Raw genomic sequence first — 72,089 nt, forward strand, 5'->3', positions numbered from 1 at the left:
ATGATAGCTGTCCTTCAAAAATTCACAGAGGTTTTTTTTTTCTTCATTAATTGCCCATAACATGGTTAATCTTCATGAATGTTCCATGTGTAATTGAGAAGAATGTGTTGGGTAGAGATTATGTGTGTGTGTGTGTGTGTGTGTGTGTGTGTGTGTGTGTGTTAGGTCAGGTTGGTTGAAGGTGCTTTTCAGGTCATCTAATTCCTCATAATTTCTTGTCTACATGTTCTATCAATTACTGGGAGAGGAGTGATGAAATTTTCACTTGTAATTGTGTACTATTTGTTTTTTTTTTCTCCTTCAGGAGTGTCAGTGTTTATGTAATGAATTTTTAAGCTCTATTAAGTGTGCAGATATTTAGAATTTTTATGTCGTATTGGAAAGATGACTTCTTTATTATGTAATGTTTATTTCTGAAAATATTCTTTGTCCTGAAGTTGTTGTTGTTTTTTCTTTTTTTGGTCTGATGTTACCATAGCTATGCTGGTACGATATTTTGCTATTTTTGCTTTAAACAGTAAGTTAAGAATTGATTTATTTTACCTTCATTTCTGTTTTAGTAATCTTAATTTATTTGTCAAGATGCACATTTCAAATATATTTCTTTAGCCTGAAGAAGTTCTTTAAGATTTTTTGTAGACTAAGAGTACTGGCTATGATTTTCATCATTTTTTTGAGAATGTCTATTCCTCCTTCATTATAAAAATTATCTTATAGAGATATAATTTATATACTGAATAATTCACCTCTTAAAGTATGCACATCAATGATTTTTATTGAATTTACAAACTTGTGCAACCATCACTCAAATTCAATTTTATTTTCCAATTATATTTTATTGATTGTACTATTACAATTGTCACAATTTTCCCCCTTTGCCTCCCTCCACTCAGCATCCCCTACTCCCTCGGGCAATTCCCACACCATTTTTCATGCCCATGGGGCATGCGTATAAGTTCTTTGGCTACTCCATTTCCTATACTGTACTTTACAACCCCATAGTTATTCTGTAACTATCTATTTGTACTTCTTAATCCCCTCACTACTTCACTCATTCCCCTATATACTATCTGGCAACCATAAAAATGCTCTCTGTATGAACTACATGGTTTCGCAAAGTCTTTTGGAAGATCAGCAGAGTCTATGCCTGACCAGAATCACCCTTTCTTGACATAATCTAGTTATGGCCAAGATGCAGGTGTAGATAGAAACACTTCACTTCCTTGCACAACTAAAAGAAGAGAAACAACCAATTTAAAGACAAAAAAAAACCAGAACTGCCAGGAAATCAAAGTGCATGGAAGTATGACAACCAAGGAGTGAAAGAAGAAATATTCATTCAGACTGGCAGGAAGGGCAGGAAGGAGCATCCAGGCTGGAGAGAATGCACAGCAAAGCAGAAGCTGGAGGACAGGGTAGGTGAAAGGTAACTGGTGGTCCCACACTTGTGAGAAGATGAACCAGGAGCAACAACTGGGGAGCAAGACAAACCATGCAAACCAGGGTTCCAGCACAGGGAATAAAGCCTTAAACCTCTGGCTGTAAAAATCTGTGTGGGTTGCTGTGTTGCAATAAATTCCCAGCCTCACAGGAGAGCTCGTTGCAGAAACTTACAGGGTCCTAGAATGTACACAACCCCACCCACATGGGAATCAGCACCAGACGGTCCCACTTTGACTGTGGATATCGGGGAAGTGACTGAAAGCTGGCCAAGAGCTGTAAGCGCCATTATCCCCTCCCTGACAACTCACCCACATACAGTGCCACAATGCAGTAACATGGGTTACCCCACCATGGCAAATGCCTAAAGCACTGCCCCTTACTGCACAGTAAGCATGTCCAGGCAAAAATGTATGGCCCAAATGAAAGAACAGATCAAAGCTACGAAAATAGAACTAAGAAATGAAGAGCTAGCCAACCTATCAAATGCAGTTCAAAACACTGTTAATCAGGATGCTCACAGAAAAGGCTGAATATGGTCACAAAATACAGGAAAAAGTGAAGGCTACACAGCGTGAAATAAAGAAAAACATACAGAGAATTGACAGTGAAGGAAAGAAAACTGGGACTCAGATCAATTATTTGGAGCAGGAGAAAGAAACAAACATTCAACCAGAAAAGAATGAAGAAACAAGAATTCAAAAAAGTGAGGAAAGGATGAAGAACCTCCAGGACAACTTTAAAAAGTCCACCATCTAAATCATAATGGTGCCAGAAGGAGAAGTGGAAGAGGAAGAAATTGAAAACTTATTTGAATAAATAATGAAAGAGAACTTCCCCAATCTGGCAAAGGAATTATACTTTTAGGAAGTCAAGGAAGCTTAGAGAGTCCCAAAGAAGTTGGACTCAAGGAAGCACACATCAAGGCACATCATCATTAAGTTACCCAAGATTAAAGATAAGGAGAGAATTTTAAAAGCATCAAGAGGAAAGGAGAGAGTTACCTACAAAGGAGTTCCCATTAGACTATCAGCTGATTTCTCAAAAGAAACCTTACAGGCAAGAAGGGGCTGGGAAGAAGTATTTGAAGTCAGGAAAGGCAAAGACCTACATCCAAGATTACTCTATGCAGCAAAGTTACCATTTAGAATGCTTCCCAGGTAAGTGCTTCCCAGGTAAGGTCAAGTTAAAGGAGTTCATCATCACCAAGCCCTTATTATTCGAAATGTTAAAGGGAATTATCTAAGAAATAGAAAAGGATAAAAAATGCAAACAGTAAAATGACAATCAACTCACAACTACCAACAACTAAACCTAAAAAAATAAATTAAAAAAAAAACTAAGCAAACAACTTGAACAGGAACACACTCACAGAACTGTACATTACATGGAGGGTTATCAGCAGGGAGGGGGAGAGGGGAGAATGGGGGGAGAGTTACAGAGAATAAAAAGCATAAATGGTAGATACAAAATAGACAGGGGGAGGTTAAGAATAGTATAGGCCCAAGAACATATATGTACAACCCATGGACAAAAACTAAGGGGGGGGTGAATGCAGGAGGGTAGGAGGGTGCAGGGTGGAGGGTGATAAATGGGAGAAATAATTGGGAAAATTGTAATAGCATAATCAATAAAATATACTTTAAAATGCTCTCTATATCAATGATTCTGTCTGTGTTCTTGTTTGCTTAGTTTGATTTTCAAATTCAACTGTTAATAGGTATGCATTTATTGCCACTTTATTATTATTAATTGTGATATTCTTGTTCTAAAATAAGTCCCTTTAGCATTTCATATAATAATGGTTTGGTGATGATGTACTCCTTTAGTTTTTTATTGTCTGGGAAGTTCCTTATCTGCCCTTCCATTCTAAATGATAGCTTTGCTGGGTAGAGCAATCTTGGCTGTAGATCCTTGCTTTTCATGACTTTGAATATTTCTTGCCAATCCGTTCTAGCCTCCAAAGTTTATTTTGAGAAATCAGTTGACAGTCTTATAGGAATTCCCCTTTAGTTAACTAACTTCTTTTCTCTTGCTGTTTTTAATATTCTCTTTTTATCTTTAACCATTGTCATTTTAATTATGATGTGTCTTGGAGTGCCATTTTGTATTCATCCTGTTTGGGTCTCTGTGATTCCTGGACTTGCATGTCTATTTCCTTCACCAAAGAAGGAAAATGTTCTTTCATTATTTTTTCAAATAAATTGCCAATTTCTTAAGCCAGTCAGTGAAAGACAAATACCATATGATCTCACCTATAAGTGGAACCTAATCAATGAAACTAACACACAAGAAAAATATAACCAGAGTCCTTGACATAAAGAACAAACTGAGAGTAACCAGAAGGGAGGTGGGAGAAGATAATGGGGGAAAAGGGGGAAGTGCCATTAAGCAACATGTATATAGGACACATGGACAAATCCAAAAGGGGTAGGTTTGAGGGTAGGAGGTGAAGATGGGTGGGGCGGGGGGGCATGGTGGGTGGAAGATGGAGACAACTGTACCTGAACAATAAAAAAGAGAAAAAATGAAGGAAAAAAGTTGCCAATTATCTGCTCTTTCTCTTCTCTTTCTGGCACCCTTGTGATGCAAACGTTGGACCTCTTGAAGTTGTCCCAGAGGCTGCTTACACTATCCTTGTTATTTTGTATTCTTTTTTTCTTCTTGTTGTTCTGGTTGGTTGTTTTTGTTCCTTATGTTCTAGATCATTGATTTGATTCTAGGCTTCATCCACTCTACTGTTGTTTCCCTGTAAATTGTCCTTTGTTTCAATTAGTATATCCTTCATTTCTGACTGGATCTTTTTTATGCTGTTGAGGTCCTCACTAAGTTCTTCAGCATCCTTACAACCAGTGTTTTAAACTCTGCATCTTGTAGATATCTCATCTCCATTTTATTTAGTTATTTTTCTGGAGTTTTCATTTTTTCTCTCATTTGGGCCATGTTTCTTTCTATCCTAATTTGACAGCCTCCCAGTGTTTTTTTTCTATGTATCAGGTAGAGCAGCTATGACTCCCTATCTTGGTAGTGTGGTCTAATGTAGTAGGTGTCCTGTAGGGTCCGGTGGCACAGCTTCCCCTATCACCCAAGCTGAGTACTCAAGGTGCACCCTTCATGTGGTCTGTGTATACTCTTCTCTTGTAGTTGAGCCTTGATTGCTGTTGGAAGGTCAATGGGAGGGATTTACCCAAAACAGTTGGCTGCAAGGACTGGCTGTAACCACTCACCACTAACCTTCACTTTCTGAGGAAGATGGGCTGTGCAGGGGCAGGTGGTGGTGCTCCAACATGATCTGTAACTGTACACTGGGTGTGCAGGCTCTGGGGTTTTCTGGGTGGTGCAGGGCAAAGTCAGTCCCCATCTGTCTTCTGCACAGGAGTACCCTGCCTGAGCTATAAAGCAATCTGAGATGGGTTCAATTTGTGCTAGGCTTGGATATTCCCAGATGAAGCTAAGTTGTGAATTTAGGTTGGTTGCACTAGTGCCAGGTCTGGGGCCAGTTAGCAAAAGGTGCAGGGAAACTGAAGGTTCAATGAGACCTGTTGTTGCTTGTTTGAAAGGATTTAGGAAGATGTGAAGCATGAGCCAAGACCAGCCATTCACACAGAAAAGTCTCAGTTAACAGCTTGGGTGGGCCCTTACAATGGGTAGGACACAGTCTTAGCAGATCGCCAGGGTGGAGCACTGTTACTCTAGTTGGTGGAGACTCAGATATTGTACCAACCTGCTAGCTCTATGGCTCTGTGGTTGGAGGGCTCAGAAAAGGGGCAATGGCCTCTCCTCAGCTTTCTATCTGGGAGAAAGCTGTCCTCCAGCTCCTGCCTTGATGTCAGACACACTTCGGTTTCTCCCTTTATGCCACTGGTGCCTTTTAAGCTTCTACCCTGGTGCTGGAGTCAGAGGAAGTGAGTCTGAGGAAGTCTGTGTTTGGGTTCTTTAAGAGAAACTGCTTGGCACTCCAGAAGTTTCTTCCACTGACTCAGTCCCCACTGGGTTTGTTGTTTGTTGTTGTTGTTGTTATTGTTGTTGTTGTTGTTGTTGTTTTAGCCAGAAATTATGGGGACTTGTATTCCTGGCACTGGAACCCTGGTCTGGGGTTCCTGGTATGGAGCTGGGACTCCTTGCTCCTGAGATATCCCTACCAAATTTTTATCCACCACATGACAATGTGAGACCAACCTATCTGCCCATTTCCCTCTTACCAGTCTGGATGGATGTGGTTTATTTAATTCGATAGTTCTCAGACTTTCCTCAACTTGATTTCTGATGGTTCTGAGTGATGGTTGTTCTATATTTTAGGTGTAATTTTGATGTGGTTGTTTGGGGAGATGAGCCATGTTTACCTATCCTGCCATCTTGATCCAAAGTTACTCCATTGCCTCAAGGTCAGTTTCCTTTTTTAAAAATCCAACTTTAGAATATTGCTATTACCCCAAAGGTTCCTCATACCATAACTCAATCACCTTCAAACCCCTAACCCCAGGTAACTGCTAATCTACTTCCTATGCCTCTAGATTTTCCTTCTTTTGAATTTCATATAAATTGAATCATACAATAGTGAGTACTTTGCATCTGGCTCCTTTCACGTAGCCTAATAAGGTTCATCCATGTTGTAGCATATATAAAAGTATATTGTTCCTTTGTATTCCTTAATAGTCTTTCATTGTATGGATGTACCATATTTTGTTTATCTGTTTATTAGTTGATGAAAACTTGACTTTTTTTCACTTCTTGGCTGTTGTGAATAATGCTTTTATGAACATTTGTTTACCAGTCTTTGTGTGGACATAATTTCATTTTACTTCCTACCTAGGAGTGAGATTCCTGGTTTACATGGTAAATTTTTATTTCTCATTAATTTTTTTCTTTCAGTAAATTAAACTACTTTTAGAAAAGGTTGAATAAACTATTTAATATACAATACTTATGTAATACTATTCATTTCCTTTTTGGTTCAAGGTGATGATTTTCTAAACTAAGAAACTATTCCTGTATCATCAGATAATTATCTTTTTCATCAGAACTACAATGTACTATGTTTTACTGTTTAAGGAGCTGACTGCCAAATTGTTTTCCAAAGTGGCTGTATCATTTAACATTGGGACCAGCAATGGCACCTTAAATCTTTTAAAGATGTTTTTCTAAATATACAAGTTTCACTTGTATTCCTTTCTGATATGAAGAAATCTGATGAAGCCTCATCTTTTTTCTCTCTATGTAATATTTCTCTTTTCTCTGGTTGCTTTCAAGATATCCTCCTATATTTCATTTTCAGTATTTTGAATATCATATGCTCAGGGGTTGTTTACTGGGGACTCTGAACTTCTTGCAATTGTGTTTTGGTGCCTGTCATTTAATTTTGGGAAAATCTCACCCCTATGTTTTCTCTTTTTTAATTTTTAAAGTACTTTTTATTGATAATGCTTTTACACTTTTCCCAATTCTCCCCTCTTTTCCCCCCTCCACCCTGCTCCCCAGCCGTCCAGCATTCCCCATTATTCATGTCCATGGGTTGTACATATAAGTTCTTTGAGTCCTCTGTTTTCTATAGCATTTTTTATCTCTCCCCATCTGTTTTATGCCTACTAATTATGCTTCTTCTTCCCTGTACCTCCCCCATCCCTCCCTTCCCCCTCCCCACTGAAATCCCTCTGTGTGATGTCCATTTCTCTGATTCTGTTCCTGTTCTAGTAGTTTGGTAAGTTTTTGTTTTCATTGTTTATATTTTCTTTTAGGTTCATTTGTTGACAGCTGTGAGTGTGTTGTCATTTTACTGTTCATATTTTTTCATCTTTTTCTTAGATAAGTCCCTTTAACATTTCATACAATAAGGGGTTGGTGATGATGAACTCCTTTAACTTGACCTTATCTGGGAAGCACTTTATCTGCCCTTCTATTGTAAATGAGAACTTTGCTGATAGAGTAATCATGGATGTAGGTCCTTGATTTTCCTGACTTGGAATACTTCTTTCCAGCCCCTTCTTGCCTGTAAGGTTTCTTTTGAGAAATCAGCTGATAGTCTAATGGGAACTCCTTTATGGGTAACTCTCTCCTTTCCTCTTGATGCTTTTAAAATTCTCTCCTTATCTTTAATCTTGGGTAACTTAATGATGATGTGCCTTGGTGTGTTCCTCTTTGGGTTCAACTTCTTTGAGACTCTTTGGGCTTCTTGGACTTCCTGGAAGTCTATTTCCTTCACCATATTGGGGGAGTTTTCCTTCATTATTTATTCAAATAAGTTTTCAATTTCTTGTTGTTGTTCTCCTTCTGGCACCCCTATAATTCAGATATTGGAACATTTCAGGTTGCCCCAGAGTTTTGTAAGTCTCTCTTCACTGTTTTGAATTCTTGTTTCTTCATTATTTTCTGGTTGGATATTTATTTTTCCTTTTTGTTCCAAATTGTTGCTTTGAGTCCTGATTTCCTTTCTGTCACTGTTGGTTCCCTGAATGTTTTGCTTTATTTCATTTTGGGTATCTTTCATTTGTTTTGTTTTGTTTTGTTTTCATTTTTCAATCAAGCTCAATCAGATCTGTGAGCATTTTGATTATCAGGGCTTTAAATTCTCCATCAGATAGATTGGCTATCTCCTCATTGCTTTATTCTCTCTCTAAAGTTTTGCTCTGTTCTTTCATTTGGGCTATATTTCTTTGTCTTGGTGCACCATTCTGGTTGTTCTGGTTTATTTTTTTCCTTTAATTCCTTGGTTGTTAGAGTTCCATGCTGTTTGATTTTCTGGCACTTCTGGTTGTTTATCGATTTTAGATTGGTTGTTATGCTCCTTTTGGTTTTGTGAGGAAGCAAAGGGTTTCTACCTACACCTTCATCTTGGCTGGAACTGACCCCTATGTTTTCAGAATATAAAATAAAATAATCTCTCATCCTCTCTTTGTCTAGAATTTCAATTACAGTCATCCCTCACTATATCGTGATTGTATATTTCACTGGTGAGTACCCATATAGAATTTTATATGTTGTTAAAATTATGTAGATTTAAGGGTGTAGAAAGTGTTTAAGGCCATATGAAGTGTTTATAAGAGTATAGAAAAGGTTTATAGGACTGTGGGAAGGGTTTATAAAGCCTTACAATGTATGTAAGTAATAAAATAAATATAACATTGCTACTTCATGGATTTTCACCTATTGGGGGGTCTCTGGAACATAACTCCCATGATAGGTGAGGGATCACTGTATACTCACATTAGAGTTTTTATATTATCTTAATGATTCTTTTATTTTTTTTAATTTCTAATTTTTCTCTTTGTGTTTCAATTTGGGTAATTTCTATTGAATGATGTTCAAGTTCACTGATTCTTTCTTTGTCTGTGTTGAAATTACTGATGAGCCCATTGAAGGAATTATTTCTCTCTGTTACTGTGTTTTTCATTTCTGTCATTTCCATTTGGCTCTTTCTTAGAGTTTGTGTTACTCTGATTCAGTTCTTTGCTGATCTTGTATGATGTCCATCTTTTCCATTCCAGCCTTTAGCATATTTGTTATAATTACTTAAAATTCTTTGTCTGATAGCTCCTGTGTCTGTATCATATCAAATTGTGGTTCCAATTATTGCATTGGCTTTTGATAGTGTATTTTTCTTGGGGTTTTCTTTGTGGCTTAATGTCTTTTTGTTTGAAGCCAAACATCTTGTGTAAGACTGTAGGGATTGAGTACATTGTTTTTATGCCTGGAAATGAATACATGTTTCCTCCTGCCAGCTCTTTAAAGCAGAATATTGAGTTAACCTGGTTAGGAGTTGAACTGGGTTTGAAGTTGTTGTTGGTGTGTCTACCCTCAGTGCAACACAAACTTCAAAGTCCTGCACTGATTTGCTTATGCTTACAGTAAGTGTTGGTTTTTCAGAGCTATGTCTTTTCAACGCTGATCTTTAGGTCTTCCTTTTACACTGCCTCAGATCATCTTTTGCATCTTTTTCTTCCTCTTTTGTTCCTTTCCCAGTAGTATCCTGCTTTCACTAGTTACTTGAATTTGTTTGCTTAGTGATGTGGGGAATTGAGAGGGTGGCATTTTCTGTTGTAGTTTGACCCATTGTATATGATGTTAGCTGTGTGTTTGTCAGGCTTTCTTTATGTTGAGGTATGTTCCCTCTATTCCCCCTTTGCTGAGACATTTTATCATAAATGGGTGCTGGATTCTGTCCAATGCCTTTTATGCATCTGTCAATATGATCATATGATTCTTATCCTTCATTTTCCTTATGTGGTACATCACATTAATTGATTTGTGGATCTTGTAACAAGCTTGCATCTCAGGAATAAATTCCAAATGATCATAGTGTATAATCTTTTAAATATATTGCTGGATTCATTTTGCTAATATTTTGTTGAGGATTTTTTAATCTATGTTCATCAGAAGTATTGGCTTATAATTGTCTTTTTTTGTAGTGTCTTTTTCTGGTTTTGGAGTTAGAATAATGCTAGCCTTGTAAAATGAGCTTGAGAGTCTTTCTTCCTCTTGAATTTTTTGGAATAGTTTGAGAAGGATACATGTTAGTTCTTCTTTGAACATTTGATAAAATCCACCTGTGAAGCCATCCTATCCAGGACTTTGGTTTGTTGGAAAATTTTTTATTACTGTTTCAATTTTATTTGTTGTAATTGTTCTGTTAAGGTTTTCTGTATTTTCTTGATTAAATTTTGTAATATTTTATATTTCTAGGAATTTATCCATTTCTTCCAGACTATCCAATTTGTTGGAATATAGTTGTTTGTAATATTTTGGTATAATCCTTTGCATTTCTGTGTGTAAGATTTTACTTTTCCTGTTTCATTTCTGATTTTATTTATCTGAGTCCTCCCTCTTTTTTTCTTTTCAAGAGTTGTCAATCTTGTTTATTTTTCCAAAGAACAAGCTCTTGGTTTCATTGATCTCTTATATTATTTTCTTAGCCTCTGTTTTGTTTATTTCTGCTCTGATTTTTATTATTTCATTTTTTCTACTCACTTCAGACTTCGGTTGTTGGTTTTTTTTGTAGTTCCTTCAAGTGTAAGGTTAGATTGTTTATTTGAGAATTTTCTTCTCTCTCTCTCTCTTTTTGAGGTAGGATTGTAATACTTTAGATTTCCCTGTTAGGACTGCTTTCTGTTTGTCCCATGGATTTTGGTTGTTGTGTTCTCATTTTCATTTGTTTCCAGCTGTCTGTTGATTTCTTCTTTGATCTCATTGTTAACCCATTTTTGTTTAGTGACATGTTATTTAGCCTCCTTTTTTGTGTGTTTTTCAGTGTTCTTCTTGTGATTGATTTCTTGTTTTATAACATTATGGTCAGAGAAGATGCTTGATATGATTCAATCTTATTAAACTTATTGAGAGTTATTTTGTACCCTAACATGTAGTCTGTTCTAGAAAATACTCCATTTGTATTTGAAAACATGTATATTTTGCCGCTTTGAGGTGACATGTTCTGAAGATATCAATTAAATTAATCTTATCTATTTTTATCATTTAAGGCCACTGTTTCCTTGTTGATTTTCTGTCTGGAAGATCTATCCTTTGATGTATATAGGTTTTTGAAACCCCTTAATTGGATCTTTCTCTAATGTTGTCTTAATGTTGGCACTGAGTGTGTTGGTTCTGGGACCTATTGGGATGGACTCTGGTACAGAACAATATCAGACCCTGCTTGTGACTGGCCCTGGGAAACCTGTTTGGAGCTACAATGTTATCCACAATATGTATCTGCTTCTGCAGAGTCTATATGTGTGTGAGAAAGATAAAGCTGTTCACCAAGGCCATTTTCTACCAGCACCAAGTTGGGGGCATGTCAACAAAAGGCCTAAGGCACCCTGAGATCTGCCTCCTTCTGTCTCTGCCTGCATCCATGTGCTGGCTGCACATTAGGCTCAGTCACTGAAAGAGCCTCTGGTGGTACTTGACTTGCATAAGGTAGGTTCTCAATGAGTTGCCAGGTATGGGGTGAGTGGTGTTCACCTGATTGATGCCGGTTCAAACTTGGTGCCAGTGCTGCATCTGAGAGTACTAAACAAAAGTCCCAGGATACACCAAGGCTAGCTGCCAACTTTCAAGTGCCCACAGACCTTTGTGTGGGCAAAGTCTCTGAGAGTTGTCAAGGTGTGGCCAGCAGAGTTTATCAGGCCAAAACAGACCACAGTTTGGCCATGTGAAGGGAGAGTTTTGCACTGATTAGACATGTGAGAAAAAAATGGCCCCAGTCCTAGAACCATGCAACTCAGCCTGTCCTGGATTCTGCCCAGACCTCCTTTTGAGCCTGAGATTGGCAGGGCGAGCCAACCGAAGTGCAGAGGGTGGGGCCACCATGACTCCAAAGGATTGGGCTAGTGTATTTCCCATATAGGGGAGGTGCTAGTCAGGCTCTCAGAAATGTAAGGGTAATGGAACTATAAAACTCTGTTATTGACCCTTCTCTGTCTGCTCAGATCTCTATACCTTAGGCCCAGGCAGCTGACTCCTTCATAGGGCATAAGCTCCACAGGGAGGAGTGACAGCATCTGCAGGATGGGGCTACTGTATTCCCCCAGGCTGACTGTAAGGAGGGGAGTGCTCTGCCCAAGGAAGATGACATCTGTGGTGTGGGAGAGATACTCAGCACAGGGGCCCTGGCAGCTCTCCCTTCAGCTCTCTCCTCAGAACCATAAACCCTTTCTCCCCTCAAATGACTCTCATCAGCTTCACTCTCCCTCCACCAAATCCCAGGGTAAGTGGCTGTGAACTAGATTTTGTGTGCTGGCCCTTTAAGAGGTTGTCTGTCTTTAGAAGACTGCCATTTCTCCCTAATGGTGAGAATCCCCTCAAATTTTCACCTCCAGTGGTTATGTGGGTGCCCCTTTCTGGCTCTGATGTTCTAGGCTGGGGAGCCTAGCATGAGCTTGAAGCTCCTTGCTCCTCTAGAGGAACCTTTGCAACTGAAATATCCCTCTGCCTATTGTAGCAGGGCCAGCCCTTTTCATATCGCTGCCCTTCCTACCAATCTCAATGTGGTTTCTTATGTAAATCTTTGGTTATAAGACTTCTATTCAGCTAATCTTCAGTTGGTTATTCAGGCTGATTTTTCTATATTTTAGTTGTAATTTCAGTTTGTTTCTGGGAGGAGGGGAATGTAACTTCTACATACTCAGCTGCCATCTTTGATCTCTGCTAATAGTGAGCAATTTTTTGGCTGGAGCACAGGCTTATCATGGGAGAATTATATCAAACATGTTTGGGAAGTTAGATTGGGGCCACATTTTTTATAATATACTGAATTGTTTAAATTTTTCAGTAGTCAGTTTAGAGAATTTGAAGGTTTTTAAACAGGGGTTGGAGAAGAAATATTAAATATCCAGAGTTAGACATTATGAATATTAGTATGGCAAAAATGTGTAGGTTTAGCTAAATTAGGACAAGTGAATACAGAGTGTTCAGTTATAAACTTGCAACAATCTAGAGGAAAGGTGTTATGGAGGTTGTCCACCTTTATTGTAAGCTCTGTTATTGTGATGGGGTTTAAGAGGCAGGTGAAGTGTTACCTCTTAAGTTTCATAGACTTTCTAATTAGCTACCTATAATTTCTCCTGCCACAAATAGAAAAATGATCCTGTGTCTTGTTCTTCAACTACAAGGGCCTTCTAGTGCTATAGTATAGTACTCTTGGCATCATGAAGTCTATGTGGTTCTATGAAGCTCCAAGTCCAGACTAACTGCCTCTAGTTTATTACATTGAAATAAAGAGCATCACCTGACACAGGCCAAGTCTAAGCTATTTAACCCACACATGCTTTCAGGCTTGGTAGGTGTGAGCTTGAGCAATTGGGCCTCATTCTACTCTGATGTTACAGGAAATTGTGTCATTTCCCTGAACTCAGTTTGACAGACACTATTTGGCTTATATTCGAAGGGGGAAATATAAGAACTGCAAAATTTTGACCTCAGTTTTCTGTTCCTAAAAGTTTTTTTTCTAAAATACTCTGTGGCTTGGGACACACAACAAATATTTAAAGGGCTAATTTGTTTTAATGAAAAATTTATTTTTTCATACATTTCATTGTATGAAAATTTAACAAAGGTAATTTCTCACTTAATATACTTTTTATGATAAACAAATTCCATCATCTCCCCACCAAGTAAGAGAAATAATGCTGAAATAGTTGAATAACTTTAAAGTTCTGGGAATATCATAGTATACCAGGAGCACCTTGAGTAAGCATTATGCAACTTGACCCTTATGGTTAATTTATAAGCCCTTGGCAATGAGATGGGATGTGTTCCTTTACTTTGAAACAAAGGAAACCTATTGCATCAAAGGTAAATTTGTATATTGATGCCATATTGACTTAATGCTGCCATCTCCTTACACAGACAGTTCATCTGGTCCCCACTATTCCACTTATTGTGATGATTTTGAGGGTATTCTTTTTATTTTTTAATTAGTGTTTTTCAAGTACAATTGTATCTATTTTTCCTTCCACCACTCCCTCCCACCCAACCCCCTTTTCAAAGATGTGTTTGAACCATTTCATTTTGATTTTGACCCACTTTCATCACTGCCCATGCAAATTCATTCCAGTAGGTGGCGATCTTACACTTGAAACTACTGCAGTCCTGTACTATACAAGTTGTGCCTAAGCCCTAGGCTGCATTGTGCTTTCCTATGAGGATGAAATTCTTCTGGGTTACTGATAGTCTTGTTCCTCTACTCTTATGTCAAGCGCCAAGGTGCTGTCCCATACCTACCTACCTTTCAAGAGCTCATAGATATTAATTGAATGTCTATTCTTTTTTATTCAAGTGCTGTGTTTCAGGCACAAATACAAGATTTGACATAAACTACAGTATGGCACTCCAGTAGCTCACAGTCTAGAAGCAGGGGGAGATGGCATAAGTGGGCCATGGCAGGGAAGAGATGCTTCTGACTAGAGATTCCACATGACTGGTGGTTCTGAAGACCTAGAGGTACATTACCCTGATGGGGGCTTTTGGTATAGCTTGAGGGGCTCCCAGGCATGAAGTGGAGTGGGCAGACTAACATCATTGAATTATTCCACTGGTAGTGCTCCCATGTTCAACCCCAGAGACCAGGGGAGAAAAGCAGTGGCCATGAATGCACTCTCCAATTCCAGAAACCTACTGGGCTCTCTCATAGTCTCAGGGAGAGAAGATCAAACATGTCCCCACTGTTCCAGAACCAATGAGTAGAAATATCTCTCATTTGGTTTTATTTATCTTATTGTTCTTATTTTTTTAAATAAAAATAATACAAAATCATACCCACGAAAGTAACCTTCACCCATATTCCTACCAACAAGAATTAACCATTTTTAACATCTGGTTTCCAGAGTTTTCAATTTTTTTTATGTTGTTCTGCCTTTCTTCTCTCCTTGCTCCTCAAATGCAAACAAAATTTTTTTCTAGAGTTTACAATTAAGTACCTTGTGAAAAAATGTAAAATGTAGAAATATTAAAATAAATCACCTGTGGTCTTATCATTTACAAAGAACCACAGTTGATGTTCTTTTTGGTATATTTCTTCCCAGTCTGTTTCTGCAAAACCTTTTAAAAATTGGCTTTGTATTGTATTTAATGTTTTATAATCTCTCCTTTCACTGAATTTTTTTATGTATTTAAATATTCTTCTATTTCATGATTGTTAACGGTTACCCATTATTGCATCCTATAGCTACAGTGATAGCTATTATCATGCTTTATAATTACTAATGCTAGATACTTAGTTGGTCTTTTTTCTTTTGCTATTATAATCATTTTTGTTCATGTACATAAATATTCATAGGAATGTATGCTTATAAGGATAAATTTGCAGAAGTGGAACTTTTGAGATAAAAAATTATAGATATTTAAGTATAAAGGACACATGGACAATAACAAGGGGGGTGGAAACAGGAGGGAGGTGGAGCGGGCTGGGGGGTGGACTGGGATGGAGGTAAAAGGCAGAAAACTGTATTTGAACAACAATTAAAATAAAGATATATAAAAAGAAGTTTCTTTAAAAATAAATAAATGGCACTTTTTTATTAAAATTCTCTTTATCAAAGTAATATATCTTTATTACAGACCATGTAGAAAATACCGATATACAAGAAGGGGAAAGTGAAAGCAATGTAAAAGTCACCCATATTCTTACCAGGCAGATAATCACTTTTAACATTTTATTATACCCATTCAGTCTTATTTTCTCTATATTCTCTGTATTCTTCCATAAGCTTTTTACTTAATATAATCTGAGCATTCTTTTAAGTTCATTATTCTTTTAAACTTCAGTGTTCACATGACATTTCATTGTATGAAAGTATCACAATTTATTTGTCCAACTCACTACCATTGGACATTTAGGTTATTTCTGTTTTTCCCTACAACAAAAAACACAGAGATGAGAATTCTGTGGCTAAAGTCTTTGTGATAGTCTTTGATGGCTTCCTTTGAATGAATTCCTAGTTATTTAATTGTTGGTTCCATATGTATGCCCATTTTTAAGGCTTTTGATGTGGCATTGCTAAATAGCCCTAAAATAATTCTCATCTTAGATACAGAATATGTGCAAGCCCTGTTTGTCTGAATATTTGATATCACTGAGTTTTTGCCAATTTGATTGGAAACAATTAGTATCTTATTTTAAAATTTGCATTTATTTGATAACTAGTGAAACTGAACTTTTTTCTTTACTTTTTTTGCCCAATTTTCTATCCTGGTATACATATTTTTTTCATATTTTCTTAAGGAACTTGAAAAATAAATTTAAGATATTAATTATTGTCTTTCAACTAAAACTGAAACTATCTTTTGACCTGGCAATTCCAGGGCTGAGCTTATACCCTAAGAATCCTAAAACATCAATTTAAAAGAACCTATGCACCCCAATGTTCCTAGCAGCACAATTTGCAATAGCCAAATGTTGGAAGCAACAAGTGCCCATCTGTAAATGAGTGGATCAAAAACTATGGTACATTTACACAATGCAATACTACACAACAGAAAGAAAGAAGGAGCTCCGACCCTTTGAGACAGCATGGGTAGATCTGGAGAGTATTATGCTAAGTGAAATAAGCAAGGCAGTGAAAGACAAATACCATATGATCTCACCTGTAAGTGGAACCTGATCAACAAAACAAACAAACAAGGAAGCAAAATAGAACTACAGACATTGAAATGAAGAACAGACTGCCAGCCCTGGCTGGTCTGGCTCAGTGGATTGAGCTCTGGCCTGTGAAACAAAGGGTTACCTGTTCAATTTCCCATCAGGGCACATGCCTGGGTTGCAGGCCAGGTTCCTAGTAGGGGACATGAGAGGCAACCACACATTGATGTTTCTCTCCCTCTTTTTCCTTCCCTTCTTCACTGTCTATAAATAAATCAATCTTACAAAAAAAAAACAGATCGCCAGTAACCAGAGGAGAGGGAGGAGAGGGATAATGGGGAAAAGAGGGGAAGGGTCATGAACAAACATGTGTAAAGGACATATGGACAAAGCTAAAGGGAGTAGGATCGAGGGTGGGAGGCAGGGATGGGTGGGGCAGGGAGAGGGGAGGTGGGAAAATGGAGACAACTGTACTTGAAAAACAATGAAAAAAGATTAATTTTTGTCTTTCATAAATATTTTCTTCAGCTACTTGTGATGAACTATACTGTATGTGTAGATTTCCTAATATTAAATTGCACTACTGGAATAATTCCTCTTTTCTTATGGTATAGTATTCGCTTTGCCTTGCTGGATTTGGTTTGCTGTATTTTATTTTGCATCTACACTTGTAACTGACATTAGTCTTCAGTTTTCTTTCTCTGTGTGTTTATGTGTGTTCATCATGTTTTGTGGATAGGGTAACTTTAGTTTTATAAAATGAATGGAGCTTATTTTCTTATTTTCCTTTACAATGGAAACTACTTTTAGAGCATGGAAATTATTTGTTTCTTTCAAATTAAAAAAAATTGCTCAAATAACTATCTTGGCACTATTGTAATCATTGTAGGAAATATTTCTTATCAGCATAGTTTCCCCCATGTTTTCTACTTCTTTGTAATTCCAATTTGCTAAGTTTCCTAGAAAACTTATCTATTCAACTGAGATATCCAGTTCATTAATATTTTTGAAGCTTTTTGAGATATAATACAACTACTATACAATTAATTCATTTAAATTGGTTTTCTAATATATTCACAGAATTATATATCTATCACCACTATAAATTTTAAAATATTTTCAAAACCCACAAAGAAACTCCATAGCCATTAGCAATTGTTCTCCATTTCTCCTTAATTTCCCTCAGCCCTAGATAACCTCTAATCTACTTTCTGTTTCCATAGATTTTCCTACTCTGGACCTTTCATTTAAATAGAATTGTACAATATGTAATCTTTTGTGACTGGCTTCTCTCACTTAGCATAATGATTCCAAGGTTCATGCATATTGTAATATATACTAATACTTCATCCTGTCTTTAGCTTTTCTGTCTAATTAATAGACTTAATTTTTTAAATCAGTTTTAGGTTTACAGAAAATTGAGTATATAGCACAGAGTTCCCATATATTCCCTTCTCCTCTCTCTTGATCATAGTTTTCCCTACTAACATCTTGCTTTGGTGTGGTATGTTACAACTGATAAACCAGTATTGATATATCATCATTAAATAAAGTTCATAGTTTACATTAGGATTCACTCTTTGTATTGTACACTTCCATGGGTTTTGACAAAAGCATAATGCCATTGAAATATAATAGAGAACAGTTTTCATGAGTAGTTGGAAAATGGGACTTTTGAAAAGTTCAACAAGGGCATGTTTACTGATTTGAGAGAGAGAGAGAAAGAAGAGAGAAGTCAGAGAGAAGAGAGATGTGAGAGAAAAACATCAATCAGTTGCCTCCTGTACACACCCTGACCAGAGATTGAATCCTCAGCCTTTTGGTGTAAGGGACAATGCTCCAACCAATTGAGCAATCTGGTCAGGGCTAGAACAAAGGATTTTTAGTGCAGTGTTTCTCTCCTCCAAAACATTAGCAACCACTGATCTTTTTACTGTTTCAATGCTTTTATGTTTTCTAAAATGTCATGTAGTTTGAATCATGCAGTATGTAGCCTTTTCAGATTGGCTTCCTTCACTGAGTAAAATACATTTCGGGTTCTTCCATGTCTTTTCATAGCTTGATAGATCATTTCTTTTTAGTGCTGAATAAACATTTCATTATCTGCATATACCACAGTTTATTATTCAGTCATCTCCTGAAGAACATCATGGTTGCTTCCAAGTTTTGGCAATATGAATAAAGCTGCTATAAATATCTATGAGGAGGTTTTGGTGTGGACCTAAGTTTTTAAAACTTTTGGGTACATAACAAGGAGTGAGATTGCTGGATCATATGGTAAAATTTTGCTTAGTTTTGTAAGAAAATACCAAACTGTCATCCAAAGTGGCTGTATTATTTTGCATACCCACCAGTGGTGAATGAGAGAATTCCTGTTGTTCTGCATCCTTGCTTTCATTTAGTGTTTTCAGCTGTTTGACTTTTAGCCATTCTAATAGGTGCATAATTGTACTTCATTGTTCTTTTAATTTGCAATTCCCTAATGACATACAATGTGGAGCATCTTTTCATATGTTTATTTACCTGTATATCTTTCTTTACTTCTCACCCAATGATACATTTACTGATTTTATAAAGAGAGAAATGGGGAGAGATGAGAGAGAGAGAAAGAGAGAGAGAGAGAGAGAGGAGAGAAATATCAGTATGAGAAATATACATCACTTGCCTGACCAGATCAAACCCCACAACCTACGAATATACCTTTTGGAGCATGGGACAACACTCCAACCAAGCCACACCAGCCAGGGCTGTATATCTTCTTTAGTGAAGTATCTGTTCAGATCTGTTTCTCATTTTTAAATTGATTGTATGTTTTCATTTTTAAAAATATTTTATTTCTTTTTAGAGGGGAAGAGAAGGAGAAAGAGGAAGAGAAACATCAATGTACAGTTGCCTATCATGGGGCCCCCTACCAGAGACCTGGCCTACAACCCAGGCATGTACCCTAGACTGGGAATCAAACCAGCAACACTTTGATTCACAGGCTGGCACTCAACCCATTGAGTCACACCAGCCAAGGCAATTCCTTGTTTGTTTTTTTTTATTGTTGAGTAGTAAGGGTTCTTTGTATATTTTAGATACAAATCCTTTGTCAGATATGTATTTTGTAAATATTCCTACCCCTCTGTGGCTTCTCTTTTCATTCTCTTAACAATGTCCTTCACAGAGCATGTATTTTAAATAGGACCTGTAATAAAGTCCTATTCCCTTTTATGACTAAATAATATTTCATTGAATGGATATACCATATTTTGTTTATCCATTTATCAGCTGATGGACACTTGGGTTCTTCCCTTTGGCTTTGATGAATAATACTGCTATGAATATTTTTGTACAAGTTTTTGTTCAGGCATGTATTCATTTCTCTAGGGTAGATATTTAGGAGTGAAATTGCTGGATCATATGGCTACTGTATGTTAAATTTTTTTTAGGAACTGCAAAACTGTTTTCCACAAAAAACTGCCTGACTTTTCCAAGCAGCTGCACCATTTTACATTCTTATTAGCAATGTAGGAGGATTCAATTTTCTCCATATCCTCACCAACACTTATAATCGTTAGTCTCTGATTACAGCCATTGTAGTGGGTGTGAAGTTGTATCTCATTGTGTTTTGATTTGCACTTACCTAATGACCCAGTCTTGAACACATTTTTACATGCTTTTTGGCCATTTGTATATTTTGTTTCCCTCTTTACTTTTGATATTCTCTTTCATGATAATTTCATGGATTCCACTAATACCTTCATATAGAATCTATATTATAGATGATTTCCAAATATTTACTTCCAATCTTAATCTTTCTCCTGAGATTGTCTCAGATTCCAAACTGCTTCCTAGATTTAATGTCCTGACTGCATCTCAAATTTAGTATATTTAAATAAAACTCATCAGCTTTCCTCCAAGCTATTTATGCTTCATGTATTCTTAATTCTGTTAATTATACCTTTACTTTTCTAATCACCCAAACTTGAAACTCAGTATCATATCTGATTGTAAGAGAAATGGAATAGGAAAAAGTTGATTCATTGCCAAGTTCTTGTTACTTTCAGAATATTTTGCATCTGTTTTCTCTTTACTCTCTCCTTGATTTCTATCCTCATTTTTAACTTTCTTGATCCCTCATTCTCCTGGTTCTCTTATCTCTGATCATTTATCTCAGGTTATTTTTCCCCTCCCCTTGTAAATTACCTGCCACTTTCTTGACTATCTTCTGCAATCAATGTATACCTTCTGCTTTGATTATTTTATTTAATATCACAATATGAACTATCATTTACACACTTACAACTCCTAAATATATATATTCATAATCCTGAAATAGCTTGAGAACTTCAGACACATCTGTCCAACTATCTGCAGGGCATCTCTATTACACAGAGTCCTCAAACTCAGTATGTCTAAATAGAACTGTTACCATCCCAGCTGTCCCCAAATTTGCTCTACCTCTCATATTTCCAGTTGTTGCCAACACCATCTATCTGAAGTTCTTAGGACAGAAATGTAGCCATCATTCCTCCTCTCTCCTGTTCCCCAAAGCCAAATATTCACCAAGTCTATTCTATCCTAATATTTGTTTAAAATATGCTGTTTTTATGCCCATGCTACTTCTTTGTCCAAGCTTTTGTAATCTCTTATTCAGACTACTGCAGTAATCTTGAGTCTTGTCTTTCTGTTTCTAGTCTCACCATGCCCCTAAAACCTCCTCCATGCAGTCTACCCACACAGAATGATTTAGTCATGCATTTTCACTGCAAAGAATGAATGAAAACAATAACAACAATAACATTTTTTAAAAAAACAGGAAAACATTTTGAGTCTCCCTGGTGGCTTTTCACTTTCCTAATCCATATAGTTCAAGTTGCTTAGCCTGGCATTTTGATGTGCTTCCTACCTACTTCTTCAGTTGCATCTCTCCCTAACTTTATCTTATCCCAGGCTCCAGCAACATTCTTCTGGGACATTTAACATGTTCCCATTGCTCAGACTCTTCTTCCTTCCTTGTCTGCCTTCATCTTTCAAGAAACTGTGGGTGTTCCCTTCTCTGGAAAGGCATTTTTGAGCCTTCTAACATAATGAACAACATTTAGTTCTGGGATTTTTCTGTGCTTCATACAACATCATATTGCAACTCTTTTGTTTATGTCTGTTTTCCCTACTAAGCTGTGAGTTCTCCAAGGACAGACTTTAGCTGATTTTCCAGCTATATAGTAGGTACTCAGTAAATATTTTATCTAAAATGATTAAAATGTTCTATGGGATGAATTGTGATCCCTGAAGTCTAACTCTGTGTGGTATTGAGTGAGAAATAACATGGTAACTGGTTTTATCTCTTTATTTTCATCTCATCAAAGAGTTTAAACCTTATGATTTCTTGGAGGTAGGCATGATAACCTGGCTGGTATCCAGAAGAAATACTAGATAACAACCTGCTTCAGCAAATGTGAACTTATAATTTATGGGAGCTCTGTACATAAAGGAAATGCTTCCATCTCCTCTTTTCCTACTCTTGGAATAACTTCTGAGAGATCCTCACCTTTAGGAGATCTTTTGGACCAGTGAAATATCAGACTCCTTAAGGAGAATGGACATTAGGTCACATAGTGTCTTTGCTAGATGCCTGCAGAACTTGAGGTTCTAAAAAGCAATCTGTGGTCTGGCACTTTGCCCAAGAGGAAGAATACCTCTGTATGAGAGGGTGAGAGTTTAGAACATGCCTAAGAACCTTTAGTCCAAGGACTTTGGGGAGTTTATAGTCCCCTCGGGTATGCAGGATATGAACCCTAAGGATAGCAATGCAGTTTGATACAGAATAGACCAGAGCTACTCTAGGCTCAAATTCCTTAAGACCAGAAAATCAATTCAGGTTCACTGGGACTGAACTTTAAGACTGCTGCCCCTGGGAATGACATTTCCAGAAAAAAATTAAAAGGATCCAATACTCACCTGAGTAAACAGGCTTCAGGAAAACCTGGGTGAGCCTTAGGAAATCAGATTGTTGAGCCCAGCTTAACCTGCTGCATCAGGCTCCACACCCTTTACCATGGAAACCTGAGTTCATGTTAGGAGGAAGTCTTTGGACTAAAGAATTACCACTTAGTCACCTTTACTCAGTGTTGTTCAGCCATGAAGCTCGTGTTCTTGGGAAACTAGCACTGCACCTGTCAAAGTGGGTTCTCAGTGTGGTATGTTTTCCCAGAATGCACATACAATCCTGGTTAAGCCAGTGCACTTCACTTCCCTCTGGACTAAGCAACTTTATCTTGAGACCTCAGTGGGCCTACTGGAGACTAAATTTTAGTTGACTTTCATTCCATAAGATTTGTGTTTTATGGAATGAGATTGGTATCTCTGGTTCAAAAAGAATAATCAAGGTTGGAATATGGTGGCCAACTAGGTGGGAGCTGAGTCCATTTGCTCTTGCACCCAACTCAGACACTTAGCTAATCTGAAAAAATAAAGTGAACAGTAAATGGAATCTTAGCCAATATGAAGTTTGGAAGCCAAAGAGTACAGAGGACACTTCAAAATGGGTGGCAAAGAGGTTTTATAGGTGGATGGGGAAAGTCTCTGACCATGGCAAAAGCAGCTGTGTTGCCTACCTCCATAGAGAGCCTGGTCAGAGATAGCAGCCTAGTGGCTCCTTCCCCTCTCAGTGTGGGGAATTCCCAGACCTGGGCCAGGAGCAACTTAGATACACAAATCAGCAGGAAGAACCAGGCTACATACACACAGCTAGTGGCACACCGATAGATGTGGTGTTGGATGCCAACCAGGAGAGTGCCAGAGAGTGAGAAAGATGCTGTTGGCACCTGGATCTGGTGGAAGAGGAAGAGGGTTGTAGCTGGTGTGACAGACTCCTGACTTTTTGTAGAGGTAGAGTGCACAGAAAGCCAGACAGTGGCTTGACATTGCAGTGTGAATACCCAGAGAAACATTTTTAAAAGAGAAGCTAAGGCATGCTGGGCAGGGATTCCATATGCACAGCTGCCATGCCAACAAGGAGGGAGGACTGTGGATGTGATTTTTTCCCACTCAGTAGAGCTGGGTGGATTGATCAATGGGGTGCAAAGTGAGGTGGTTTATCAACCCCAACCTGGTGCAGCTGCACAGAGTGGAGAGTTTGGATTGCTGTGTGCTGTGAGGGTGGTAGGCTGGGAACTGTGCACCTGGGATTATTTTAGTCCAGGCTGGGCCCCCTTCCTTGGCTAAACTTCTGGGAAGGGAAGGTTGCAACCAGCCACCACCTTCTGCAGGAGCATGGGTGGGTGGGGGAAGATCTGCAAAACAGGCTAGGCAGGCTTAACAATCATGCAGGGGGCATTTCTACAACAGAAAGACAACAAGAGGAACGCCTAAAAGGGCCCATTTTGAACTCCTCACAGTGAAATAGGGCCCTAGTACACGGGGTCCTAAGGCCCTATTTCACTGAGGCTATCAGAGCAAGAGGTTCAGAAAGGGGTGCAGCAAGGGGGATTCAGAGCTCTGCCCTGCCTTGGCTTTCACACAGAGCTGCTGTCTACACCAAGCAAGAGAGAGGTGGCACTCTTACACAAATGGTCCTTCACCCCTGTGAAACTGACAGCTATTTAATCAGAATCCATACATTATTGGAAATAAACCAACACAGACTAAGATGGGAGGTATAAGGGCACGGCAAGCACACCCACAATTTTCCCAGAAGAATGAACAGTGCCTCTCAGAGGAGACACAGAGACCCCACCCGCTCTATAACAACAGAAGCTCCCTCTAGAGTCAGGTGAAGTAGATACAGATGGTGTTGCCAAAAGTTGGACGACCCACCCTGGGACCTTGAGCTGATAAAAATACCAGAGACACTCAGAAAGAAGTCAGTAGGTGAACACCAACAGCTAAGATGAATTTCACCTTGATCTTCCTCAATACTTGTATTCTTTCTTTCTTTCTTTCTTTCTTTCTTTCTTTCTTTCTTTCTTTCTTTCTTTCTTTCTTTCTTTCTTTCTCTCTCTCTCTCTCTCTCTCTCTCTCTCTCTCTCTCTCTTTCTTTTCTTTCTTTCTTTCTTCTCTTTTTTCTTTCACATAGCCTTTTAATATTTCTTCTTTTGCTTCAATTGTATTCCAATTAACTCACTACTCTTGGTCTTTTAATTTCATTCTTTTTATTTAGATTATATTTTTCATATTATTGTTATTTCAAATCCCACATAGCAACCTTCCCTGATCTTACTTTATTTTGCCTTCTTCTTGACTTTTCTTATTGTTGTAAACTTTATTTCCTCCCACATTATGAAATGTTCCTATTTCTTACTCTATTTCTTCTCCATCTATCCTTACAAAAATATACTTCCATCCTTAAGTCAGGTCACATTCTTTTTCCCCTCTTACAATAGTCTCATTTCCTTTCTACTTTTATAAATTGTGGCTAGTTGGATGAGAATATCATGGTTATTGTTGTTGTTCTCCAACAGTATTCTTATTTGTTCACTATTTGTTTGTACTTCAAATCCCATAAGATACTCTCCCCCATCTTACTCCATTTTGCCTTCCCCTGCCCTTGATCAGTTGAATTAGGAATTGTATTTTAATATTTTCCCTTTCTTAGCCTAGGTTCTACTCCTTACTGTTATTAGTTTTCCTCCCCCCTTCTGTCAAAATAATTTTTCTTTACTGGAGACATCACTTTTCTCTTTTGTATAATATTCTTATTTCCTTTTTACCTTTAAAAATCTTCACTCAGCTGCCATTCTTATTGACCCTGCCATGTTTGTTTGTTTTTTTTCAATTTTGTTCCCATTGGTTCAATATCTTTTTAATTTTACTTCAAACCTCATAGTATATACTCTACTCTTTTCAACTCCATTTTTGCCATCACCCTTCCCTGCTTTGCTTACATTTTAAATTTTATTCTCTTCACCTTGTTTCTGTTCCTTACTCTTATTATTTCTCCTCTCTCTTCCCACTCAAAATAATTTTCCCTCTTTTATTCATCTTATATTCCCATTTTCACATCTTATAATACTCTTAATATCTCTCCACCTTTATTAATCTTTGATCAATTGCTGTGGATATTGCTGATGTGGTAGGTTTTTGTTTTTGTTTTTGTTTTTTTGCTAGCATAGGTTTGGTTTTCTGGTAATACTGCTTTGTTAACCAACACCTGAACAGCAGCATAGAAGATGCGGTGTGAGTTGTGACTACCAGTCAGACAGCCAGAGGGGAGAACCCACCAATGAATGAAACATGAAGAACCAAAGCCGAAGTACAAGATAGCCCCCACAAGCTAAATAAAGGGCAAGCTTAGAGCAACCAGATCAGGAGATCAAAGAGATTGTGCCACTGAGTACCACAGAACTCCTAACACAGAAGTCCACCCCATAAAGACAGGCAGGCAAAGCAGAGCATCCTGAGATGCAGAAACAAAATAAAGGGTCACCTAAAATGGGGAGACAAAGAAAGAACCCCCAATCAAAACAAATGGAGGAATCCCCAGAAAAAAAAAACTAAATGAAACTGAGGCAAGCACTCCATTAGACATAGAATTTTAAAAAATGATTATAAGGATGCTCAAGGAACTCAGTGACAACTACAAAGTACTGAGTGGGAACTACAACAGCATGAACAAGGAGATAGAAACTATGAACAGTAACTAGGAAGAAATAAATAATACAATATCAAAAATGAGAAATACACTAGAAGGAATTAAAATGGGCTGGAGGGAGCAGAGGACCAAATGAGTGAGCTGGAAAATAAAGTAGAAAGAAATACCCAAACAAAACAACAAAACAAAACAAAACAAAACAAAACAAAAAAGACTAAAAAAGAGTGAAGATAGTTTAAGGGAACTTCAAGATAACATGAAATGCAACAACATTCAAATCATAGGAATACAGAAGGAGAAGAAAAAGAGCAAGGGATAAGAAAGCTTTTTTAAAAAATAATTACAGGAAACTTCCCTAACTTGTTGAGAAAAGTCACATAAGTTCAGGAAGCATGGAAGGTCTCAATCAAAATGAATCCAAGGAGGCTTAATCCAAGGCACATCATTATTAAAATGCCAAATATTAAAGACTAAGAGAGAATCTTAAAGGCAGCAAGGGAGAAAGAGCAACAAGTATACAAGGGAGTTCCAGTAAATCTAGCAGTAGATTTCTCAACAAAAACACTGCAAGCCAGAAGAGATTGGCACAAAATATTTCAGATAATGAAAAACAAAGACCTACAACCAAGACTATCCAGAAATTCTCATTTAAAATAGATGGTGAAATAAAGAGTTTCTGAGACAAAAGAAAGCTAAAAGAGTATATCTTCAACAAGTCACCACTGCAAGAGATGCTAAAGAGACTGCTATGAAAAGGAGAATAGAGAGATACAGATAGAGAAAAAGAGAGAGAGAAGCACAAGTATGGAAAAAATGGAAATGGATATCTACCTATGAATAATAACTTTAACTGTAAATAGATTAAATGCTCTAATCAAAAGATATAAGGTATCTGGGTGGATAAGAATATATGGAACACATATATGCTGCCTACAAGAGACTCACCTCAGAAAAAAAGATAAAAAAAAAAACATTTGGATCACAATAGCATGAAACTAGAAATTAACCTCAAGGAAAAAAACTAAAAAAAGATTAAAATTCATGGAGACTGGATAGCATGCTATTAAACAATGAATGGGTCAAGAATGAGATCAAGGAAGAAATCAAAAATTTCTGGAAACAAATGAAAATGAAAACACAATAGTCGAAAATCTATCAGACACAGAAGTCAGTCCTGAGAGGGAAGTTCATAGCAATGCAGGCCTATCTAAAACAGATAGAAACATTTCAAATAAACAACCTAACCTTACTCTTATAAGAATTGGAGAAACAAAAACAAAGACAGCCCAGAGCGAGTAGAAAGAAGGAAATAATCAAGATCAGAGCAGAATTAAATGACACAGAGATTAAAAGAACAGTTCAAATGATCAATAAATCCAGGAGCTAGTTCTTTGAAAAGATAAAGAAAATTGACAAGCCATTAAACAGACTCATCAAGGAAAACAGAGAGAGAGGACCCAAATAAATAAAATCAGAAATGAAAGAGGAAAAATTACAACCAATACCAAAGAAATACAAAAGATTATCAGAAATTACTACAAATGGTTATATGCTAAGAAATTTGGCAGTCTAGGTGAAATGGACAAATTTCTAGAAACATATAATCTTCTAAAACTGAACCAGGAAGAAGCAGAAAGCCTGAATAGACCAATAACAGCTAGTGGAATTGAAGCATTAATTAAAATTCACAGGACATGTCACCCAATGATATGTTGATTGGTTTTTAGAAAGAGAGGAAGAGAAAGAGAGAAACATCAATTGGTTGCCTCCCATATGTACCCCAACAGGGGATCGATACTGAACAAAATTGTTTACTCCTGTTCTAATTTTTTCATCCTACCCAAGGACATACTTATTGATTTTAGAGAGAGGGGGAGAGAGGGAGAGAAACAGAGATGTGAGAAAAAAAATTGATCAGTTGTGACCCACACATGCCCCAACAGGGGAACAAACGAGCAACCTAGGCGTGTGCCCTGACAGGGAGTCAAACCCACAACTTTGAGCCACACCAGCCAGGGCTTACTGTTTTTAAATATCTTGTCAACTGAGTGATTTCTTCCTGTTAAATAAGTTAGATTTTTATCTTTTAATGAAAGTCCTGAAGTAGAAATATAAACAATTTATCTTAGATATCACCCTCTAACTTTCTGTCTGGAAAAATCTATCAAGTGACTCCTCCTCCCCTTAATAATGAGGTGGGGGAAGTTTCCAGCAAATTTCAGATTGTTATTAAAGTTTTTGTTGGTCATTTTCTCACTAGTACATAAAATCAAGATGGTCATGAGTATGGAAATACATTTAAAGTATTTGCTTATAAATTGTCTCAGTCAAAATACAAAAATAATTAAAGTACTGTCTATTTTTCTGCCTTTGACCAAAAAGTAAAGAAAACCAAATAAACTCATTTTAACAGGGAAAACATTACTTTAATCTTGCAATTTACCAGTATTTGTTCTTTATATGACAATTTTAATAATTCCCGTTCATAAACTTTATAGCAAAATGGTATGGAGTAATAGCCTTTACCAGGAAATTAAGTCATTATCATTTTCTATGAATGTACATAAATGACAGGTGAGAGGTAAATAGCACAGAATCTGTCATTGCAAAGTTATTTGTGAATGTATTGTTCAGCTTCACTATTCTTTGAAATATACAATATTACTAATTTTCTTTTGTTGTTGTTGTTCAAGTACAGTTGTCTCCATTTTCACCCCACTACATCCCCTCAGTCCCACCTCAAACCTACTGCCCATCTTCGAACCTACTTCCTTTTGGCTTTGTCCATGTATCCTTTATACAGGTTCCTTGATGGCCCTTCCCCTATTATCCCTCTCCCCACTTCCTTTCTGGTAACTGTCAATTTGTTCTTTATTTCAATGTCTCTGGTAGTATTTTGCTTGCTTATTTGTTTTGTTGATTAGGTTTCACTTATAGGTTAGATCATATGGTATTTCTCTTTCACCACCTGGCTTATTTCACTTAGCATAATGCTTTCCAGCTCCATCCATGCCATAATGAAAGATAGAAGATCTTTCTTTCTGCTGAGCGGTATTCCATTGTGTAAATGTACCAGAGTTTTTTGATCCACTGGTTTACTGATGGGCATTTAGGTTGCTTCCAGCACTTGGCTATTGTAAATTGTGCTGCTATGAACATTGGGGCACATAGGTTCTCTTGAACTGGTGTTTCAGGATCCTTAGTGTATGATCCCAAGAGTGTTATTGCTGTGTCAAAAGGCATTTTCATTTTTAGTTTTCTTTTTTTTATCTTTTTTTAAAGATTTTATTTATTTTTAGAGAGGGAAAGGAGGGAGAGAGAGAGAGAGAGAGAGAGAGAGAGAGAGAGAGAGAGAGAGAGAGAGAGAGAAACATCAATGTGCGGTTGCTGGGGGTCGTGGCCTGCAACCCGGGCATGTGCCCTGACTGGGAATCGAACCTGCGATGCTTTGGTTCACAGCCTGAGCTCAATCCACTGAGCTACTCCAGCCAGGGCCATTTTTAGTTTTCTTAACTGTGTTTCAGTGTTAGCAGTGGTGTGTGTATGTGACTCTGTGACCACAAAGTTCTTTAAAAAATTAATTCTGAACATTTTGTAGAAAATTTAGGTCTGAAGATAGGAAGAGAAAGTGGGGCAGGAGTAGCTGATGATTCTTTTGTATATGGTTCTTACTGTGATCATAGGGAAAAAAGCTCAGGTGCTCTTTAGATTTGTGGCTAAACATTTTATGCTTGCATTTAAACTTGAAATGTATGAGCAGAGTGAGACAATCAGTTAAAACAAGAAATAAGAGCTGTTACAAACTTTATGGCCTTATTTTACTAGAGCAATAAAATAACCGAGTACAATGACTTGAAACAAAAACAGAAAACCTCCCAGCACACAAAAGCCCTGGACTGGATGGCTTCACAGGTGAATATTACCAAACATTTAGGGAAGAGCTAACTCCTATCTGTCTCAAATTATTCCAAAAAAAATTCAAGCACAGCGAAAACTCTGAAAGTTTTTAATGAAGCCAGTGTTATGCTAATTCCAAAACCATGTAAAGACCCAGAAAAGAATGAAAACCACAGGCCAATATCATTGATGAACAGATATGATAAAGTCCTCAACAAAATATTGGCAATCCTAATGTCAAAATACATTAAAAAGGTCACACACTGTTATAAGGTGGTATTCATCCCAGGAATGCAAGGATGGTACAATATTCACAAATTAATAAACACAATGCATCACATAAGTTATTATGTGATATCCATAAATTAAGGACAAAAATTACATGATCATATCAATAGATGCTAAAAAAGCATTTGATAAAGTACAGGACTCATTCATGATAAAAATAGTCAACAGAGTGGGAATAAAGTGAGTACATGTCACCATAACTAGACCATATACAAGAAACTTACAGCCAACATTGTACTCAATGGGCAAAAACTAAAAGCCTTTCCCCCAAGATCAGGAACAAGACAAGGGTATCTACTTTTAACACTTCTATTCAACATAGTATTGGAAGTCCCAGCCACAGTGATCAAACAAGAAAAAAAATAAAAGGCATCCAAAGAGGGAAGGAGGAAGTAAAACTGTCATTGTTGGCAGGTGACATAATAGTGTACATTGAAAATCTGGTAGGCCCCACCAAAAAACTCCTCAACCTAATAAATAAATTAGACAAAATGACAGGATACAAAATCAATATTCATAAATCACAGGCATCTTTGTATACCAACACTGAAATATCAGAAACAGAAATAAGGGGGGAAATCCCATTTCCCATAACAACAAGAAAAATAAAGTACTTAGGAGTAAACTTAACCAAGGAAGCAAAAGACCTGTGTTCAGAAAACTACACTACACTGAAGAAAGAAATTAAGGAAAACATCTCTGGCAGGTGTGGCTCAGTGGACTGAGTGCCAGCCTGTGAACCTGGGGGTTGTCAATTTACTTCCCAGTCAGGGCACATGCATGGGCTGTGGGACAGGTCCCTAGTCAGGGGCACATGAGAGGCAGCCACACATTCATGCCTTTCTCCCTCCATCTCTTTCTCTTTCCCTTTCTAGCTCTATAAAAATAAGTAAATAAAATCTAAGAAAAAAAGAAATGATGGAAGACACAAATAAATGGAAGCATATACCATGTGCATGTATTGGATGAATTAATATCATTAAAATATCCATACTACCCAAAGCAATCTATAGATTCAATGCAATCCTCATCAAAATATCAATGACATACTTCAAAGATATAGAACAGACATTTCAAAAATTTATATGGAACTATAAATGACCCGAATATCCTCAGCAATGTTGAGAAATAAGAACAAAGTAGGAAGGATCACAATACCTGATATAAAATTATATTACAAGTCCACTGTAATCAAAACAGTTGGGTACTGGCATAAGAATAGACACATAGATCAATGGAACAGAATAGAGAGCCCAGGAATAAACCCATGTCTCTATGGTCAGTTCATATTCAACAAAGGGGTTAGGAACATAAAATGGATGGTACTAGGAGATCTGGACAAATACATGCAAGAAAATGAAACTAGACCACCACCTCACACCATACACTAAAATAAACTCAAGATGGATAAAAGACTTACATATAAGTCATGACACCATACAACTTCTAGAGGAAAACATAGACAGAAAAATTTCAGATATCCCAAGCACCAATATCTTCACTGATATATCTCCCAGGGCAAGGGATAAAAAGGAAAGAAAAAAGAAATGGGAGTACATCAAAATAAAAAGCTTCTGTACAGCTGAAGAAAATATCAGCAAAATGTAAAGGGAAACAATTTTATGGGAAAACATATTTGCCAGTGATACCTTGGACAATGGTTTGGTCTTCAAAATTATATATAAAGAACTCACATGACTCCACACCAGGAAGACAAATAATCCAATTAAAAAATGGGCAAAGGACCTGAACAAACACTTTTCCAAGGAGGACATACAGAGGGCCCATAGTCATATGAAAAGATGCTAAGCATCACTAACCATCAGAGAGATGCACACTAAAACCACCATGAGATGCCACTACACACTGGTCAGAATGGCCATCATAAACAAATCAAGAAAGAGTAAGTGCTGGTAAGGATGTGCAGAAAAGGGAATCCCAGTACACTGTTGGTGGGAATGCTGACTGGTGCAGCCACTGTGGAAAACAGTATAGAATTTCCTCAGAAAACTAAAGATGGAACTGACTTTTAATCCAGTGATCCCAATGTTCATAGCAGCACAATTTACAATAGCCAAGTGCTGGAAGCAACCTAAGTGCTCATCAGTAAATGAATGGATCAAAAAATTCTGGCACATTTACACAATGGCATACTATGCATCAGAAAGAAAGAAGGAGCTCCTACAATTTGTGACAGCATGGATGGAACTAGAGAGCATTATGCTAAGTGAAGTAAGCAAGGAGGTAAAAGACAAATACTATATAATCTCAGCTAAGTATAACCTAATTAACAAAGCAAACAAGCAAGAAAGATATAAACAGAGGCTTTTAATGATTTTTTATTGTTGTTCAGGTACATTTGTCTCCATTTTTAGCCCACCACACCTCACCCACCCTGCCTTTCAGCCTTGAACCTACCCCTTTTGGCTTTGTCCATGTTTCCTTTATACATGTTCCTTGATAGTCCGTCTCCTATTATCTCTCTCCACACTCCTCTCTGGTAACTGTCAGTTTGTTCTTTGTTTCAATGTCTTTGGTTTCATTTTGCTTGCTTGTTTACACAATGGAATACTATGCAACAGAGACATTGAGATAAAGAACAAAGTGACAGTGATCAGTAGGCAGGGGAATAATGGGGGAACAAGAGGGTAGGGTCATCAAGGAACATGTATAAAGTACTCATGGACAAAGCCAAAGGGAAGTAGGACTGAGGGTGGGAGATGGAAGTGGGTGGAGCAGGAGAAAGTGGTGGTGGAAAAATGGAGACAGTTGTACTTGAACAACAATAAAAATGAGAAAAAAAGTGGGCAAAGGGCATGAACAGACACTTCTCCAAGGAGGACATACAGAGGGCTCAGAGACATATGAAAGAATGCTCAACATTACTGATTTCATCAGAGAGATGAAAATTAAAACCACAATGAGATACCACTTCACACCAGTCAGAGTGACCATATTAATAAATCAACAAACAACAAGTGTTGGCAAGGTTATGGGGGAAACCTAGTGCAGTGTTGGTGGGAACTCAGACTGGTACAGCCACTGTGGAAAACAGTATGGAATTTCCACAACAAATAAAGATGGAACTGCCTTTTGATACAGTGATCCCATGGCTGGGATTATACCCTAAGAATCCAGAAACACCAATTCAAAAAAATCTATGCACCCCAGTGTTGATAGCAGCCTTATTTGCAATATCCAAGTGCTGTAAGCAGTCTAAGTGCCCATCAGTAAATGAATGGATCAAAACAAAAACTATGGTACATTTACACAATGGAATACTACACAGCAGAAAGAAAGAAGTAACTGCTACCCTTCATGACAGCATGGAACTGGATAGTATTATGTCAAGTGAAATAAGCCAGGCAGCAAAAGACAAATGCCATGTGGTCTCACCTATAGGTGGAATGTAATGAACAAAACAAACAAGCAAAATAGAACATGAGACATGAAAATAAAGAGCATACTGACAGTAACCAGTGGGGAGGTGGGAGAATGATAACAGGTGAAAAAGGAGATGGGCGTAGTCAAGGAACAAGTATAAAGGACCCACAGTAATGGATAACAGGATGGGGATTGACTGAGGGAGGGGGCTGTGGGAGGGACAAGGGAGAGCAACAGCGGAAAAACTGAAACAACTGTAATTGAACAATTAAAAAAAAGACTAAGCAAAGGCCAAAATTGCAGAAATATATTTGAAAAATTGTAACAGTTTACCAGAAAAGCCCCTCACATACATTAATAGACTTGTTCAATCTTCACACAGCCCAGTGTCCGGCACTTAGTAGACACTGACATGTTTGGCATATAAATGAAGATGTAGATTTTTAATCCTATTGTACAGGTGTGGGAACTGAGGCTAAAGCAGATGAATTGAGTTTTCTAAAATGCAAATCTACAGTTAGTCTGTCTAGAGGCTCAACTTAAAATCAAGCCCATTTCTAGTTACCTTTTCCTGCACACCTCTTATGTGACGGGCAGTTGCCACTGATGAATAAATGTGCTCCTTAGTCTGAGGATCTTATACACTTGTCAGTATGTCACACACATAAGGAAATGATTTTTTAAAAATGTGCTACTTACTTTGATAGGAAACCCTGCAATACTATGTCATCACAGAGGAGGAATGCCTAATCCAGTCTGATGAGATCACAAAAGACTTCTTGAAGAAGTGACACCTCAGTTAAGTTTTGAAGGTTCAGTAGAGATTGGCCTTGGGTAGAAAGGACATTCTAGGCTGAGAAATCAGCCTCAGTGGCAGCACAGTGTTCTGAGCCAGCACGTTAAGTCTCTGGGATTGCTAGAATGTTAGTTTCCAAAGGTGAAGTGGCAGAAATGATGACTAGAGAGGTGGACAGGATTCAGATGCTTGAAGGTATAAACTTTGCCTTGTACACTATTAGTTCCCAAACATTGCTGACTCATTCAAATAACCTTGGGAACTTAAAAATATAAAGATGTCCCACCCACATGCCCAGTGATTTTCTTGATCGACTTGGTTGACAGTTACTCTGGAGGTAACAGGAGATTATTGGAAAGTGTGTGTGTGGGGGGAGGGGCATAGATTGCTTTACTGAATCTCCGTGATAGCAATCTATATAGAGGTAGGTGGGATGCTGCTGGAAGTACATATACCATTTAGGAAGTTACTGTATTTATCTAAGTGAGATTTCATGGTAGGTGGAGTAAGAGAGTAGCAGCAAAGATGGAGAGGAAAAAGCAGATTTCAAAGTGGTCAGATACTTATGACATGGGGAGGGAGAATGAGAGAGAGAAAGAAGTGTCTAGGATAATCCTCCAGGTTTCTGGCATGCTTCCTGGGTAGAATGTGTTATTTCTGTCCAAGACCAGGGACGGAGGGTGGAGAGAGAATTGGGAAAAACTGGTACATTTAGCTTGGAAACTTCTGAATTTGAGGTACTATGGGGATTTAGATGGGAATGTGACTGTTTATTCCAAAACTCAGAATAAGCACCTGGGCAGATTTTTGTTTCCTCTGTATAAGAAATTTAAAGTCATGTGAGTAGCAGGTATGTAGAGTTTACCTTCAGTTATTCTACCCTTTTATGCTTTCAAGGTTTGTTCTCATGGGGAAGTAGAAGATTTATTTTTTCAAATGTTTCACCAAGGCCAACTGAGATAGTGAGCTCTTTATATATTTTGGAGATAAACCCCTTGTCTGAGGTATCATTGGCAAATATGTTTTTCCGCATAGTTGGTTCTCTTTTCATTTTAATGCTGTTTTCCTTAGCCATACAGAAGCTTTATATTGTGATGAGATCCCATTTGTTTATGCCTTCCTTTATGTCCCTTGCTCTAGGGAGGGGATAATGAAGGGAAAAGGGGAAGGGTTTTCAGGAACATCTATAAAGGACACATGGACAAAACCAAAGAGGGGTAGGATCAAGGGTGGGAAGTGAGAAGGGCTGTGGTGGGGGGAAAATGGAGACAACTGTACTTGAACAACAATAAAAAAGTTAAAAATAATAAAATGTGATTGCAAAAATAAAAATACCATGTAAAGAACCATAAAAACATTAGTTTTTCCCCCCAAGAAAACTAGACTTATATGTAGGAATTACAGGGAGGCAGATTTTGGCCCAATGTAAGGAAAGGCTATATAATGCCTTGAGCTGTTAAATGATGGAAAGTGCTTAAGGACATAGGAATCTCTGAGGTTCTGGAGGTCTTTAAGCAGAAGCTGGGCTTCTGGGCTTCTGGGCTTCTGCTACGAGTTTTCTAGCCAGGGGTGGATTTGTCCTGGATGACCTCTGAGCCTCTTTCATGCCTCAGATAGTGTTTGAGTTACTAGAACATTTCTTTACTTTTTTTCCTGAAAATTTTACACTACTTAGTTTTTTTAAATTATTGATATTATTACAAATGGCCCCATTCCCTGCCCCTTTGCCCACCTTCACCTATACCCTAACCGCTTTCCCTCTGGCCATCACCACACTCTTGTCTGTGTCTATGTGCCATGCATATGTGTCCCTTGGCTAATCCTTTTATCTTCTTTTAATTGTAAAAGCAATAGAGGTGCATGATTGTTTCTTTTCCTTTAAACTCTCTTAAGCGCTGAACATTTTGGTTCCTAAGTAGAGTCTTGGTTTATCTAACTCTAATAACTTGGCAAACTGCTTTAAGTCTAACTGCATGGGCATTTATAGACATTTTTATTTTAGATGCTCTTTAATAAGTATTCAGTAGATGCTGAAATGTGTCCGTGTAGTGCAGTTAAACCTCTGTAATACAGACAGAGAGAAGCAGGGAAAGATGAGTATTCTGATATCCTGACAATTATAAATTATAGGTTTCTTTAAAATTATTGGTTTTTATTATTCACAAGCAGAAATTATATTATAAACAGCTAACAAAATATTGCCAATAAGTAGGTAAAGATCATTTGCAGTCACACTAAATATTTATATACAAATGAATGTTGTCAGTGCTTATGGAAACAAGTTGTTCTCTGAACTGGGCTAAATATCCCCTAAGAGCTCATGTTTATACTCTTAATTTACTTATAAACCTGTTGTTGCAGTTTCTTATTTTTTGTTTGTTTTAAAGATTTTATTTATTTATTTTTAGGCAGAGGGGAAGGTAGGGAGAAAGAGATGGAAACATCAATGTGTGATTGTTTCTCATGCGCCTCCTACTGGGGAACTAGCCTGCAAGCCAAGCATGTGTCCTGACTGAGAATTGGACTGGTGACCCTTTAGTTTGCAGGCCTGTGCTCAATCCACTGAGCCATACCAGCCAGGGCTGTTGTTGCTGTTTTTTAATACAGGAAAGGTAAAATATGCCAGCCAGCCCAGGACTAAATTATCAAAAATTTAACAATAGTTTGAATTAAATTATATTTTTATATATTTGTTTCATTGATGACCACTAGTGTAACACACATTTGCTGGATGAAGACTACTTTTTTTTTGCTAACTTTCTCTACATAGAGATTATTTTTAGAGATTAAAGATCTTTATCCATGCTTCTTAATGAGTAATTATCTTTGTGGTAGTTCAGATGAGTTCCTGGCTCTTTTTAAAAACATCACCAAAACAATTGCCTCAAATACTAGTAATGTCACACCCAACAAATACTCTAGCCAGAAAAAAGTTACTAGCTAGTAAACCATAGAGATGTGAACAATTTTGGAAAGCCAGAAATATAAGAAATATATTCAGTCTTGATTGTGGGTAGAATCTATTTTCATCTTTTCATTCAGAAGGCCTTTCATGATTTTTGCAAGGCCCTGAGTCAGACTTTGATTATCCTTTTTTAATTGTACCATAGTTAGGCCAAGAGATGGTTGACAGGAGCCTCTAGCTGATATTTTGAAAAAGCATGGGTTTAAATATTCTCATCTCACCCAACTCACTCCCTGCACCTGATCTGTATCCTCAGGAACTGGTGGACCAAGAGAGAGGGGTTACTCTGCCTGTGGTGGACCGAACTTCAAATCCTGCAATAACAAGACCAGGTGTGGTAGCAGTTGGGTAGAAGATCCAAGAACAGGGATTATGGTGGGATGGAAGTTGAGAGGAAGGAGAATAGAATGAGTAACTATGAATGAGCCAAAGAGGAGAGCCAAAGAGGAGAGCCAAAGAGTGTTAGATCACAAGCCATACCACAGAAACGTGGGTCAGTTAGTGGTAACAGATACAAGGAAGAGTGGGGCATAATTCAATTCTAAGCCAGTCAAATTCTGCTTAGGCCAAGGTATCCCAGCAAGTTGTTAAGCTTTGGCTTAACCACAAATGGAGCCTGCGCAGCTCAATAACCAGATCATTCTGTAAGAGCCTTGGAATTGATGTTCACTTACAACACATTAATATCTCTTTATACAAGGAAATTATTTCACATGATTCACTGCTTAGACATTTTATAGCAAGTTGACTTCAGAGGGTGATGTAGTGTTTTGGAAAGAGTATTTCTGGAAGTATTTAGCCAGTGCCCTGCCACTAATTGGCTATGAAACTTTAGGTAACTTATCTAATCTTTCAGAGGCTTTGTTTCTCTATATAGAAATGAGGGTCAAAGAAATATAGTTTTATATATATATATATATATATATATATATATTCATCATTCAAAGATATATAGTTCATCCATCAGTTGTGAATTCTAAAACATAGAAAATAATTTTGTGACCTGTGGCATCTAGCTTGTGTTTGACTTCAGGAAAAGAAATACACCCTCAGCACTATATTTGAACTGAACTTATGAAAACCCCGAAAGTCAAAATCAAGCTATAAATAGTCAAACTCTTTCCCCAGTTCATTTGTCAGAGCCAAGGATGTTGAAGACAGTCTGTGTTCTGTTGGGCTATTTAGCATTTGTGGAAATGGCATGAAGACAACTGAATAGAGTTGAATAGTTGTGCTCTAAAGTCTATGCAAATGCAATAGCTCACACACCTGTGTTAAACCAGAGGTTCGCTGTGTTCCAGGGATGCTGATGGTGTTGATAGGCTGCTAGTGACTGATGCACATACCATGGACAAATTGGAGACCTTTAGTTCTTTGCCAAAATCACATATGAGTCATTTGCTGAAGGCTGTGATAAGATTTAGTGCCTTTTCTGAATGGTCCACCCTGTTTGTCCTGCCAGTGTGAAACATAAGGGCTGCCAGGGACTTTTTAAAGCGTTAATTTTAAAAATAGTCCTTAACTGTTTTTTTAAATGGCCTTAATTATAGTTTACCACAGACAAGCCATATATTTCTGAATAGTTTTTACAAATGAAAGAATAAGCGAATAGCTGGTAAGTATTGGTGAGTTGTTGTTTGCATACTGTCTTATTCCCAAATTGTAACACTGCAATTCCACAATTTTCAGCCAAATTACAAGCACAGCAAATTAACATGACTTGTCAATTTCCTTTTTATTTCACTACAAAGAGGAGTATTTCTGTGTTTTGCCCTTTTTTAACATAGAGGCTTCATCTTAAACACAAAAAGACTTTAATATAGTTAAATCTATGTCTGTAACAAATAACATTTGTTTTTATTTTTGTTAACCCAGACAGTTAAGACTTATACATTAATTATTCAACTGAAGCATTTTAAACATCCTCATTAAAATACACACTGTAAGCCTAGAATTGTTCAACTCCTAGCATACTTTGTTTGCCTGTAAGGAATAAATATTTAGGTCTATAAATGTGTAAACTCCAGCTTTCCATGTAGTGAAGTCAACAGAACTTATGGTGAACATATGAAAGATACATAACTAATATTACTGAGATTCAGGTAAGTGATTTCTTAGACATTTTAACTGTTGTGGGGTCAAATAATTGTAAACCCACCAGAAGGGAACTGCAAAACACAACCTACTTATCCTTTACCCACGGGTTACATATGAGTATAATTTTTTCTGTTCTTCAGTTTGTGCCAATCTTCTATTGAATCATGAAAAAATAATGTCATTTTAAATATTGCTTCCTCAATAACAGTGTTTGATGGAAATCTTACAGAATGGTGACTTTGCCCAGAGTACAACTTCACTATGCTGACATGATCTGAGACAATCAGAGCTATTAGTAATGGAATGCAGAGCTCCACAGCAATTTTATGTAAAGTTTTGCTTAAGTTAACATTATATCTGGCTAATGTAACCATGTGTATCCAGTCCCATCAATGACAACATAAAATTGTTAAACATCATTTTATAGGCATCAACTGCTTTTGCTTGAGTATAATTTTATGATGATGCCTTATTGTACTACTTTATTACTATCATTTTAATATCAGTAATAGCAGTAGCAAATATTCCATGCATACCACAAAACCCAAAGAAGTGGGTATGCCAGCTTTGTGACTAAATTGTTCTTGCTGCTCAATACTCACATATTCTGTTCCTTTTTTCAAGAATGTCCTTCAAGTCTTGATTTAAAGGCCTTTTACAGAGGTACTACTTCCTCCTTCTGATATTCTTGATCACTGTGCCCATTTGTTACCTTCATATTATTTATCACAATTTAAAATGTTATTCAGTTTTTCCCCATTAGTTGTCTCCCCTACTAGACTATAAGCTGTGCAAGAGCAGACACAATGTCTATTTTTTATTTATTTATGTATCCTTTTGCCTTGCAAAGCAAGTAGGCACTCTCAAAGTTTTGGGGGGACTCTAAATATTTTAATGAATAAATGGGACAATGTGGCAAAACTTCAGGGACCCTATATGTTTTTGAGTACTTCCCAATTAATTACATGGTTGCATTTAATCCTGCCTAGACCTATAGGACTTTACATCAGTATACCCATATGCTTGCTAGCCATTTCCATCTGGTGATCCAGAGGCATCTCATAGTCAACATTACAACCTTTAATTCACCATCTTTCCTTTCAAATCTCATTTTCCTTCTCAAAGTCATGGCATGGTCATGCATGTCATTACCCAACTAAGACATCTGCCATTTATTCTCTCCCTCACTCCTCCTCAACTTAATCACCCAGGTCTGTCAAAGAGACCTCCTCAATGCCATTTAGATCTGTCCACTCCTTTCCACCTCCGTTGACATGACTTTGGTTCAGGTTTCTGACATCTCTTATTAAATTACTACAAATACTTCATAATAGTCTCTCTGCTTCCCTAGTCTTATAGCTTAAAGACAACCTTTTTCCAAAGTACAACACCTATTTATGATAAAAACACTCAGCAAAGTAAGAGTAGAAGGAGCATTCCTTAACATAATAGAGGCCATATATGAAAACCTACAGCCAACATCATTCTCAATGGGCAAAAACTAAAAGCTTTCCCACTAAGATCAGGAACAAGACAAGGATGTCCGCTTTCACCACTTCTATTCAACATTGACATGGGCACCAGTAAGCAGTGTCTGTGGTGTTGTGGCTGTGGTGTTGTGGATGAGACAAATTAACACAGACTACCAAGTCCTGTAGAGGAAAAGGGACAGCACGGCCACTCTCTATAGAGGAGAGCATGCTCATCCTTGCCTTGACAGGCTTTTATTGGCTTAATTTGCATAGGAATGCAGGGCATATATGAAAAGCTCCTCAATCATTGTCACACAGTAATAATCAAATAGATAACATTCAAAGAACTCTAAGGGCCTATTTTGAGTCAGGGTCAAATAGCTAAAGGGCCATAAAACTTTGGGGAAACAAACTCATTTCATGCTTGGACCCTTGTCATTTAAATTGAGGGTATTAGCAAAGCAGGCTTCACAGGATTTTATGCATTCTTTCTTAGGCCTGATTGTCCTGGGGAATCCACCCTTTCCAGCACAGGGCTGCACCCATCTCCAGCATTATTTCAGGCTTAGGTTGAGCAGGGTAAATAAGGCAGCCAAGAGATTAGGAGACTTCTTGCAGACAGAATGAGGACTCAGACTATGTCAAAGCCAAGGGGCGAGGGTCCATCACCCCCCATTCTCCATAGTGCCCTAAGTCCTTCCCTGAGCGCCACCTTGTGATTGTGCCTGCCTTAGGTCATCCCTCCCTTGAGGAATCTTATCCATCAATGGCTAACTGGTCATGCACGGGGGGCCAGGTAGGGTGAAGTAAAGTGGGCAGAGGCCGTGCTCCTGCCAAGGAGATAAGCTTTGTCTCCTTAGTGGCTTGGGGTCTCAAGGTCTCTAACACAGCCTTAGCCATCAGGTGTTATAGCTTCTGAAACCAGGCAAGGAAGTTCCCAACACGACATAGTATTTATTAGAAGTCCTAACCACAGCAATAAGACAAGAAAAAGAAATAAAAGGCATCCAAATTGGAAAGGAGGAAGCAATACTCTCATTGTTCAAATATGACATGATAGTGTACACAGAAAACCCTATAGACTCCATCAAAAAACTACTCCACCTAATAAGTGAATTTGGCAAAACAGCAGGGTACAATGGGAATATTCAGAAATCAAAGGCATTTTTGTACACCAACAATGAAATATCAGGAAAAAATCCTATTTGATATAGCAACAAGAAAAACAAAGTACCTAGGAATAAACCTAACCATGGAGGTAAAAGACCAGCACTGAGAAAATTACACAACACTGAAGAAAAGAATTAAGGAAGACGCAAACAAATGGAAGCATGTCCCATGTTCATGGATTGGAAGAATTAACATCATCAAAATGTCCATACTACCCAAAGCAATCTATAGATTCAATACAATCCCTATTAAATTACCAATGACATATTTCACATAGAACAAACATTTCAAAAATTTATATGGAACCATAAACAACCCCAAATAGCTGCAGCAATTTTGAGAAAGAAGAAAAAAGTAGGATAGATCTCAGTATCTGATGTCAAACTGTATTTCAAGGCCACTGTAATCAAAACAGTCTGGTACTGGCATAAGAAGAGATGCATAGGACAATGAAATAGATTGGAGAACCTGGAAATAAATCCAAGTCTCTTTGGTCAATTAGTATTCGACAAAGGAAGTAGAAGCATAAAATGGGGTAAAACCTCTTCAACAAATGGCGTTGGGAGATCTAGACAGCTACATGCAAAAAAAAAAAAAGGAAACTCGATCACCATTTACACCATACACAAAAATAAAATCAAGGTGGATGAAAGACTTAAATATAAGTCATGACACAATAAAAGTCCTAGAGGAGAACATTGGCAGGAAAATCTCAGATATTCCATGCAGCAATATTTTCACCAATATGTCCCCTAGAACAAATGACATAAAAGAAAGATAAGACAAATAGGATCTCATCCAAATAAAAAGCTTCTGCATGGCTAAAGAAAGCAGCAGTAAAATGAAAAGAGAGCCAACTGTATGAGAAACATATCTGCCAATGATACCTCAGACAAGGGTTTGATCTCCAAAATATATAAAGAACTCACATGAATCCTCTCCAGGAAGACAAACAACCCAATTTAAAAATGGGCAAAGAACTTGAAGACACTTCTCCAAGGAGAACATACAGAGGGCCAAGAGACATATTAAAAGATGCTCAGCATCACTAGCCACCAGATAGATGCAAATTAATACTATAATGAGATAGCACTTCATATCAGTGAGAATGGCCATCATAAACAAATCAAGAAACAGCAAGTGTTGGAGAGGATGTGGAGAAAAGGGAACCCTAAGGCCCTGTTGGTGTGAATGCAGACTGGTGCAGCCACTGAGAAAACAACATGGAATTTCCTCAGAAAGCTAAAAATAGAAGTACCTTTTCACCCAGCAATTCCAATGCTAGGATTATATCCTAAGAGCCCTGAAACACCAATCCAAAAGAAACTATGCACCCCAATGTTCATAGCAGCATAAGTTACAATAGGCAAGTGTCGGAACAACCTAAGTGCCCATCAGTAAATGAATGGATCCAAAGACTATGGTACATTTACACAATGGAATACTACATAGCAGAAAGAAAGAAGGAGCTCCTAGCCATTGCAACACCATGGATAGAACTGGAGAGCATTATGCTAATTGAAATAAACCAGGCAGTGAAAGACATATACCATATGGTCTTACCTATAAGTGGAACCCAATAAAAAAAAAACGAGAAAGCAAAATATGGCCAGAGACACTGAAATTAAGAACAAACTGAGTAACCACAGGGGAGGTGGGAGGGGATGATGGGAGTGAGGGGGGAAGGATTGTCAGCAACATGTACAAAGGACACATGGACAAAGCCAAATGGGTACAATTGAGTGTGGGATGTCCCAGTGGCTGGTGTGGTGGGGAGAGGTAGGGGGAAGATGGAGACAACTGTACTTGAACAACAATAAAAAAGACCACTTTCCTCCCCGGCAAAAGTCATATACTCTTCTGTCTCCCTCTGTACAGAAGTCAGTAAGGACTGGAAATGTGCAGAAGCATCTGGAACCTGCTGAGCAAGAGATATTCAAAGACTGCAGACATGCAAGAAATATTCAAAGATTACAAACTTATGATTTCTTTAAGATTAATTTCCTTTTTTTCTGCTACAGATCCAATGGAATAAGCTATTAAAGTCCTTTGAGCTTCTGAAAAAGAGTACAGAACTGTACCAGCAGAACAACATAAAGATTTCTTTGCTTTATTTTCCCCTGTAGCATCTATCTGTGATGGATGATACGACCACGGATCTTCACTTAAATATGGAAGCCTGAAGTCATTAAATCCTAGAGTGTCAGAGCTGGACAAAGGCCATCTGGATCTTTTGTCTGAGGCTCAGAGAAGGGAAGGCCCTTATTAAAGTCACAAAGTGAATTAGTTGGATAATTAGGATTCAGATCCAGTTTTGGATATATTATCAAAACATTTGGCAGCCCTATGACCCATTCCTCAGTCCACTGTTGCATGACTTCCTTCATCTGTCATTTAATTTAATTTTTTTGTCTGTTTTTCTTGTGCCTGAGTGCTAATAATTGATATTAGGAAGAATGTCTGACCTTAATAATGTAACATATGTTTCAGTGGTGATTTGTAAAGGGGCACTTTGAAGCATTACATGTGTCTTAGATACCTCTGTGCATATCAATCAATAACATCCCAAGTAAACAGGGCTCTGAGGTGCCAAACTCATTTCATGCTCCATACAAAGTTTTATTTTCATGTGTTTTATATAGGTTCACACTACTATTGGACTTAAGGAAGTTCATGCTGAAAAAGTTTTGAGCCCTGGCTGGTGTAACCCAGTAGATTAAGTGGTAGTCTGTAAACTGAAAGGTCACTGGTTTGATTCCCAGCCAGGGCACATTCTTGCAAGAGGAAACCAATTGATTTATCTCTCACACACTGATGTTTCTCTCTCTTTCTCCCTCCCTTCCCCTCTCTCTAAAAATAACTAACTAAATAAATTCTTTAGAGAGAAAGTTTACAATACTGTGCCTCAGGAATGTATTTGGTGTTTTGCTACCCCAGTTGAATATTACAACTAAACAATATTGCTGTGGTTTTCTGTTTATTTTTTTAATTAAACACTCTAGGCTTGCTCATAAGGGTATATATGGGTGTGGTGATTTTTAACTAGCTAGTGGACCAGTGTCTGGGGTTTAACGGCTTCTTGGCTGTGTCAATATGAATAAGTCAACTCTACCCTAAGTAGTCCTACCCTACCTCTCAGGCCAGGGGATACATGGGATTGTTTGGTGGAAGGTATGTTGCCATTAAAAATCTAATGTCTCTTCTCCAGTTTACTTGAATTTTGTGTCTTCAGTCTTTGATGCTGATTAGTGGCGAGAAAGGTAGAACATATGGTTTATGAGATCTAGACATTGTGGTGGGGTAGTAAAACACTGAAAATGTCCATGAAAGGGGGCAGTTTATATTGAAAGTTGATGACATGTGTCATTGTGAAGTGTCCCAGGATGTAGTCTTCCAGTTTCTGGCATGGGAGGTGATGGAAGGAGGTATTTAGGGGCTTTTAAGGGAGGACAAATGGTAAATCCTGCCTGAATTTACCATTTATTGGAATCATCCTTTAGTTCCCATAGATGATTCATGTACTGTTGATACTTGATATGATCAAAGGCAAGGCTACCCCTATCTTTGGAAGGCCTGGATTAGGGGTGCAAAATGCAGACTCACTGCCAACTCTCCCTTCTCTTCTACCTCTTGGCTCTGTCTCCTTCCCTGAGGGGCCTTCCACACATGCCTATTAGACACTAGCCTTGCTCCTGAAAACATGGACCCAGGTTCAGCGAATCAGCATTATGTGACTGTTTGTTAGAACTGCAGACACTCAGGGCCCACTCTAGGTCTACTTTACCATGATCTGGATTTTAATAAGATTCTAGGTAATTCACAAGCACATTAAAGTTTTAGAAGTACTGTCATAGCCTGCATGCTTAAGCTCCATCATCACTGGATGGAAGGGCAACAACTGCCCCATAGCCACTCTTTATTTACCCCTGAGGCCTAGGGTTATGCTTACCTGTGGTTTGGTCCATCCTTAGGAAGGCAGAACTATGTAAAGTGATTGCACAGACCATAAGCACAGGCTTGGGGCACATGGGCATGGAATTTCAAGGTCTTGGATATGAGAATATCATAGAAGAGAGAAACATAGACTTAGGGTGAACAAGTCCCCTTGTCCCCATAGACTCTTTGCTCTATGGGGAGTAGTGTGGCTATGGCAGGTCCATAGAAAGGCCTTATAATGTATGGGACCTAGGGCAGGACATGGTTGTCCTGTTCTAGAAATGATACTGTTGAAAAGTGTCCAAGTTGTCCATGTGGGTGAGCGTGGTTCATGGCTCCTTCAGGTACTATGCAGCTGCCAGTGCTTTGGTGGCTCTTTGGGGTGTGAGGAAGTAGTAGTTGTGTGGCCATTACTGCTTTAAAAGAGAAATTTAACTGTTCTAAACAAACTCTGCATTAGCTAGGCAGACACACTTGTTGACATCTATACAAGGTATACAATGAAGGTGCCTCTTTGGTGTCTAATGACAATTCAACTAGATCTGTTGTTGGCCTCCAGCAAGGCACAGTTGGGTGTGGGTAAGAAGGGATTTGAACAGCTGCCTCCAAACCTATGATGCAGGAAGTTTTTCTAGATGAATTAAGTGCTGTGGCTTTTGTCATTGGGATAAGGAAGGTGGTAGAAGGGTAAAATATGACATTTTGTGTTCACCATCACCTGGATGATACCATGGTTGTGGGATGGAAGCAGGTTTGAAGTTCATTAAATTGCTGTTCTAGCTATCAAACCTCAGCTTCTTTGTCTGTAAAATGAAACAAACAATACTTGCCCTGCTTACCTTGCAGAAATGTTGTTGGGTGGCTGTAGTGAGATAATGAATATAAAAGTCCTTTGTAATCTGTCAAGTGGGGCCCACATGAAGAAATGATGATCACCCTACCATTTGCTGCTTTTCGTTTGTGAGTGTGCCTTCAGTTGTATATGAGTTTTAGATTTAGGTTGTCACCCTCTGAACAATGCATAAGGTTCCATGTAAAGCCATCTCTGCCTCTCTGCCCCAACATCTTCCAGCCTCTTCTATGCAGATACACTGCTGTGATTCTTATTTTTTTAGATTTCCACAGATAAGGAAGGGAGAATTTGTCTTAGCAAACATTTTTCTGAGACAAATAATTGCCTCTGGAAAGAGAATTATTTTCTCTTCCAAAAATTTGTATTTGCTGGTTTAAATTGATGTGACTTTATTTTTTGGCTAGTGCTCTGCAGTATTCCACTAAGTCATAATTATTCCTTTGGTGTTGCAGGAGTTTATTGGGAGAAGGGAACTCAGTCTAAAAGAGAGAATCCATCTGGTACCTATGCTGAATCTCTTTGAGGCCACTAACACTGAAATGTTAACGCTAGAATTTTATCTACTGGTATCATTTAGATATTGATATAATGTGAGCTCATAGCCTAGATTGCTGAATCAAAAGATGAATTCCATTTGCTTACATGGCACTGGATACCTTGCAGTGGGTTCATGCCATTCTTGGCAGGCCACAATCATAAGATAGACCCTGCACTCCAGTCCTGACACCTGATAGACTCTTGTTGCCCCAGACCCAATCAGGGGTTGCTACTAAAGGCCAGCAACCAGAAGATTCAGTGACTCCTAGTACATCAAGCATTAAATACTAAGCTTTGCAAGATTATAGATGGCATATGGAATTAGTCTGATACCTCAAGTATTAAATGCCCCTGGAAAGAGTGCCTCAGTTACATAAGGGATCATTAATCTCCACCTTACCTTTTTACATTATGGTGTGGGTGATGCTGGGACATATTTCAGGCACCCACTGTAGACTATCCCACTTGGATGGAACTCTGACATCCAGCCTAGGATTTGCTAAGCATTTCCCTGGGGATGCCGGGCTCTGTCCCTTTACCTGGTCACTAGCTAGGGTCCAATCCAATTAAAACCTTGAAGAAACATGGTGTTGCCACCTGCCTGATGATTAGTATTGCCTATGCTGCCAGGTCTCTCTTAGCCATATTGGCATTGGGAATAACCTGCTTGCATTTGTCATGGTTTTGATCTTTGTAATTTAGATGGCCAGTCAGCCCCCTTGGAGACAACTCTGTAGTCCTCTAAGTTCTGACTCTGCTTGATCTCTACTCATTCTCCTTTTCCTGCTCTCCTTGCATTAAAGTATTTAGAATCCCTACTACCACTATAAATTTTTTGCCCCAAAATATGGTAAAATTGGTTCAGTTACATTCATACATCTATAGGAAGCTGTGGATATCTTACAGTTCACTTGGCGTTGAACCCACTCACAGTTCCTGCCTCTTCTCTCCAGGAAGCATTAACCAAAGAAGCCACAGGGGGATATATTTTTCAGCCTTCTACAAAATAAAATGCTATTTGGTATCAAACAGCCAACCATCCAGATTTATTAGCAAAATCTGGGTGCTCCAACCTTTTGACAATTTTGCTTTTCCTCTCTAGTTCAGTGTAAAATAGACTCTCCAGGGTGAATTATTATTGGGAAGAATTTCAAGGTACCATATGTCATTGGTACATGGCTGAATAGAAGTCGAGAAAAACCTTACCACCATTTCTCAAAAAAATTGTTAGGGAAGATTTCTGATCATTTTTCAAATAGCTTCCACCTTCATCATAGGGTATTGTGGTCATTAAAGAAGCACTATCATGTACCTCTTTTATAAAGATTTTATTATTTATTTTTAGAGAGAGGGGAAAGGATGGAGAGAGGAGAGGAACATCAATGTGTGGTTGCCTCTTGCATACCCCCTACTGGAGACCTGGCCTGCAACCCAGGCATGTGCCCTGACTGGGAATCAAACCAGTGATCCTTTGGTTCGCAGGCTGGCACTCAATCCACTAAGCCACACCGGCCAGGACCCATCATGTACCTTTTTAAAAAATAATTTTTCCCCTTTTGTTTTCTGAATAGTCATTTTTCCCTAGCCCATCTGTAGAACCCAAAGGTGGTATTTCCTTCCTTGCCCATGGAATTTACCTTGCCCTTCTCACAAATGGAGTTGAATTACTACTGCTTCAGTCAGCTGGCTGGGTTTACTTAAAAGTCTTGGGGAGGGTCAGATAAGTTCAATTACAGAAATCATTGTTGAATTCTGTCAACCTGCTTTCCCTCTCTCACACACTTCTTTTTCTACCTGTACCTCTCATTGCTTACCATATGTGGTTGGAGTGACATTTTTCTTTCAGAACTCCAGGCTTTGGGGTAAAAATTATGTCTAAAGGTACATACCCACACTTTTTGGTGACATTTAAAGTAGAGTAGCATTTGATACATACAGTAACCAGCTTTCCAACATATGCAGGTTAGAGACAGTACATCTAATTTAAAAGTTCTATTTTATTGTTTTTACTTTTTTATTGTTGTTCAATTACAGTTGTCCCCACTTTGCCCCCAAAGCTCTCCTCTGCCCTGCCCTGCTCAACTTTCCCACATTCAACACCCCCGGTGACCATTGTCCTTGTCCATGGGGCTTTCATATACATGTTCTTTGACTTAACTCTTCCCCTTCTTTCTTCCATTATCCCCATCCCCAACTTTCTCTCCTCACTGTCAGTTTTTTCTTTATTTCTGTCTCTGGTTCTATTTTGCTCACTTGTTTGTCTTGTTGATTAAGTTCTGCTCATAGGTGAGATCGTATGGTATTTCTCTTTCACTGCCTGTCTTCACTTAGCATAATGCTCTCCAGTTCCAACCATGCAGTCATGAAGGGTAGGGGCTCCTTCTTTCTTTCTGCTGTGTAGTATTCCATTGTATAAATGTAACCACAGTTTTTGGGTCCCTCATCTACTGATGGGCATTTAGGCTGCTCCCAGTACTTGGCTATTGTAAATAATGCTGCTATAAAAATGGAAGTGCATACGTTTTTTGAACTAGTGTTTCATGATTCCTAGGGCATAAACCCAGCAGTGGGATGACTGGATCAAAAGTCAGTTCCATTTTTAGGGTTATGAGGAAATTCCATACTGTTTTTTTTCCACAGTGCTTGTACCAATCTGCATTCCCACCAACAGTGTACAAGGGTTCTCTTTTCTCCACAACCTCTCCAACACTTGTTGATTTGTTAATAATAGCCATTCTGAGCCTGTATGAAGTAGTTTCTCATTGCGGTTTTAATTTGCATCTCTCTGATGGCTAGTGACAATAAGCATCCTTTCATATGCCTATAGGTTCTCTATGTGTGCTCCTTGGAGAAGTGTCTGTTCAAATCCTTTGCCCATTTATTTATTTATTTTTTTAAAGATTTTATTTATTTATAATTATTTTTAGAGAGGGAAGGGAGGGAGATAGAGAGAGAGAGAGAGAAACATCAATGTGCGGTTGCTGGGGGTTATGGCCTGCAACCCAGGAATGTACCCTGGCTGGGAATCGAACCTGGGACACTTTGGTTCCCAGCCCGCGCTCAATCCACTGAGCTATGCCAGTCAGGGCTTATTTATTTATTTTTTTAATTTTGTTCAAGTACACTGCTCTACATTTACCCCCACCAATCCCCCACCCCATTTTTATTTTTATTTTTTTAAAGATTTTATTTATTTTATTTTTAGAGAGGGAAGGGAGGGAGATAGAGAGAGAGAGAGAAACATCAATGTACAGTTGCTGGGGGTCATGGCCTGCAACCCAGGCATGTACCCTGACTGGGAATCGAACCTGCGACACTTTGGTTCGCAGCCCGTGCTCAATCCACTGAGCTATGCCAGCCAGGGCCCCCACCCCATTTTTAATTGGATTGTTTGTCTTCTTGTTGTGGAGTCAGGTAAGTTCTTTATATTTTTGGAGATCAAACCCTTTTCCAAGTTATCACTGGGAAATATATTTTCTCATATGGTTGGATCCCTTTTCATTTTTCTGATGTTTTCTTTAGCCATGCAGAAGCTTTCTAACTTGATGTAGTCCCATGTGTTTATTCTTTCCTTTATATACCTTGCTCTAGGAGATAACAATGGTGAAAATATTGCTGCATTGAATATCTTAAATTTCCATGCCTATATTCTCTTCTAGTACTTTTATGGTATCACAATTTATATTTAAGCCTTTTATCCACCTTGAGTTTATTTTTGTATATGGTGTGAGTTGAATGTCTAGTTTCATTTTTGTGCATGTAGCGGCGCAGATCTCCCAACACCATTTGTTAAACAGGCTATTTTTACTCCATTTTGTGCTCTGGTCCTGTTTATCAAATATCAATTTACCATAGAGACTTGTGCTTGTTTCTAGGCTTTATATTCTGTTCCACTGATCTATGTGTGTGTTCTTATGCCAGTACCAGACTATTTTGATTACAGAGGCCTTGTAATATAGTTTGGTATCAGGTACTGTGATCTCTCCTACTTTGTTCTTCTTTCTCAAAATTGCTGTGACTATTTGGGGTCATTTATGGTTCCATATAAATTTTCGAAATGTTTGTTCTATATCTGTGAAATATGTCATTGGTATTTTAATATGGATTGCATTGAATCTATAAATTGCTTTGGGTAGTATGAACATTTTGATTATGTTAATTCTTCCAATCCATGAACATGGGACATGCTTCCATTTTTTGTGTCTTCCTTAATTTCTTTCTTCAGTGTTGTGTAGTTTTCTGTGTACAGGTCTTTTATTTCCTTGGATATATATATTCCTAGGTACTTTATTATTCTTGTTGCTGTAGCAAATGGGATGTTTTTCCTGATTTTTGTTTCTGATATTTCATTGTCTGTGTAAAAAAATGCCTTCAATGTCTAAATATTGCCTTTGTAGCCCACTGCTTTGTATCATTTATTACATTGAGTAGTTTGTTTTTGGGTTATTTTTGGTTGAGTCTATTGGGTTTTTTATGTACACTATCATGTCATCTGCAATCAGTGACAGTTTTAATTCCTCCTTTCCAATTTGGATGCTGTTTATTTACTTTTCTTGTTTGATCACTGTGGCTAGAACTTCTAATATTATGTTGAATAGAAGTGGTAAAAGTGAACACCTTTGTCTTGTTCCTGACCTTAGTGGGAAAGCTTTTAGTTTTTGCCCATTGATTGTGATATTGGCTGTAGGTTTCCCATATGTGGCCAGTGTTATGTTGATGTATTCTCCCTCTACTACCACTTTGCTGAGTGTTTTTATTATAAATGGGTGCTGTACTTTATCAAATGATTTTTCAGCATCTGTTAATATGATCATGTTATGTTTATTTTCCTTTTGTTTATGTGATACATTATGCTTACTGATTTGTGAATATTGTATCACCCTTGCATCTCTAAGATGAATCCCACTTAATCATAGTGTATTATCTTTTTAATTTATTGCTGGATGCAGTTTTCCAATATTTTGTTGAAGACTTTAACATTAGTGTTCATCAACAATATTGGCCTGTAGCTTGTTTGTTTGTTTGTTTGTTTGTTTGTTTGTTTGTTTGTTTGTTTGTTTTGTGTCTTTATATGGTTTGGGGATTAGGATAATGTTGGTCTCATAAAGAGAGATAATGGGGTAAAGAAAGGGAAAGGTCATCAAGCAACATGGATATAAAACTGATGTACAAAGCCAAAAGGGGAAAAGACTGAGGGTGGGTAGGGTAGGATGGGGGAAATTTGTGGTGGGAAAATAGAGAAAACTGTACTTGAAAGCAATAAAAAATAGAAAAAGGGTTTGAGAGTCTTTCTTTTTCTTGGACTTTTTTAATAGTCTGTGAAGGATAGGGGTTAACTATTACTTAAATGCTTTGTAAAATTCTCTTGTGAAACTGTCCAATCCAGAGCTTTTGTGTGCCAGGAGCTTTTTGATTACTGCTTCAATTTCATCTGCTGTTATTGGTCTGTTCAGGCTTTGTGCTCCTTCTTGATTCAGTTTTAGAAGGTTATATGTCTCCAGAAATTTGTCCATTTCACCCAGGTTGTCCAATTTCTTGACATATAGTTGTTTGTAGTGATTTCTTACAGCTCGTTGTATTTCTGAGGTGTTGGTTGTAATTTCACCTCCCTCAAATCTGATTTTAATTATTTGGGTCATCTCTCTTTTTTCTTGATGAGTCAGCTTAAAGGCTTGTCTATTTTGTTTAACTTTTCAGACCACCAGCTCATGGATTTACTGATTGTTTGAAATGTTCTTTTAATCTCTATGTCATTTCAGTCTGCTCTGATCTTGGTTATTTCCTTCCTTCTACTTGCTATGGGCTGTTTTTGTTGTTGTTCCTCCAGTTCCTGTAGATACAGGGTTAGGTTTTATATTTGAAATGTTACTATCTTTTTAAGGTAGGCCTGCTTCTCTATGAACTTCCCTCTCAAGACTGCATTTGCTGTGAAGTTTTGGATTGTTGTGAGTTCATTTTCATTTGTTTCCAGAAACTTTTTGATTTCTTCCCCAATCTCATTCTTGACCTATTCATTGTTTAACAGCATGATATTCAGTCTCCATGAGTCTGAGTGTTTTGGGTTTTTTTCCTAGAGGTTAGTTTCTAGTTTCAGTCTCTTGTGATCAGAGAAAATGCATGATATGAATTCAATTTTCTTGACTTTGTTGAGGCATGTTTTGTGTCCTATCATATTGTAAATGTTCCATGTGCATTTGAACAGAATGAGTATTTTGCTTCTTGAGATGAAAGGCTATCTATCTATCTATCATCTATCATCAGTTAAGTCCATTGATCTAGGACATTATTCAATGCTGCAATATCTTTGTTGATAGTTTGTTTAGAAGTTCTATCCATTTTTGACAGTGGAGTATTAAAATCCCCTACTGTGATTGTGTTGCTGTCAATATCTTTGTTGAAGTCCTCCAAGATTTTCTTCATGTATTTGGGTGCTCCTGTGTTAAGTGCATATATATTTACAATGTTTATGTCTTCTTGATGGATTGTTTCCTTGAGTGTTATGAAGTGACCTTCTGAGTCTCTTTTTATGGCCCTTTTTTGAAGTCTATTTTGTCTGATATGAGTATTGCTACCCTGTCTTTTTTTTCCTGTCCATTTGCTTAGAATATTTGTTTCTAGCCCTTCACTTTCAGTTTGTGTAGGTCTTTTGTTCTGAGGTGGGTCTCTTGTAGGCAGCATATGTGTGGGTCACGATTTCTTATCCATTCAGCTATTCTACATATTTTGATGGGAGCATTTAATCCATTTAGATTTAAAGTTGTTATTGATAGATACTTACTCATTGCCATTTTTTGTACCTGTGTTCCTCTCACTCTCACTCTTTTTTCTCCCTTTTCTTAAAGCAGACCCTTTAGCAACTCTTGCATAGCTGGTTTGGTGGAGGTGTATTCTTTGTGGCTTCTTTTGTCTGGGTAACTCCTTATTTGGCCTTCCATTTTAATTGGGAGCCCTGCTGGATAGAGTAGCCTTTGTTGCAGGCCTTTGTTTTTTTTATCACTTGGAATATTCCTTGCCATTTTCTTTGGGCTTGGAGCATTTCCACTGAGAAGTCAGCTGCTAGTCTTATCAGGGCTCCCTTGTATGTTACTTCTTGTTTCACCATTGCTACCTTTAAGATTCTCTCTCTGTGTTGGAATTTTGCCATTTTAATAATGATACATCTTGAAGTGGGCCTCTTTGTTTTCCTCTTGATTGGTATTCTATGTGTTTCCTGGATTGGTGTAACTTTTTCTCTCATCAAATTAGGGAAATTTTCCATCATTACTTTTTCAAACAGTTTTTCTATCTCTTGCTCTTCTTCTTCTCCTTCTGGTATCCCTATTTTATGGATATAATTACATTTTATGTTGGATTCCAGTTCCCTTACCACCACTTCATTCTTTCTGAGTCACTTTTCCTTTTCTTGCTTTTTCTGGGTGTTTTTTTTTTCTACCTTATCCTCCTGCTTGCTGAGTCAATCCTCTGTTTCATCTAGCCTGCTTGTAATTTCTTCTAGTGTATTTTTTAGTTCAGATGTTGTATTTTTCATTTCTTCCTGGTTTTGTTTATAATTTCCATTTCCTTTTCCATACTGTTGTAGCTCTCACTTGGTTCCTTATAGTTGTCTGTGAGTTCCTTGAGCATCTTATAACCATTCTTTTGAATTCTATATCTGATAGTTTGCTTACCTCCATTTCATTTAGCTTTGTTAGTGGGGAATCTTCCATTCCTTTTAATTACAGGTTCTCTCTTGTCTTCCCATTTTAGGTGACTCTTTTTGTTTGTTTCTGTGCTTCCTGATGTTTCACTTTGCTAGCTGTCTTCATAAGGTGAATTTCTATGGTAGGAATTCCATGGGATTCAGTGGTGTGGTCTCTTTGATCTCCTTGTCTGGATGCTCTAGGTTTGCCCTTCCTTTTGTTGGTATGGGATATTTTTTTGTATTTGGGTTTTTACCTTTTAGTGGTTCCTTTGTTGGTGGGTTCTTTCCTCCAGTGGGTATGCTGATGTTTGCAGGTCCCACCTATTCTTGTATGTGATCAGTGGTAGGGAGTATGCAAAATGGATTAAGACAGCAGGAGACTATTGTGGGAATTAAAGTACCAAAAAGTAGAGAAGAGATAGGAGATCCTTTTGGTAAGTATGTCATTAACCATGATATTTCACCCAACTAGCCACTTTTTATAAAAGGTGAAAAAGAGGTAAGACTCTTGTTAGAGGGGAGGAGGATTGTGAGCTGAACCCAGAAAACAGAGTGCTTGTGCAAGCTGAGATAAAGAGATTAGTAGGAGTAAAGAACAGAAAGTAGGCATAGTGTGTGAGTGAATATAATTAACCACAACAGTAATAAAGATCCAGAAGTTAGTGAAATGGGCTAAGACCAGGAAGAGGTGCTGTGTCGTATTTACAATTGTGTGGAACAACAATTATTAACAAAGGTACTGGAACAACAATAATATGACATATATTTGAAATATATGATTTGGATAACAACAGTGGAAAGTACATGATCAAGAGTAGTGTGTTATTGGAACATGAATGAAGTGAAAGAAGGACAATTAAAATACAAGATGAAAGAGAGAATAAGGAAAACCAGTCAAACAATGCAATTAAACAGAGAAATAAAGTATAGAAAACTAAACAAAATGAAGAGAAATGAAAAAATACTAATAAAATAAAAGAAGTAAAAATAATGAAAAAATAGTAATAATACAAATAAATAATAAAATGCCAGTTCTATGGGATAGCAAAGTGAAATTTGTCTCAGTTTCTTAGTTGTTGGGGTTAGCCTTGTGCTCCCCCTTTGGATCTGTCTCTGGACCTTTCACAACTTCAGGTCTTATTATCTCACTTGGGGAAGAAAAAAAAGAGAAAGAGGAAAGAAAAAAATAAGCCTCCTGCTGACTTTAAACCCATTGAGTGAGTTCTGCTGGTCTTCCGGGATACCAGAGGAAGAAAGGGGCTGAGCTTTGATTTTCTCCCTTCCTATGGTTTTGCAAACATAAAGACCAGGTCTGGGCTGCCATATCCACAGATTCCTAGCCTCCAGCCCAGGTCCTCTGTGAGCTTTTGGGCCCCCACTGTCCATCTGCACCACACCTGTGCCTTTAATCTACCAATTGCACTGAGGTCCACTCAGTGTACCTCCTCCTTGCTCTTTGTGAGCCCACTGTGACTGGAACTCACTGCCAGGCAATCAGCACCAGTCAGCTGCCAGGTGAATGTCACCACTCAGCCACTAGGCAACCAGCATGTGTCAAGCTCTGGCATGTAGCTCAAATCACCCTCAGGGCAAGGCATCCCTGCACAAGAGTTCTTTACAACGTGGCTGCAAACCTTTCTTTCTTTCTTTCTTTCTTTCTTTCTTTCTTTCTTTCTTTCTTTCTTTCTTTCTTTCTTTCTTTCTTTCTAGTAAAAATCTCTTGTTTAAGTCTGCCATTCTTAACTAGTGCCTGGCTTTTCACACATCCCAACTTTCTAACCACACTGGAGACTATCCAGGTGAGGCTCTGACATGGACCAATTCTTCTCCCTTCTCCAGGCATCACCTGGCTCCTCAATTTCTCTGGTAGTTACCCAGACGGTGTCCACAGTCTTCAAGGGTGAACACTGTCCCTATGTGTCTCCCACTTCATCTTTATACCTCACCCTCTAGCAACTTCAAGAATTCAGGTCCATTATGGTTCTGTTCTGTCCTCCATGTTTGGTGGGGGAGGGAGCTGCTGATTTGGCTCTCATCCAAGAATCCTGCAGCAGGTGCTCAGCCAGGGCCACAGTAGCCCTGGTCACTGTGCAGGTCCCAGGAAGCTTACCATCCCATTGCAATCTCCTTATCATCTGTTTTTCAATGTCCTCTACAATCTTGGCCTCTGACCTTCATATATGCTGGCATTCCATTGACTGTTCACTGTTCACTCAGTTCCTCATAAGATTGGCTAGTTATTCCACCTGTGCACAGGAGGAAGTGAAATCCACTCCCACCTACTTCACCACCATCTTCCCTGACTTACTCCAAAACAAAATAATTAAATGGCAAAATTTAAAGGGAAAATATAAAAGCAACAAGGGAGAAACAGGTAGTAATATACAAGGGAGCTCTGATAAAGCTATCAGCTGATTTCTCAACAGAAACACTACAAGCCAGAAGGAATTGACATGAAATATTTCAGGTAGTAAAAGCAAGGACTTGAAAACAAGACTACTCTGCCAAGAAAGGCTCTATTATTTTTTACATTATTTTATTATTGTTCAAGAACACTTTTCTCCATTTTCCTCCTACCACTCCCCTCCACCTCAGCCATACCCACCTCCCACCTCAATCCTATCCCCCTTTGGTTTTGTCCATGTGTCCTTTATACATGTTCCTGAAAACCCTGTCCCCTTATTGCCCTACTATACCTCCTACCTCCCCTCTGGTTACTGTCTCTTTGTTCTTAATGCCAATGTCTCTGGTTATATTTTGCTTGCTTGTTTGTTTTGTTGATTAGGTTTCTCTTATAGGTGAGATCATATGGCATTTGTCTTTCACTGCCTTGCTTATTCCACTTAGCATAATGCTCTCCAGATCCATCAATGCTGTCATGAAGTATAGGAGTTCCTTCTTTCTTTCTGCTGCATAGTATTCCATTGTATAAATGTACCACATTTTTTTGATCCACTCATTTAATGATGGACATTTAGGTTTCTTCTAGCACTTAGCTATTGTAAGCTGTACTGCTATGAACATTGGATGTATAGGTTCTTTTGAATTGGTGTTTCAGGGTTCTTAGGGTATCCAAAATGTATAAAGAACTCACACGACTCCACTGTCAGTTATAGACATGGGACTTCTTGCACCATCAAATCAATACTTTTGAACTCAGGGTTCCAGTTGTATTGGGGCTAGTTGGGGAGTCAATATGTTGTCTACCCAGACTAGCTAAGAGGCTTTGCTTCTGGGAGAAGCTGTTTGAGAAAGTGACTGTTTTGCTCCTACTTTCCTCATCCTACATTAGAAGCCAAGCACAAAATTGGCTGGGATCACTCTTAGCATTGCCTATAGCTGCTGAATTATGAATTAGCCAGAAGCCATAGCTATAGCAATGTGGAAATACTGGGATTTTGAGAATAACATGCTTCTGAAATTTGGTAAATAAAACATACTTTGTGGTGAGGTGTGTATTTAGTTTCCTTTATTTTTCAAATGATAAATTAAGTCTAGTTTTGGAAGGAAAGTTAATTTATTATATATGATGGTTGCTGAAGTCTCCTTACCCCTTGATCTACATCTATGTATGTGTGTTTTGAAACCAATTGAGATAAGTCAGCTTGATTGTCCAAGGCATGGATGGAAATTGTGCTATCATAAAGCTGTCCTCTAATTGTGTGGGTATTGCAATATCCATGTTTGGGGTTTCATGGAATAACTTCAAGCTGAGAGTCAGGGAACCTAAGTCCCAGCTTCTATTATTAAACGATTATATGATTTTAAGCAGGTCTTTGAATGGATTCTGGGTCTCATGTTTCCCACTGTTTTTAGTTCTGGAGGCTGAAATCTTCCAGCTTTCTCATTCTAAGATTCTGAGATTTTAGGATTATGTTTCTTCATGCTTTGGCTTTGGAGGGTACTTACTGACACCTGTTGAATGAGGAAGAGATCCACGTCCAAAGGTGCCTGGTTCAGAAAGGTGGTGACAGTTATAAATTGGCTTTCTTTAGAGGTTTTCTTCTTGTTAGAGAAGTTCTTTCTCTGTTCCACAACCCCTGTAAGGAGATTGACTATTGACTTCATACTCTCTCAGCCATCCTTTACATACAGATGAGCTTATATGACTTCCATATATAGGCTATCATCCCACTTCACCCCATTTAGCAAGACTCTGAGCCCCATCTTGTCCATAGTCAAAGGAGATTTAAAGAGTCTGGGGTCACCAGGGCAGTGTAACTGTATGTTCTTCTCAGATTCTGTGCCACAGTCTTAATAGATAGATTCTTGATGCCTTCTTGTGACCATTCTCTGGCCTACTACTCCACATCCAGGAACTCATTCCTTGTCTGTTACCTACTCCTCTTTCCCAGAGAGCTAGGTCCCTGCCTTAGATTCATACTTAGTATCCTTGTCCTTTGAAGACTGGAATTTTCTCATTTTTCTCAGTTGTCTTCAGGTCTGAATGTGGCCATTGCCAGAACTCTCCAGTTTTGCCCATCAGCCTGTCTGAATCAATACCTGTGTCCAAGAAACAATGGTGTCCAAGACTTTTGTCCAAGACTCAATGATGCCTCATAGCTACTGTCTAGCAACAACCCCTTGTTGGGTAGTGTCATTGCTTACTGAAGCTGCTGCCAGCCTTGCCTCGTCCTATGCCTAGTGCTTACCAGACTCTTAAGTTGTGCTCCATCTGTTTTCTGATTAAATTGCCTTGTTACTCACTTCTGGACTATTCTGATACTAGCTAACAGCCTTTACTTCTCACATCTCATTGGAGACTGTACCCTCAAAGCATTCTTGGGCCTGCCTGGTCCCTGGGTTCTGGATCTCTCCAGGTCGGTTTATCCCAAACCCAGCTAGTTTTCAGTGGTCTTCCCCAAACCCATCCAGTTTTTAGTTACTGTCTACAAAGACTTTATGGGCATTCCTTAGACCAGGTTGCCCTACCTGGGACCTACTTACTCAGGTTGGAAGCTGCTATGTCCATACTCACTTATTATGTTCCTGTTAACAAACAGCCTTGCAAAACAAACAAACAAACAAACAAACAAAATACTCAGCCTGTGCACTCAATGAATTTGTAGGCTAAAGTCAAGTTAAATTCTGAGATGTACAATGGAGAATTTCTGTATCTTTGTAGTTTAAGGTAGAGAGAAAGGGAAAAAAGGTAGGGTTGCTGGGAAATTTTAAACAGGTAAGAGATAATTAGGTGAAAGGTGAAAAAGAAAAGCCTTTGTGGTCTTTTTGGAAACAATCTTGCATGTGAATCTAAGGTGACTTTGTTATTGTTGTTAGTCGTTACCTAGTAATATTCAACTTCTTGTAAAGATATGTCCACTTTGATGAAATAACCAGGAGTCCCAGACTCCATGACAGGGGCATGTGTACTGGCTAGCTACATTCCCCTGTGCCAAGGAGTTACTTTTTTCTGAACATCAGTTTCCTTCATCACCAGATGAGGCTTTGTGGAGGTAATATCTTTGCTCATTTATAAGCTCTCAGGATGGTGTCAAGAGTAACAGTTGGTGGGGAAAGTATTTTAAGAACTGTAACAAGACTTTTGGTCAAATATTGACATAGGTAAACATGGCTTGCTGCTTAGCACCACCACACCAAAATTACCACTAAAATATGGAACAACGATCACTTAGAACCATCAGAAATCAAGTTGAATGGAAGCCTGACAACTACAAAATTGAAGAAACCACATCTATCCAGACTAATAGGAAAGGTCAAGATGTGGAATTGGCTGGTCTCACATTCATGTGTGGTGGATAAAAATTCAGGAGGGATATCTCGGGAATGAAGAGTCCCAGACCCACACCAGGCCTCCAGCCCAAGGTTCCAGTGCTAGGAAGCTAAGGCCTCATAACTTCTGACTGAAAAAAAAAACAGTGGGAATTGAGTTCGTGGAAGAAACTTCTGGAGTCCAAAGAAGTTCCTCTTAAAGAACCCAACATGGACTTACTCAGAACACTCTCCCTGAGCTCCAGCACTGGCATAGCAGCTCAAAAGACACCATTGGCATTCAGGGAGAAACTGAAGTATCTGGCAATGAGGCAAGAGCTGTGGGACAGCCTTCTCCCAGACAGCAAGACAGACAAGGCTATTGCCCCTTTGCTGAATCCTTCCCTACAGAGCCACAGGGCCGACAAGCAGGTGTCATATCTGAGACTCCATGAACCTGGATAACAGTGTTTGCCCTGCACTGGAGTTCCCCTGAGACTCTGTCCCACTCAACCTTATGGGTCCACCCAAGCTGCTTTTCTAAATAAATGGCTGGTCTTGGTTCATGCTTTACAACTTCCTAAATCATATCAAACAAGCAACAGCAAGCCTCAGTGAGCCCCTAGCCCCTGTATCCCTTGCTAAGTGGCCCCAGACCTGGCACTGGAAACAACTAGCCAAGATTCACAACTTGGTTTCCCCTGGGAATCCCCAGGCCTAATACAAGTAGCAGCTATCTCAGATTGCTTTATAGCTCAGGCAGGGTGGCCCCAGGTAAAACACAGGTGGGGGCTGACCTTGACCTGCACCACCTAGGAAACCCCAAAGCTAGCATAAACAGTGGACAGCTATAGAATACATCAGAGTACCACCACCCTGGGCCTGCACCGCTAATCCTCCATGGAGGGCAGAGGTTGATAGTCAGTGGTTACAGCCAGAGCATGCAGCTGACTGGCCTGGGTAAATATCCTACCATTGAGCAGCCAACAGCAATCAATACTCAACTACAAGAGAATTGTGTACTCAGCCCACATGAAAGGTGCACCTCAAGTACCCAGCTTGTGTGATAGGGAAGGCTGTGCCACTGGGCCCTCAGGACACCTAGTACATTAGGCCATACTACCAAGACAAAGAGTCATAGCAGCTTTACCTAATACAGGGTTGTCAAACCCATTTTCACCAGGGACCACATCAGCCTCGCAGTTGTCTTCAAAGGTCCAAATGTAATTTTATGACTGTATAAATGTAACTATTCCTTAACTAGGGGCAAGGAGCTTGGCACTGCCACCAGGTAGAAACAAGGTGCCAGGCCAGATAAAACAAGGTGGAGGGCCAGATTCAGCCTGTGGGCCTTGTGTTTGCCACCTGTGACCTCATAAATAGAAACAAACACAGGCATAGTCAAAGTGAGGAGACAAGAAACTTGGCCCAAATGAAAGAACAGAACAATACTCCAGAAAAATAACTAAACAAAATGGAGATATACAATCTATGAGATAAAGAGTTCAAAACATTGGTTACCAGAATGCTCAAAGAACTTAGTGTGGACCTCAATAGCATAAAAAAGATCTAGTCATAAATGAAGGATACACTAATTAAAATAAATAACAAGCCCTGGTTGCTAAGGCACAGTGGATTGAGTGCCAGACTGCAAACCAAAGTGTTGCTGGTTCAATTCCAGTGAGGGTACATGCCTGGGTTGCATAGCAGGTCCCCAGTAAGGGGTGTGTGAGAGGCAACCACACACTGATATTTTTCTCCCTCTCTTTCTTCTTCCACTCCACTCTCTACAAATAAATATATAAAACGTACAGGGAACAACAGTAGAGTAGATGAAGCCGAGAATCATATCCATAATTTGGAAGATAAGGAAACAAAAAACTAGCAATCAGAACAACAAGAAATAAAAATAATTTTAAAAATGAGGATAGTGTAAACAGCCTCTGTGACAAATTCAAGCATTCCAGTACTCTCATCATAGGGACACCAGAAGAAGAGAAAGACCAAGAAATTGGAACTGTATTTGAAAAAATAATGAAAGAACACTTCCCTAATTTGGTGAAGGAAATAGACATGCAACTCCAGGAAACACAGAGAGTCCCAAAGAAGATGGATGCAAAGAAGCCCACACCAGGACACATCATAATTAAAGTGCCAAAGGTTAAAGATTAAGAGAGAATCTTAAAAGCAGTAAGAGAAAAGCAGTTAGTTACCTACAGTGGAATTCCCATAAGACTGTCAGTTGATTTCTCAAGAGAAACTTTGAAGGCTAGAAGGGATTGGCAAGAAATATTCAAAGTCACTGAAAGCAGTGATCTGCAGCCATGATTGCTCTACCCAGTAAAGATATCATTTAGAATAAAAAAGCAGATAAAGAACTTCTCAGACAAGAAAAAAATTAAAGGAGTTCATCATCACCAAAACATTATTATATGAAATGTTGAAGAGACAATTTTAAGAAAAATAAGATGACAAAGAAGAGCAATAAAAGAAATTGACCTCAGGGAATTAGAGATGGCAGCAAGGTAGGTGGGAGCAGAGCCCAGTGCCCCCTGTGACCAGCTGGAACACCTATCCGATCTTCTGAGGAACAGAGTGAATAGCCGATGGAATCCCAGCTTATATGAAGTTTGGAGGGCCAAATTACAGAAGACATTGAAAAATAGATGGTAAGGAAATTGCATTGGGATGGTAAGGTCCCTGGGACCTGGGCAGAGACCAAGGCTGCTGTGGCTGTGACCAGCCCAGTAGCTGTGACCAATCACCAATTGGAGGCTGCAAGATCATTGGAGGAGAGCAGGATCAACAGCTCCCTCACCTACCAAAGCAGGGAAGACAGCATGGCACCAGGAGAGACCTGGATGCTTGAAGTCACTGGGAGGAATAAAGATGAAGTGGCAGAGGCACAGAGGTGGTGTTTAACTTTTGGGACTGTGGATACTGGCTAGGTCATTACCAGAGAAACTGGGGAGCTGGGTGACACCCGGCAAAGGGAGAAGAGTTGGGCAGTGTCAGACTCTGATCTGGATAGTCTCTGGTCTGGATAGAAAGTTGGGCTGTGTGAAAAGCCAGGCACTAATTAAGAACGGTGGGCTTAAACAAGAAAATTTTACTCAAAAAAAAAAAAGCCTCTCAGCTGCTGTTTAAGGAACTCTTGCACACTGGCTGGCTAGTAAAGAGGAAGGAGGAGGCACACTGTCCATACCATTCACAGGAGGGCAGAGGGCTCAGGTAGTTAGAAGTTCCCAGAGAGACTTAATTTATTGGAGGAGCTGAACTTCCTTGAAGGCTTTGAGAGTGCTCAGCACTCAGGCCAGCAAAGAAGGAGGAGGTGATGTGGGAGTTGCCCTAGCTGGTGCACACCACAGACAGCACAAGTGGTGTATTAAAGGCACCAGCCTGGCTCTCATAGACAGTGGGGGCCTGGCAGCACAGGCAGCACATGGAGAACTTGGCCCGGAGGTTGGGCAACTGTGAATATTGCAACCCAGACCTAGCCCCTATTCTTGCAAAACCCAAGAAAGTGAGGAAATTGAAGCCCAGCCCCTCTCTGTCTGGGACATCCAGGAAGACCAGCAGAACTACCTTGGTGAGCTTAAAGTAAGCAGGCGGCTCTTTTTCCCATCCCCTCCTTTTTTGCCCAAGTTAGTCCATAAGACCTGGAGCTATGAAAGATCCAGAGACAGATTAAGAGAGGGAACACAACGCTAACACCAACAACTGAGAAACTGAGACAAATTTCACTTTGCTATTTTATGGAACTCGCATTTTATTATTTATCTGCTCTAATATTTTTCATTGTATTTACTTCTTTTATTTAGTAGTATTTTTATGTCTCTTCTTTCTGTTTAGTTTTCTGTTTAGTTTGTTTACTTGCATTGGCAGTTTTTCCTTGTTCTCTCTTACATATTGTATTTTTTATGATTTTTTAATTTTAATTGTTGTTCAAGTACAGTTTTCTGCCTTTTACCCCCATCTCAGCCCACCCCCAAAAATCTGTCCCCACCTGCTTCCTGTTTCCACCCCCCTTGATTTTGTCCATGTTTCCTTTATACTTCTTCCTGCAAAACCTTCCCCTTTCCCCCTGAAATTCCCTCCTCTCTCCCCTCTGGTCACTGTCAACTTGTTCTCAATTTCAGTGTTTTTGGTTATATTTTGCTGTTTGTTTGTTTGTTTTGTTGATTAGGTTCCTGATAAAGATGAGATCACATAGCTTTTGTCTTTCACTGCCTGGCTTATTTCACTTAGCATAAAGCTTTCCAGCTCCATCCATGATGTTGCAAATGGTGGGAGTACCTTCTGTCTTTCTGCGGCATAGAGTTCCATTGTGTAAATGTACCATAGTTTTTTGATCCTTTCATTTGCTGATGGGGACCTATGATGTTTCCACCACTTAGCTGTTGTAAATTGTGCTGCTATGAACATTGGGGTGCATAGGTTCTTTTGGATTGGTGTTTCAGTGTTCTTAGGATATAATCATAGCAGCGGAATTGCTGGATCAGAAGGCAGATCCATTTTTAGTTTTCTGAGGAAATTCCATTCTGTTTTCCACAGTGGTTGCACCAGTCTGCAATCCCAACAGTGTATTGGTGTTCCCTTCTCCCCACCTCTCCAACACTTGTTTGTTACTTTGTTTATGATGGCCATTCTGACTGGTGTGAAGTGGTATCTCATTGTGGTTTCAATTTGCATCTCTCTAGTAGTAACTGATACTGAGCATCTTTTTATGTGTCTTTGGATCCTCTGCATTTCCTCCTTGGAGAAGTGTCTATTCAAGTCCATTGCCCATTTTTTAATTGGATTGTTTTTCTTCTTAGAGTGGAGTCTTGTGAGTTCTTTATATATTTTGGAAATTAAACCCTTGTCTGAGGTATCATAGGAAAATATGTTTTCCCATACAGTTTGTTCTTTTTTTATTTTGAAACTGTTTTCTTTAGCCATGCAGAAGCTTTTTATTTTGATGAGATCCCATTTGTTTGTTCTTTCCTTTATGTCCCTTGCTTTAGGAGACATATCAGTGAAAATATTGCTGCATGAAGTATGAGATTTTCCTGCTGATGTTCTCCTCTAAGACTTTAATGGTGTCCTGACTTATATTTTAATCTTTTATCCACCTTGAATTTATTTTTGTGTATAGTATAAATTGGTGCTTGAGTTTCATTTTTTTGCACGTAGCTGTCTAGCTCTCCCAACACCATTTGTTGAAGAGGCTATTTTTACTCCATTTTATACTGCTGCCCCCTTTGTCCAATATTAATTGACTGTAGAGACTTGGGTTTATTTCTCGGCTCTCTGTTTTGTTCCATTGGTCTGTCTGTTTTTATGCCAGTACCAGACTGTTTTGATAACACTGGCCTTGTAATATAGTTAGGTATCAGGTATTATGAACCCTCCTACTTTGCTCTTCTTTCTCAAAATTGCAGCAGCTATTTGGGGTCATTTATGGTTCCATATAATTTTTTGAAATGTTTGTTCTATATCTGTGAAATATGCCATAGGTACTTTAGGTAAGTATTGCACTGAATCTATAAATTGCATTGGGTAGTATGGACATTTTGATGACGTTAATTCCTCCAATCCATGAACACGGTATATGTTTCCATTTGTTTGTGTCTTCCTTAATTTCTTTCTTCAGTGTTGTGTAGTTTTCTGAGTACAGGTCTTTTACTTCCTTGGTTAGGTTTATTCCTAGGTATTTTATTTTCTTTTTTGATATATCAAATGGGATTTTTTTCTTGATTTCTGCTTCTGCTGTTTCATTGTTGGTGTACAAAAATGCCTTTGATTTCTAAATATAGACTTCGTATCCTGCTGTTTTGCCAAGTTCATTTATTACATTGGATATTTTTTTGTGGAATCTGTAGGATTTTCTATGTATGTGTTATGTCATCTGCAAACTATTATAGTTTTTCTTCCTCTTTTCTAATTTGAATGCTTTTTATTGCTTCTTCTTGTCTAATTGCTGTGCCTAGGACTTCCAGTATTATGTTGAATGGAAGTGGTGAAAATGGACATCCTTCTCCTTTCCTGATCTTAGTAGGAAAGCTTTTAGTTTTTGCCCATTGACTATGATGTTGGTTTTAGGTCTCTTGTATATGGCCTTCATAAGTTGATGAATGCTTCCTCTACTCCCACTTTACTGAGTGTTTTTATCATAAATGGATGCTGTACCTTATCAAATGCTTTTTCCACATCTATTGATATGATAATGTGATTTTTGTCTTTCCCTTTGTTTATTTTATGTATTACATTTTTTGACTTGCACCATTTTTGGTGCAATATTGGTGTTTATTGAATATTGTACCATCTTTGCATCCCTGGATGAATACCACTTGGTCATGGTGTATGATCTTTTTAATGTATGGTGGATGTCATTTGCCAATATTTTGTTGAGGATTTTAACATCTATGTTCATCAGTAATAATGGCCTGTAGTTTTCGTTCTTTGTTGTATCTTTATCTGGTTTTAGGATTAGGATTATGCTGGCTCCATAAAAAGTGTTTGGGAGTCTTCTGTCTTCTTGGATTTTTTGGAATAGTCTGTGAAGGATAGGGGTTATTTCTTCCTTAACTTTTTTTTTTTACAATTCTCCTGAAAACCATCCAGTCCAGGGCTTTTGTGTGCTGAGAGTTTTTTTCATTACTGCTTCAATTTCATCAGGTGTTATTCATCTGTTTAGGCTTTCTGCTCCTTCTTAATTCAGTATTTGGTGATTATATTATTCCAAAAATGTGTGTATTTCACCTAAGTTTTCAAATTTCTTAGCGTGTGATTCTTCATAGAATCACAATCCTTTGTATTTCTGTGGTATCAGTTGTAATATCTCCTTTCATTTCTGATATTTTTGTTTGGGTCGTCTCTCTTTTCATCTTGATGAGCCTGCTTAAAGGCTTGACAATTTTGTCTATCTTTTCAAAGAACCAGCTCCTGGATTTATTGATCCTTAGAATTGTGCATTTAGTCTCTATGTCATTTAATGCTTCTCTGATCTTGGTTATTTCCTTCCTTCTACCTGCTTTGGGCTCTCTCTGCTTTTGTTCCTCCAGTCATTGCAGTTGTACAGTTAGGTTGTTTATCTGAAATGTTTCTATGTTTTTTTGGTAGGCCTGTATCACTATGAACTTCCCTCTCAGGACTGCCTTTGATGTGTCCCAAAAGTTTTGAATTGTTATGAGTTCATTTTCCTATGTTTCCAGAAACATTTTTATTTCTTCCTTGATCTCATTTTAACCCATTCAGTGTTTAATAGCATGCTATTCCATATCCATGAATTTCAGTGTTTTTGAGTTTTTTCTTTAAGGTCGGTTTCTAGTTTCAAGCCTTTGTATTCAGAGAAAATGCTTGATATGATTTCAATTTTCTTGAATTTGTTGAGGCTTCTTTTGTGTCCTATCATGTGGTCTATCTTTGAAAATGTTGCATGTGTATTTGAAAAGATTATGTGTTTTGCTTCTTTGGAATTAAGGGTTCTATATATATCAGTTAATTCCATTTCATATAGATAATTGTTCAGTGCCACATATCTTTGTTGATGTTTTGTTTGAAAGATCTATATATTTTTACAGTGGGGTATTAAAATACCCTACTATAATTGTGTTGCTGTAAATATCTTTCTTGAAGTCCTCCAATAATTTCCTTATGTATTTTGGTGATCTTATGCTAGGTACAGATATATTTACAATGTTTATGTCTTGTTGATGGATTAGTCCCTTGAGCATTATGAATTGTCCCTCTGTGTCTCTTTTTATGGCCTTTATTTTGAAGTCTATTTTGTGATATAAGTATTGCTCTCTCAGATTACTTTTCTGTCCATTTACTTGGAGTGTTTTTTTTCCAACCTTTCACTTTCTGGCTGTGTAGGTCTTTTGTTCTGAGGTGGGTCTTTTGTGGGCAGTATATTTGTAGGTTGTGCTTTCTTATCCATTCATCTATGTATTTTCATTGGAGCATTTAATTCATTTACATTTAAGGTTATTATTTATAGGTACTTTTTCAATGCCATTTTTCCTCTTTGTATCTCTCTCTCAAACTTTTTCTTCATCTTCTTAAAGTATCCTCTTTAGCCTGTCTTGCAATGCTGGTTTGGTGGGAGTGTATTCTTTTAGCCTTCTTTTGCCTGTGAAACTCCTCATTTCACCTTCCATTTTAAAAGAAAGACTTGCTGTGTTTAGTAGTCTTGGTTGCAAGACTTTGCTTTTCATTACTTTGAATATTTCTTGCCATTTGCTTTTGGCTTTCTTTGTTTCTATTGAGTTGTCAGCTGTTAGCCTTATTGGAGCTCTCTTGTTTGTTACTTCCTGTTTCTCCCTTGCAACCTTTAATATTCTCTGCCTTTGAATAATGCCATTTTAGTTATACTGTGTCTTGGAGTTGGCCTCTTTTTGTTCATCTTGATTGGGACCCTCTGTGCTTCTTAGACTTTCATGGCTTTTGCTCTCATGAATTTATGAACATTTTCTGTCATTACTTTTTGAAACAGGTTTTCTTTCCCTTGCTGCTCTTCTTCTTCTTCTGGTATCCTTATTTTACAGATGTTATTATATTTCATGTTGTCCTGCAGCTCTCTTAAACCCTCTTCATTCTTTTTGAGTATTTTTTCATCATTTTCTCTGAGATATATTTTTACCTTGTCCTCCATATCACTGAGTTGATCCTCTGCTTCATCTAACCTGCTTTTCATTCCTTCTACTGTGTTCTTCCTTTCAGATATGCATTTTTCATTTCCTCCTGTCTCTTATTGGAGTCATTCTATTGGGTCATTCTTTGGTGAGTTTTTCCCTCTGATTGGCTGACTGAGAGTCACTCCACCCTCCATGTCTTGTATACTGTTTTAAATGTGAAAAACCAAACAGCCCAAGAAACAAACCTACACCCACACACAAAGATATCCCTCACCCACAATTACCCTATCAACAGACAGTACACCAATGTTAATAAAGGTGCAAAGATATTAAGACTATTTTAAGGAAGGAAAAAGAAAATATGAGATGACTAACTGAAACTGAGGAGATTTTGCAAGGGTAAATGCAGAGGCAGTAAAAAGAGTAGGGTACACAGACAAGGCCAAGTGGTAAAGTAAATAAGATTTACTTTATAATTAAAAAAGGAAGGAGGGAGAGAAACATCAATGTGTGAGAGAAAGATCAACTGTTTGCCTTGTGTATGCCCCAACTGGAGACCTGGCCTACAACAGAGGCATGTGTCCTGACTGGGAATCAAACCAGTGATCTTTTGCTTCATAGGCCGGCACTCAATTCACTGAGCCATACCATGTACACAAAGTGGAAAATCAAAGTGCAAAAGCAATCACAGCAGACTTGAAAACCCAACTTGCTGTGATACCTGGTGGGCTAACCAGCCAACTGCTGCCTCTTGACGTGTCAGTAAACAAGCCCTTTAAGGCCCTAATGAAGAAAGAGTGGACATCATGTATTCAGTCAGCTGGTAATGCTTTAGCAGTAACAGGGCAGAATCAAGAAAGCATCCATCACCCAGATTTGTGGTTGGATCCTAAGAACATGGAACAGTGTCAAGAAAAAATTGGTTGTGAAATTGTTTTAAAAAATGCGGCATCAGCAATGCTATGGATAGAATTGAAGATGATGAAATTTAATGGGATGAGGAAAGTGACTCTTCAGAAGACACTGGTAATGTAGAAATTGAAGTACTGATATTGACAGTGATGAAGAGTTCTTCACCTGCTATGATGCATAAATATAAATTTGTTACTGGTACATAAAATTTCCTATACTTTATATCTGTTCTTGTGTTTTATAATTATTTGTTATGTAAAATTTCTCTTACCATAATATGTTAAAAATAAAAGCTAAAATTCCTTTATAATACAAAAAAATGTATTGAGGGAGATAGAATGGAGTAACAGAGGAGAAGCATGGAGTATTAGGTTAAAACCAACATTTACGGAAAAAAAATATATTTTTATATATCTAGTGAGGGAAAAAACAGACAACCATGACAACAAATACGCACACACATATACATGCCCTAATTTCAGAATTATCTCCACCACAGAGATATCAACAACCAATGAGCTAAGATTTATATAAGTAGACTGGGGAATAAGAGAGCACAAGGAAAGAAAGAAGAGCTTAAGAAATGGCTAGAGGAAAGAGAAGTTATTTTGAGATGGTAGAGGGAGAAGGAATACTACGAGTACAGGATGAAAACCCAGCTAAGACAGGGAAAAATTAACCTTTAAAATGAAAAAGGGAAGGGTAGGAGGGAGACAAGATGGAGTAGGAGAGGGGAGCACTGAAATTTGAGACTGGAAATACAAAGACAGTCACTATCTAGAAAAAAAATTGAAGAATTGTAACAACAATCACCTTATCTGCTACCTATGAGCAAAAGTTGATAAAGTGGAAGAGAGAATAAGAGTAATTTAAGAATGGGATAAGGGATATGAGATTACTATTGACAATCAGAAATGATTTTGAGAGGCTGGAGAGGGAGCAATATTAATACTGTGAAATAGAAACAAGTTGTAGCAAGAGAGAAAAATGGAATTTAAAACAAATATATGAAGGAGGAGGATGGAGGTAGTGTGGAGTCAGCGAAGGGAAGAACAATATATGATATTTAAAATAAACTATATTATAAAACTTGAAACTATATTACGCCCATACTTGAAGGATACAAAATGATTATTAGGCAGCTTTGCAGGAGAGAAGATAGCATCTTGCTGCACTTGTCTATTTTCTCTGGATTTAGTAAATTGGGGCCTGAGGAACTTTGTAGCATTTAGTGCCTGATGAAGGGCCTTTTCATGCTTTCCCCTAAGGAAATGTATGCAGCAGGAAACTCGTGGGCCTGACCTCACTGCTCTGCTGAGCATGTAATCCTGCAGTGGGTGGGATGGGGTTCACATGACTGTGAAAGGCTCTGGCTGACTGCAGCAACTCTCAGGAATTCAGCTCCTGCTTTCCAGAGCCAAGCTTGCTGCTCTCTTGCAGGAGGTTTGGCCCAAATTTTCCACTCTGCTCTGCCCTCTGCTTTGGAGCCCTGTTGGGTCAGGGCCTCTCATTCCTTCAGTGTATTCTCTGCCTCTGAGTTTTGTGGTTATCAAAGCTGCTGTGTCCCCCTGTGCACACAGGCCTGCACACCCGGGTCCCTGCCAAGCCTCAGTTACATCTCAGCTTCCCATTTAAGAGTTTCTCTATGACCCTCACCCTTTAGCACAGGTCCCTGGGGGTTCTGTTCTCT

Source organism: Phyllostomus hastatus, unplaced genomic scaffold (genome assembly GCF_019186645.2).
Source record: "Phyllostomus hastatus isolate PE091 unplaced genomic scaffold, TTU_PhHast_1.1 phas_scaffold_397, whole genome shotgun sequence".
Lineage (NCBI taxonomy): Eukaryota > Metazoa > Chordata > Mammalia > Chiroptera > Phyllostomidae > Phyllostomus > Phyllostomus hastatus.